The following is a 70904-nucleotide window of genomic DNA, read 5'->3' as shown; positions in this document are numbered from 1 at the left end:
GACTTGGCCTACTTATAGTTTTTTTACAGATTCATAGACTTTTAGAGTTGAATGGTTTCTTATCTTATCCAACCCCCTCTTTAATGAGTTACGCCTATACTACATCCCTGAGAGATCATCCTCCAGCTTTTACCAACTGCCAGGGTGGGTTCACCTCACTGTCAAACATTTGAATAATTCTCACATGGATCCACAATCTGCCCACTGGTCCAGAGAGCAGTGTGTTTTCTCCTGTCCATAACACCTGTCCATGTATCTGTTCTCCTTAGGTCTTCCCTTTGAGACTATTCATTTCTAGGATATTTGCTATTGTCTGAATGAGATAGTTTCCAGACTTTTCATTTATCCTGATTATTCTCTTTTCAATGCTTTCTAATTGATGCATGTCCCTTTTGAAAAGCAATGCTCAGACTTTAGGGTGGGGTCTGACTGCAAACAAAGTGGGACTCTTATGTTCCATGATCTGGACAGTTATCAGACACACCATTGATGCAGTCTAGAATTTTGTCTTTTTAGCAACTATGGCACATTGCTGACTTAAGTTTAGGGTTAGCTAAGCCCACACATTTTTCATCTGAACTACATTACTGAAAATGTGTTATTTGTATGTTAAAAGAGAGAAAAGGGACTTCCCTGGTGGTGCAGTGGTTAAAAATCTGCCTGCCAATGCAGGGGACACAGGTTTGAGCCCTGGTCTGGGAAGATCTCATATGCCACGGAGCAACTAAGCCCGTGCACCACAACTACTGAGCCTGTGCTCTAGAGCCCGTGAGCCACAACTACTGAACCTGCGTGCCACAACTACTGAAGCCCGCGCACCTAGAGGCTGTGCTCTGCAACGAGAAGCCACTGCAATGAGAAGCCCACGCACCTCAACAAAGAATATCCCCCGCTCGCCACAACTAGAGAAAGCCTGTGCACAGCAACGAAGACCCAACACAGCCATAAATAAATAAATAAATTAATTAATTTTTAAAAATAGAGAGAAGAAAAGAGTCCTGAAGGCAGAAACTTATATATATATATATATATATATATATATATATATATATATATATATATATATATATATATATTATATATCTCACTAAATTTATATACATATATATCACTAAATTTAATCATTTGTGTTCCTACTTCATAATCAACCATCTATAAACGTGCTAAAGCTTGCTCTCCATATAGTGTGAGGTCTGGACTTGGAAAATGCAAGGAGCAGTTGTCCTGAATTACTCATCATTTAGGCCAGCAGCCATGCTAGGTTTTCTTTTTTCTTCCATCTCCTATACCCTCTCCTGAGCACTTTGGAGCTCTCTAGGTCTAGGTCAGAGCCAAGTCTGTGGGGAGGCAACCAGGACAGAAATCTACTCTGTTGTGGAGACAAATAAGGCAACACCTGCAGCTTGGAGTCTGCCAACGGACTACCAGGAAACACCTGGTTGGTCAGGGGTGGGTGAAGTCACTTGGGACTGCTGTCCCAGGACAGGATACAATTCAAATTTCAAAGCATTGGTACTTTGACATTTTTGATTATAGAGCTACAGTTCAATTTCTTACACGAAACCAGAAATCTCATGATTTTTTTAAAACCTTCTTAAGGAATGATGGCAGGGCCATCGGAAGGGACGGGGAAGCAGGGGTCACGATGCTCTGCTCAGCTTTATGTCACCCTGTTCAGTGGGGTTACCATCCACCCCTACACGTGACTATCAGAAAGGATCTCAGGGGGGCCTCCCTGGTGGCGCAGTGGTTGGGGGTCCGCCTGCCGATGCAGGGGATGCGGGTTCGAGCCCTGGTCCGGGAAGATCCCACATGCCGTGGAGCAACTAAGCCCGTGTGCCACAACTACTGAGCCTGCACTCTAGAGCCCGTGAGCCACAACTACTGAGCCCATGAGCCACAACTACTGAAGCCTGCACGCCTAGAGCCTGTGCTCCACAACAAGAGAAGCCCCCACAATGAGAAGCCCGCGCACCACAACAAAGAGTAGCCCCCATTCTCTGCAACTAGAGAAAGCCCGCGCCCAGCAATGAAGACCCAATTCAGCCAAAAGTAAATAAATAAAATTCAGAAAAAGAAGACAAACTCATGGTTACCATAAGGAAAGGGCGGGGGAGGGATAAATTAGGAGGTTGGGATTAACATACACACACTACTATATATAAGATAAACAACAAGGACCTACTGTATAGCACAGGGAACTATACTCAATATTTTGTAATAATATATAAGGGAAAAGAATCTGAGAAAGAATATATATATAGATATAGATATAAATATATATAGATGTATAACTGAATCACTTTGCTGTACACCTTTCATTGAATTACAATTCTGTACAACATTGTAAATCAACTATACTTCAATAAAATATACTTTTGAAAAAAGTTTTATAATTTTTGCTATTAAAAATTTACTGCTTCTCATACACCATTTCTACTCTTGCTTTTAGATCAAGCATAAGAATTTGTTTTCAGGGCTTCCCTGGTGGTGCAGTGGTTAAGAACCTGCCTGCCAATGCAGGGGACATGGGTTTGATCCCTGGTCTGGGAAGATCCCACATGCTGCGGAGCAACTAAGCCCCTGCGCTACAACTACTGAGCCTGCGCTCTAGGGCCCGTGAGCCACAACTCCTGAGCCCGTGAGCCACAACTACTGAAGCCCACATGCCTAGAGCCCGTGCTCCACAACAAGAGAAGCCACCGCAATGAGAAGCCCACACACCACAACGAAGAGAAGCCCCCGCTCGCCCTAACTAGAGAAAGCCCACGTAGCAACGAAGACCCAACGCAGCCAAGAATAAATAAATTAAATAAATAAATAAATAAATTTAAAAATGTTTTAAAAAAAAAAGAATTTGTTTTCAGAATATGAGTCAAGGGCATGGTTCCTAGAGAACCGTGGGTGGCGGCTGGGATCACTGAGACATGTACATTCCTGTGCACACGCTTGCGTGCGGGCACACACACACGTGACCCAGACAAGCACACTCACCGCACCACCACATTGGTGATGAGCAGGCCCTGGAAACAAGGGTGGCCTTCGGGGGAGCAGCAAGTTCACGGGCTTGTGGTCTCCATTCCCCGGTGCCTTGCTGTGACCAGTTACGCCCTGCTGTGGTGGGGTGGAGCCTGCCTTCTCTGAACGGAGTCCCGGCCGGGGCACTCTTTCCAGAGGTTCGCCCAGGGGCCTGGGGACACAGTTCCTGTCCCCTGGTCTCAGAATGCCAGGAGTGCCCACCTCACAGCCCCCTAAGCAGGGATCCGTGTTCCAGGTCGGCGCCCAGGCCAGCCGTCCTTCAGCAGCGATGCTTTTGTAGGTCAAAAGGGAAAGCATTGTTGCTGCCCTGTGGCCGGGCAAACAAGCAGCTGGCTTTGAAGTCCCAGGGGGGATTTGCTCAGGCTGGAGTGGGGAGCCTGAAGGAGAGGGCTGTGAGCCTCCCCCGAGCCTGGCTGTGTTTGTTAACTCCGCCCGGCCAGCCAGGCCTGGGGTGTTTGATGTCTCTCAGGAGAAGCAGGAGGAGGGAGGCCTTCCCCGGGGGTCCTCCCAGGGACAGCTTTCAACTCCTGCTGGGCCTGCGACGGAAGGGAACACCTAGCCCCCTCCATTCAGGGTGGGCCACGGGGGCGTGGCGCAGGGTGGCTGGCAGAGTGTGCTGTTTCCCTCGGGCGCTGTTTCTTTTCAGGTGGCATCAGGTAAGAATGAACGGCAAGGGGAGACTGGAAGAAAGAGGTGACAAAGGCAGCCCTGGTGCCTTCAGTAGCCACAGGCCTGAGGGTCCCACCTGAGGATCCATCTCCTCCTCCCTTCTCATCCTCCACCAACTGCTTCCCTGGGTCTCCGCACCGTGCCTCACCCTTTCTCCCCCATCCCCAAAGCAGCGCAGGGGGCAGTTTGCCTTCCCCCAGGGGCAGCGCTGCTGTGTTCCTGCCTCAGAAGCTCTGCCCTCCAGCCCCTCCTGCAAGCAATAAAATGCACTGGGTGAGGAACCCTGGTGGGAGGTCCGGGGGAGAAGTCTCTAGAAACCTGGGTAACACAGTTCTCCCACTGGGCTGGCTCTCAGGGCTTGCCTTAGGGTTCCCAAAGCATGTTTGTAGCCTTTCAGGCCTGGGCCACAGGGAATGAGACAAGGAATTAACCATTATTATTAACCAGTTCAATGTCCTATGTACGATTAACCACGCACAGCTCCCTTTCTGTCTCCTTCTTTCCCTCCTAAATGACCCTCTTCTGCTACAAGCAAAGGAACACATTTCTGCTAGAGTCTCACCTCCAACACCGCTCCATCTGGTCCGTCCCTCCCCTCCGCCCCACCCCCCCGCAACATGTTGAGATTGAGAAAGAGCTTGTTTACGATAAGACCTTGAAATCTGGAGTTATAAATCCTTCCAGGACGGCCACCCTATCTCCGTGCTAATGCTTGTGGTGCCGTCCAAAGGAGGCTCACCTGATTGTGACCCATCCCCTCTCACTCCCCGGAGCCCCCTGCTCCTCCTCGGCAAACATGGGACAATGGGCAAATGGGAGTTACCTGTCTCAACAGGTGTTAGCCTGGCCTCACTTTCCTACAGGGTGATGCAGAGGTCACCTCTAGCCCAGCCCTCTCTGGGCATTCTTGTGATTGTAAAAGCCCACCTTCGGACGTGACCTTCCTTTTGGTCCCCCACGACTTCAGCTGCAGGAGGCCGAGCCCACCTCAATGGATTTAGAAGGCCTCACTTCAGGGACTTTCTTGATGGTGCTGTGGTCGGGAATCCGCCTGCCAGTGCAGGGGACATGGGTTCGAGCCCTGGTCTGGGAAGATCCCACCTGCCGCGGAGCAACTAAGCCCGTGTGCCACAACTACTGAGCCTGCGCTCTAGAGCCTGCGAGCCACAACTACTGAAGCCTGTGCGCCACAACTACTGAAGCCCGCGCGCCTAGAGCTCGTGCTCCGCAACAAGAGAAGCCACCGCAATGAGAAGCCCGTGCACCGCAATGAACAGTAGCCCCCGCTCGCCGCAACTAGAGAAAGCCTGCGTGCAGCAACGAAGACCCAACGCAGCCAAAAATAAATAAATTTGTATAAAAAAAAGAAGTCCTCAGTTTAGCTGCTGAGGCCACTGGCTAGAGCGCAGGCCGCACCCCCCTTGTCTGGGGATGCAGTGTGTGTGTGGGCGGAGGCTGATGCCGCTTAGTTTGCTCCCTACTCTGTCGTGCACTGGTCCTAGTCCCTATTAGCCTTCCCTACTAAGCCATGAGCCGCTTGAGGGAAGAGATTTTGTCTTATTCATCGTTGAATCCCTATGCCCAGCAGACTGCACAGAACATAAATATTTGGTAAATGACAGCCTAATGCTGTCATACTCATCACCAGCAAATATTTATTGAGGGCGTCTTCTGTGCAGCGACTCCGCTAAGCAGTAGCGGGTACAAAGGTGAATGAGACACCATTCCCACTCACAGGGGTTTACGCTAGAGTCAGAGGGACCCAGAGAAGCTTCACTTGCCAGGAGGTCAGAGGAAGGAGCTGGGGCTGGAGACCCCAGGGAATCTGGTAACCAAAGTTTCCCAGAAAGTAAACTTACAGTGGATACCCCCAGACCCAGAAACCCATTCACTGTGGATCTCTGTATATTCCAGAGTGGAGCTAACGAGTTACCAATTATCTGCACATCTAGCTTTTCCCTATGTGATTTTCCCTATGTGACTTTGTCTCAAAAATATGAATAAAAAAGTAGTGTCTTTACTTGGGAAGGAGTTCTCAACCATTTAGTCCTGGGAACCATGGAAGTGAAACGTGTCCCCACGGGGACTCCAACCGGAGCCACACTTTTTAGCTGTGCCCGTGCTGTTTGGTTTGGGCTCCCCAGGGAGTTGAGGCCAGAGCTGACACCGCCCTCAGGAGGAAGGAAGGAAGGAGATGGAGGCACTTGTCTGGAGCTCGGGCCATCCCAACACAGCTCAGCACACCTGTGCTGGCCACCAGGAAGAGAGAAAATGACAGCAGGGTTGTAACTCCTCCGCTTCTATCTCCGAGAACCTGGGAGAAGGAGGACAGCAAGTTGATCTCTTGGGGTCCCAGGGGGGCCAGATAATGTGAGGGGCCATTGCTGTACCAATGCCATTGTCTCATCAAGGGGACCTTCACTGCCTGGACTGGGGGTCTAGCAGCGTGCGTGGACAGTAGAGGCACTGTGAGTGGGTGGCACTTTCTTCTTGACTCTTTTAAGCCAGTGCTTCTGAAACTGTTCTATTCAAGTACCATGTGGCAGAGAAGAGTGAATGTCACATTTCTCAAGGAGCCTGAGGTTTTAGATCACTGCAAACAGGACATTTCTTTGAAGACCCATATTTGATCTTAAAAATGCATGTAAAATTTGTATTTTCTACCACGACCTATCAATGTGCTTTGATATAAAAATGCAGTTCAAATTACTTCTCTCTGAATAAAATGGATGCTCCAGGAAGACAAACGATCTTTCCTGTGGCTTCTTGGACCCCCTGACTCATCGCCCTGTACCCCACTTTGAGAAGAAGCATGCCTTTTAGGACGTCAGGCCCATACACATGTTCCAACCCAAAGTGGGCCTATAATACACTTACATGGCCCATGACCTTGATCCCCAAACACTCCTCTAGGCCTGTCCTAGGCTGCCCTGTCCACACGTTCCTCCAGTCTGACCCTGTGGGATCATCCCTTCACCTCTGGGTTTATCCTGGTGCCTCCAGCAGAATTTGGAGATCAGGTGGCCAGTAAGCCTATCCTTCAAATGTCTAGAGGCAGTGGCTCTAAATCCTTTTGCAGCCTCGTTCACAGAGAATGAGCACGGCAGTAAGTACGAGATCCTGAGGGGGGCTGAAAACAACTACTAAAATGGATACTTAATGAATCAATTATCTAAAGGGTCCTCGGCTAGGGATTGTCCTTGCAATGGCCTTGGTAGGCTTTGCTTTCCCTGACACAACTGCTCCACCTGTACAAGGACATGAGGAATCAAGGCTGCCTGCTTACGTGATGACGCAGAAGTTAGGTGAGCTGAAGTCCATAGTAGGTTTGTTATGGAGTCACTCTATCAATGGATTTCAACTTTTAAAAGAAGTGCCACCAATTCACTTATTCACTCATGCATTTGCTTATTCACTCAACGAGTCTTTATAGAGAATCTACTATGCACCAGGCACTACAGGAGGTACTGGAGGTACAGTGGTGAACAAGAGTAACATGGTCTGGGCCGCCTCAGAACTTGCTAGGGGGAGACAAAATTAAAGCAATGGTCTCCAGGAAGCAAAAAGAACGAGCTCAGATGGGGCAAGCCCAGGGCCTTCCGCCACTGACCCCTCCTGCCTTGGATGTCATGCCCAATAGCACAAGGACACAGTGAGTAGGTCCGGAACTAAGTCGGGGTCATGGCGAATTGCCTGCAACTCCTCATAGGAAGGTTAAAAACACATAGAATGAAATTCCCCTCCGAGTCCCCTGACCCGCCCAACTGCCCCAGAGACAATGCACCAAAACCTAAGTGTGCAAACATGCCTGAGAGTGAGGAAATTCATGGTTTCATATAATCCTCACATTCGAGCGCAACGTGAAGTGGCACCAGGCTCTCCCCCATGTCACAGATGCAGAACCCGAGGCCTTGGAGAGGGGAAGCAGCCTGTGGAAGGTCCCCTGGCCGGGACAGGACTGCGATGGGCGATGGGGTTTACGGCGGGGGCGGCGGGGGCCGGGGGCGTAGGGCCCAGGCGTGGCTTTTGATTCTACTGAACAGTGCTGGGCTGGAGCCTCTAGTAACTTGCCAGACAGACCCCCATGGTTCTGGAGACTCTGGCCACAGCCCTTTATCTTTCCTCCCCATGACCTGTGCAGATCTGATGGCTCTCGTTCTGAAAGATCTGGACTCTAGAACTCAGCTAAGAGCTGGTGGGACAATGGAAACGTGGGCTTTGGAATGTATCTAAACAACCCACAGCCCTGTCCCCTCCTCCCCAAAGACGGACCAATGACCCCTAAACCCCTGGATTGTTCCTAAGAAACCTAGTGTGGCTTTGGCAACTGCCTGGATTGTCACCATTTCCACCCTTCAGTGCTGGAGTATCTTCATCTTAGCCTGTACTGCCATGCAAAAGAAAACGCAACCGAATCTGGAGTAAGTTAGGTCGTCATGTGTAGAGTCACCTTCTTATGACATTAAGACCTCCAGGAGAGCCACTGAAAAGTCTTGTGAGGTCTGCTAATTCCCCTGCGAGTGAGGAATGTGTTTATTCTTCCAAGGGGCAAAGATCCCCCACTCAAAGTGACGCTGCCACATTGTGTAACCAGGAACACGGGTTGTTGCTGATGTAAACATCGGCCGGGGGCAGACCTGCCGGGAGCCTGGGCTCCTTTTCCCAGAGGTGTTTCTTATGAATGGTTGTGTCCAGTGAAGCAATTTCCTGCCTTGTAAATTTCTGCCCAGCAAACCACATCTCCTATCTATCTGCTGCCTGGCTCTGGGTCATAAAACAATTCCCCAGAGACCAATCAGAGCCCGATCAGGAGTCCTTGAGTAACAGGAAAATTACCCTCCACCTGCAGACGTAATGACACTCTGCAAGCTAGTGGCTTTGCAGTTTCTGAACGTAAACATCACATGCCTTACGCCATGCCTTACCTCTGCTCATCTGAAATGGGGGGCCCACATTTGATTCTCAGGCCCTGGTTCACTCCTCAGAGGCACTGGCTGGCTAGTGACCCATTACCTTGACCTGAGGACCCTGCAGCCTGGAGAACATATTTCACTGTCAGATCACGATTTGCAGAGCAGGGGCAAGAGAAGTTCAGGCAGGGGGTCTCAGGCATGCAGAGGACAGAAGATTTGGGCTGAAACTACATTGGAACTGATTTGGACATTCACTTTGCATTTTGTGGGTCCTCAGCCTGGAATGTCTTCTCCCCACCCCCTCCCCCATCTGCCTGGTGAACTGACATTCATTCTTTTTATTTTATTTTGTTATTATTTTTTTGGCTGTGTTGGGTCTTCGTTGCTGCATGCGGGCTTTCTCTAGTTGTGTCGAGCGGGAGCTACTCTTCATTGCAGTGTGCAGGCTTCTAACTGCAGTGGCTTCTCTTGTTGTGGAGCACGGGCTTTAGTAGTTGTGGCACGCAGGCTCAGTAGTTGTGGCTCGTGGGCTCTAGAGTGCAGGCTCAGTAGTTGTGGCGCACGGGCTTAGTTGCTCCGTGGTATGTGGGATCTTCCCAGACCAGGGCTCGAACCCGTGTTCCCTGCATTGGCAGGTGGATTCTTAACCACTGCGCCACCAGGGAAGTCCCCTGACATTCATTCTTTGTGATGCAGTTCAAGTGTCCTCCGAGGAAACTTCTCTGATTTCCACCCAGACAGAATTTCCTCCACTGGCCTACCACTCTACCTTCTAACACCAACACAGCACATTCATTGCAATAACTTGCAAAATTTTCTGTCTCCCTGGCCAGGCTGGGAAATCCTTCAAGGCATCTTGGAATCCCCAGCACCCACCCCTGTGCCTGGCTCAAGTCAGTGTGCAAAAGAGGTTTGTTGAATAAATGAGTGAATGGGCATCTATTATGTCTCTCTCTACCACACTTAGATGCTTTGCATATGGAAAATGCACAATGGATATAGTCAAGGGGATAAAGCTCTGGGTTAGGCCAGTAAAGACAGACATAACCTAGGGCTCCTCTCTTGGAGAAGTCTGCAATCTGGTTATGTTTCTACAGGTGATAGGAATATTTGCAGACGGGGTATAAAGATCAGATTCACAGATAGAGCGGTTTGTTTTCATTGTTGAGTTTTCCTTTCTGAGGGCCAGCTCAGAAGCCAGAATGGGTTTCAAGCTGGTCTAACTAACCCTAGTACTGCCCTAGCCATAAGGCGATACCTAGGACCTCCATTTTCATCTCTTTCCTTTCTCCTTGTCCCCATTTATAGCAGATATAACAGTGACTTGCTCCTTCCTTTGAAGCTTGGGAGGCCCCAGACAGAGGTGCTGAGGGTGGTGGTAGCAGGTGCCCACTGGGGTCATTTTCCAGTTGTAAAACTAGTAAACTCCATGACACACATACACACATGCATTCACTCAAAAAATATTTACTGAGTGCCTAATATGTACCAGGCACTAGACGCTGGGGACAAAAGAGCGAATAAAACTCCCAGGTCCTTGCTCTCATAGAACTTACACTCCAGTTGGGGGCAGGCACTCAGTGATGGCGGGAATGGGGCCCATCATGTTCTCTCTCACATAGTCCGAAAAAACTGGATGCAAATAACTAATATTTAGTGCACACTTTCTCATGTACCTGGTGAAGGACTTGATCCACCTTGTATCTCATTGAATCCCTACAACAGCCCCATTTTCAGAGAAGGAAGCAGGCTCAGAGAGGTTAAGTAGCCTTCCCAAGAGCACACAGCTAGTAAGTGGTAGAGCCAGGATTTGAACTTCGATTTGCGTGACTCCCCCCAGCCTGAGCTCCTCACCATGACTCTGTACGGCAGTGGTAAATATTTACCAGGTGAACAAAGGGGTGGATGAATGGTCAACCGTCACTACAGGGGCAGCCTGTTGTTTTGCTTCCATGATACAAACGTGAGCACCACGTTTAAGTTTTTCATTTACTTATTGATTCAAGCTTTTCCAAAGTGTGGCTCCCATAGAAAGTGGATTTCATAAAGATGAAGAAACAAGCATCTTTCTCATTATCATCTGTGTTTCCTGGGCAAGGCAACCTATTTTACAAAAATAATCACGAATTATCATTGAAAAAGTTATGCCAAAGAAACTATCACCTTCAGTTCTCTTTTCTGGGTTTGTGGTAAAGTCTATATTAGGCTGCATAACGACCCCCAAAGATAGCAGGTCTGAATCCTTGGAAGCTGTCAACCATTACCTTAAAAGGAAAGAGACTTTGCAGACGTGATGAAGGAAGAATATCCTGGATAATCTGGGTGGGCCCTAAATGCAATGACATGGATCCTTATGAGGAGGAAGAAGAGGGAGATTTGACACAGGAGAGAAGGCAATGACACCAGGGAGGCAGGGATTGGAGTGATGTGGCCACAAGCTAGGGAACCTGGAAGCCACCAGGAGCCGGAGGATGCAAGGAACAGATTCTCCCCTATAACCTGTGGAGGGGGTGTGGCCTTGCTGACCCCTGGCTTGGGCTCAGTGATACTGACTTTGGACTTCTGGCCTCCAGAACTGTGAGAGTATGTATTTCTGGTGTTTTAAGCCACTGAGCTTGTGGAAATTTGTTATAGCAGCCACGGGAAACGAATACAGTCTTCTACAGAAGGAGGGAGCAGGGAGAACAAGTCTTTGACCACCAGTGTAGGTGATTCAGAAATACACTCTCTTTTAAAACTAAAAATAGAATTACCATATGATCCAGCAATCCCACTCTTGAGCATAAATCCAGACAAAACTCTAATCCAAAAAGATACATGCACCCCTTTGTTCATAGCAGCACTCTTCACAGTAGCCAAGACATGGAAACAACCTAAATGTCCATTAACAGACAAATGGATAAAGAAGATGTGGTACATATATACAATGGAATACTACTCAGCCATAAAAAGAATGAAATAATGCCATTTGAAGCAATATGGATGCAACTAGAGAGTATCATATTAAGTGAAGTAAGTCAGAAAGAGAAAGACAAATACCATATGGTACACTCATATGTGGAATCTAAAATATGACACAAAGGAACCTATCTACGAAACAGAAACAGACTCACGCACATAGAGAATAGACTTCTGGTTGTCAAGGGGGAGGGGGTTGGGGGAGGGATGGAGTGGGAGGTTGGGATTAGCAGATGTAAGCTTTTATATATAGAACGCATAAACAACAAGGCCCTACTGTATAGCACAGAGAACTATACACAGTATCTGATGATAAACCGTAATGGAAAAGAATACAAAAAAAGAATGTATATATAAGTGTAACTGAACCACTTTGCTGTACAGCAGAAATAAACACAACATTGTAAGTCAACTATACTTCAATTTAAAAAAAAAAGAAATGCATTCTCTTTTTAGTCAGGATGCCCCCAAGAAATTACACCTTGGAAAGCAAGGGGATCTCCCTACGAAAATGAATCCACCTCCTTCCCAGCTCCCATCCCCTCTCTTGGCTTTGTGTTTCTTTCTATTACCTGTCAATCAATACCTGGCATACTGTATATTTGTTCATTTTGTGATTGTTGGCTCCCTCCCAGTTGAATGTAAGCTCCATGGGAAGAGTAACATTTTTTAAACTGCTTTTCTTTCCATACCTAGAAGTGTATGTAGCACATAGTAAGCACTCAATAAACACTTGTTGGATGAATGATCAAATGTCAGGTTACTGCCACCTGGAGAGCCCTGACATCGTATCAGGGACATGATAACAGCAGACATCACAGCATGACATACTACCCAGATGCTTCCTAAAGTACCACTTTACAAGATGCCTGAGATAGAGTCTTTGCCCAGGTAATATTGTTTTCCATTTTCTATATCATCAATTTCTATTTCCTGATTTGTCTAGGCCTCAGACCTTGGAATCCTCTTTGACGCCACATCTAAACTATCAGAAAACCCTTGTGCCTTCAAATCCTCTCCCTTTAAAACCACATCCACGATCAGACAGCCCCTCGTCACCTCCACCACCACCCCCTGGTCTCAGGCTCTGATGATGCAATGGCTTCCTGATGGTCTCTTCGCCGTCACTTTTGGCGCCTCCCTACAACTCAGCAGTCAGAGGGATTCTGTTAAAGCATAAGCCAGATCTTGCCCCTGCTCTGCTCACAACTTTCTGATGGCCTCTAGCTCCCTCAGAATAAAAGTCCTTCCAGTAGCTTATAGCAGTCCTTACAATGGTGACAAAGTCCTTGTCATCTGTCATCACCTCCCAGCACTCTGCTCACACCCTGACTCCCACACTCCCGCCCACTCAGCTCTATAGCTACTCGAGCCTCCCTGCCGAATTTTTCATAGATTTTAAAAAACCATCTGACACGCACATACACACATTCACACATTTACTACCCATCTCCTTAACCAGAATGTAAAGCTCACGAGGGCAAGGATTTTTATCTATTTGATTCACTGATGTATCTTCAGTGTCTAGAACAATGGTGCCTGGCACACAGTAGGTGTCAGTAAGTATTTCTTGAATAAATAAATGGGAAATATTATTTTGGACTAGATGATATTTCCAAAAGCAAAGGGATATACAGAAGGCTAAGGCCTCTTGGCTCAGGAAATCAGGCATGCTTTCCTTAGAGTGCGATTTTTTTTTTTTTTTGTCTTTTGAAAGCTAGCTTTGGACTCCCTGGCAGTCCAGTGGTTACGACTCCACGCTTCCACTGCAGGGGGCACGGGTTCAATCCCTGGTCAGGGAATTAAGATCTTGCATGCCATGCAGCGAAGCCAAAAAAAAAAAAAAAGAAAAAAAAACTAGCTTTATCTTTTTATCTCTTTCATAATTAATTGGGAATCATTTAATATAATTGGTTTATTAAGGATGTCTGGACAACTGGCCACAGGAAGGAAACCTGCCTTTGGGGACTATAACAGTATGTATCTGGTGAGAAAATTAAATGTGTGGACATGGAGAAGAGATTTCGGGTGATCTGTTGGAATAAACATATTTACACATATGCAGACTGCATGAAACCTGCTCTGAGGATTCCTGCTTTTGATGTTGTCCCCCCTCATGTTTGTTCTGCTCATTCTTCCTTAGAAAGTATTTCCTCTATATACATGCAGATACCATTTTATATACACCAGGAAAAAAATGGTCATCCAGGTGTGTGTGAAGCCCTGCATGCCCCAAAGATTCATTTATAAAATACTGTCATGTTATAAATCTTGGCTGACAATCTAGTATTTGCCCAGCTGGAATGACCTCTGTACGAAAGAGAGACAGAGACAGGGAAAGAAAGGGAGGGAGGGAGACAGGGAGGGGCTTTATAGGCATTTGGTTTAGCTGATTGCAACTTCTCGTGAATATTCAGTCTGTTTGATACAACTGGGATGTGTTTAAAGTATTAAAAAACATATATTTGTTATATGCCACTATGTGGTCCATTACTGGCAATCTCTTATTTTCCAGAACAGATTTCAATGGCATTTATTTGAATTACTTCCTCATTCAAAGGGGACGCATCAGCCCCGATCGTGCTTGGGAAGAAGTTCACTCCTGCCTCTTCCTGACCCACCCCCTTCCTCGCCCCCTGTATTCCTCCTCCATGACTGCCCCCCCCAACCTTTAGGGACATGAAGCCACCTTTAATCCCAGCCACCTGACTCTCTGTGGCCCTCCCACTCATCACCACTTTTTTTTTTTTTTTTTTTTTTTTTTTGCGGTACGCGGGCCTCTCACCGTTGTGGCCTCTCCCGTTGCAGAGCACAGGCTCCGGACGTGCAGGCTCAGCGGCCATGGCTCACGGGCCCAGCCGCTCCGCGGCATGTGGGATCCTCCTGGACCGGGGCGCGAACCCGTGTCCCCTGCATTGGCAGGTGGACTCTCAACCACTGCGCCACCAGGGAAGCCCGAAGTTGGAGATTCTAATCAAGGCATTCTGGCTCCAAAAAGAATATCAAAGACCTGCCCCCAACCCCAAAGCTCAGTTCCCTGGCTGTCTACACTGTGTTCTTATCCACCTGAATCCAGCAGTTAACACTCCAGTTATTTCTGCCTTTGCGGGGAGATAATCCACTGTTTGGCATGGACAAGTCAAATCCATTTTAAGGCAGGTTTTCATTACCGATTTCATTTCTTATCCACGGATGTGAAAATGAAATCTGCCTTCCCCAGATCTCACCCTAGAAGATGGAGGCAGGTCGTGGTAAAAACAGAACCATCTGTCTGTTAGACTGGGCTCAGGGTGTAAAGAGAGACCCCGGAAATGTTGGTCCATAACATGCTGGAGGAAGGTATGGGGAGGTTTTAGTTGCAAATGAATCTTCAGAGTGGGTAATGCCCACCTGCATGCACACACAGTGAGCCTCCTTGCCCCTCTTAGAGCCAGTGGGAAGGGAGATTTGATTTAGAAGGGAGGTGTTCTCAGCTGTCAGGGTCACCTTCTACAAGTCTTGGATCACGCAGGGTTTGGTAAAGAAAACTCCCTAGAGATTTCCCCCTACCTGCCCACCCCCCAACTCCCAGATGGCCTCTTGGATGGTTAAGACCTTCTGGATTCTCAGGGTTATTGCAATAACACAAGATCTAAAATCTATCAAATGCAGATATTAGCTGTCCCAGAAACAACGTGAGTCCAAACACAGGGCTTCAGTTGAGGCTTGAGCTCGAGACCTATATTCCCTTCCTCTTCCTGGAACTCACAGGAGCCAACCAATAGGACATCTCAACCAGAGACAGCAATCTTGGCCTCTCTTGACACAGGGTGCTCGGCCTTGGCCCCAGTCCTTTTCAACCCAATCATGAATTTTCTCTTGACCACTTTAGCCCAAATTACATTGTCTGGGGGAGCCAGGAGCCAAAGGAGGTCAGCGTTTCCAAACCTACCCATCCCTGCCCTGGGCACTCAGTACATTTGCCCGGCTCACTAAGAATTGCATCTTCCAGTACACTGGGATTTTGAAAAACCTGTTGCTTGGGGCCTCGTTGGCATGATGCCCCTGCTTACACCCAGCTTGGGAACTGCTCTGTCTAGAAGCCAGAAACCACATGCTGGTAGGTCTACGCTGCACGTAAGAGGAGACGGCAAAGAGGACGGGTCCAGCCTCCTTCTTCCTGGAGTCAACACTGGATCATCTGTGGCAAAGTCCCTGCTGGCAGAGTGTTCAGGCCTCTGGCTTTTCACCTTTTGGCTTTTCACCTTCCTGCCTGGGAAGGAAGAGCCATTCTCCTGACTAACAGCCCTACGGAAGGGAAGAGAGCTGGAAGTTAACGCTTAAAAGGAGATTGAGGGCTTCCCTGGTGGCGCAGTGGTTGAGAGTCTGCCTGCCGATGCAGGGGACACGGGTTTGTGCCCCGGTCCGGGAGGATCCCGCGTGCCGCGGGTCAGCTGGGCCCGTGGGCCATGGCCGCTGAGCTTGTGTGTCCGGAGCCTGTGCTCTGCAGCGGGAGAGGCCACAGCGGTGAGAGGCCCGCGTACCGCAAAAAAAAAAAAAAAAAAAAAAAAGAAGGGAGGTTGAAAATGTTACCCACGGGGATTCCACTTTTCCTACTTTTTCTCTGTTCCTGTGACCAACAGTCACCAAGAGTTGGCTCCATGTCTACTTCTGTGAGTCGCAGAAAGACAAAGGTATTGGAGTCTGACTGGGGGAACAGACTTTTCTTACCTTAGCGGTAAAGCCGGCCTGAAGACACTGGGGCATGCAGCAGCGAGCCTGGTGGAGTTAAGTGGAAAATTCCAAGGAGACCAGGGGCCGGGGGTTCTTGGAGGAACCGTGGCAGGGGAAGAGTCAGAGACAGACAGAAATATGAGACTCTGGGCAGTGACAAAATAAACTGTTTTAATGGGAGGTTTTCGGAAAGGGCAACTTTTCCTTGTGCTATCAAACAGCCAGTGTCCCTGTCTTGGGGTTTCCTGGGGAGGTACTGGCTGAGCCCCCAACCCCACCGGAAGCGAGGACATTACTCTGACACTATGTTCAGCCCTTCCAGGGATCCAGAGGTGTGTCTTAACGTCAGGAGATTGGAGTGAGCTAGGAGACAGTCCAAAATACACAGTTCCTGTGTGTGCCCGGGCCCGAGGAAGGGGGCAGGGGCTTCACTTCCACCTTAGATATTTCTCCGTAGGGGAAGACAGAGGGGGCAAATCACTTTGAAAATTCAACTCTGACCTTTACGAAGAAAACTGATAGACACTTTAGTATTATATACACGGCAGAGGGGAGAGAAAGTAGAGGGGAAATTGCACTTAATTACAGTAGTTTATAGTTTACACCCATTGGACAAATTTACTTCTTTAAAAGAAATCTCCAGATCAGCCGGGATGGGGGGTGGGGGAGGGAGGTGGCTGATATTTACAGTGTGTTTGGCTCAGTTCAATAGCACGTGTCCTCCTCGCCTCGTTTCAGTAACAGATTCAAGTTTTCACATCAGTTTGTTCGATGAAGGAGCATAATGTAGACGCTCCGGCTTTCTCTCTTCCTCTTCCTCGGTTTCTCATCTCCCGCCTATAGGACAGACCAGATGGGGGAGCTTGACGTCTTGGGAGAGGCATCGTGACTGACAATACTGCATAGAAGGGAAGCTGGGCTCCAGGCCGCGCCTCTCAGAGCGGATTGTCCGAGGCGCTGGCAGGACGTCAGGTGAGCAGGGACCTCTCGCAGGTGCTGCTTGTCAGGTCACTGCGCTTTTCCGAGACAGCTGCCTGGAGGGTGATGGTGTGGAAAATAGGGTCCTTGTTGCTGTGCACAAAGTAAGTGATGTGTGGGCATCACCAGGCTTGGAGAGGACACTGCAGAGAGAGAGGAGAGACAGCTCAGCTGTGTACATCTGCCGGGACCTGGGCCATTAGTCTGGCTTCTCTGGGGGACCTGAGACCCAGCTCAGTCAGCAAAGAGTTGAGGCTGGAGGCCTGGGGACCCCGTGCCTGCTGAGCCCTGCAGGGCTGGTCCTGAAACACGCTCCCTTTAGGAAGATCTAAGTGCCGGCTTCCCTGGCTACTTCAGAAGAGAGAAGTGAATTGCCGCCGACCTTGAAATAGTCATAACTCGCCGACCTTTATCCTGAAGTTGGGCTCCTCTTCCTGTGAGTTTATAAATAAACTGCTCGGTTTGGTGGCAATGGCAGCCGGATGGGGAGCTCTTGCTTCTGGTGGAAATAAGGGTCTCTTCCTAAGTCCTCTAAGAGCAGGGGTTCCCCTAGACCCCTTCCCAAACTGTAATGGACCCGTGAGTAGCAGAGATCCTGTTAAAATGTACTGATAGATTCTGATTCAGTGGGCCTGGGGTAGGCCTAAGAACCTGCATTTCTAATCAGCTCCCAGCTTGGGCGGATGCTGCGGATATATTTTGAGCCACAAGGCCATAAAGTGCAGGAGAAAATCACCACGTACTCACAAACGGTCCATCAGGGAAGAAGCATGGGGAATGGCAAAGTGCTTTCTACAACATTTGTTACTGTCAGGACAAGAGCTCAGAGGATCCGGATCCAAGGGCTGAAGGCCTCTGATGCCAGGCTTCCCGGTGGGTCGGGGCAGGAGACCTACTCAGCATGGAGGAGCCTTTGAGAGGAGCCAGACCCCCATCCAAGGCAGCCTCTGCTCCCAGAGCCCTGGGCCTTGCTCGTCTCAACTGTCTTGGAACACCATTGCCCGGCCTTGCCTCCCAGGGAGTCCCTTTTCTCCTCTCTCCGTCTCCTCCTTCTCTTTCCCCTTTGCTGTCATCTCAGGGGAAGGTTCTGCCCTTCTGCTTCGTGGCTTATTTTCTCAAGACCTCACCCAACACACACGCGTGCGTGCGCACACGCACGCACACCTACCACTACAATTAAAGGCCTATTATCCCACTGTTATCTCATTAATCAGTGCTCCCAGCCATAGCCTTGTATGAGGCTGCCATTATGTCCATTTTACAGGTGAGGAAAACAAAGTCAAAGAAAGTCCGTGGATTGTCCAAGGTTTCAGACCTAGGAGAGTGTGGGGATTCAAACCAGTTCTGGGAGACCTCCCAGCCCGCGTTCTTTCTATCACGCTGAGGTTAGGAGCCTTCTACTAGCTTTCTTCTTGGTCAAGCTGCTTTCTCTGAGCCTCGGTTTCTCCACCTATAAGATGAAGGTCGTTGGGGGATCAGAGGGGCTGCTCTGTGTGCAGTACTCCGCACGGTGCTTGGTGTAACTGTCCGTGGTAACACTGGGCTGCCCGGGGTGCCCCCTCCGGTGCTCCTCGGAGCAGGACTGAGCTGTGCGTCCACAGGAGGGGACAGCTTGCTGGCCCCTCTTCATTCTTGAGGCCCTGGTCAGGGTCCTCTGATACCCTTTGCCTCCTCTTCCTTCCCCCACCCACCCCCACTCTCGAGTTTCTTTACTTCCCACTATCAGCCTTTTTCCAATTTTCAGATTTCAGGTGGAGGAGAGAGAAAATGGCTTGTGACCTTGCAGGTTTCAATAGAAGAGCAAACACCAAGAGCAGATAAGGAGACGCCAGCAAGATTCTATGACCTGTCATTAGGGATGGGCTTTCCAGCTATCAAATGTTTGCTCACATAATAAAATGGTGGCAGAGCCCTAAATGTTGTCAAAGGAACTAGGGTTATTTGCCCCCTTCAGAGTCTAAACACAAACATCTGATAAGGGGTGCACTGTGCTCCCTCAGAACGGAGGCCTGGCTCACCCAGCGGCACGGGGGCCTTGCCCGAGGACCTCTGAGTGACTACAGAGCCCTCGTCTGGAGGGTGTAGCGGCTGGGGGATTGTTAAGGACGTCCTCACCCTAAGAAGATTTGATCCGTAATGGGGAAGAGCTGACGTTTATTGAGGTCCTACTGTGTGCCGGGCTGCACCGCTAAGTAAGGGCTTGACACGCATCATGGCACTGAATGCTCACGTCAAGCCTCTGAGGCAGGTAATTCATTCATTTCGCATGGTTTGGAGGTCCTTCCATATGCTTAGCCCTGTTTTAGGCACTGGGTGTGTGTGCAGTTGTGAACAAGACCCTGTCCCCATCCCCACTGAGATTACATTCTAGTGAGGGTTTTGAACAATGAATGAGTAAAACAAAATGCATAACATAAAAGTTTAGGAGGAGATGAACACTCCAGAAAAATAAGCATGGTAAGAGGTTTCAGTGACTGGAGGGAAGAGGCAATAAATTAGGGAGGGGGATCGGAAGGTGGTCCCCCCACTCTTTGAGGTGGTGATGTTTGAACTGAATGAAATGAACGCAGGTAAAGATATGCATTAAAGAATATTCCAGGGCTTCCCTGGTGGCGCAGTGGTTGAGAGTCCGCCTGCCGATGCAGGGGACACGGGTTCGTGCCCTGGTCCGGGAAGATCCCACATGCCACAGAGTGGCTGGGCCCGTGAGCCATGGCCGCTGAGCCTGCGCATCCGGAGCCTGTGCTCCGCAACGGGAGAGGCCACAACAGTGAGAGGCCCGCGTACCGCAAAAAAAAAAACAAACGAAAAAACCAAGAATATTCCAGTCAGAAGATACCGCAGAAGCAGAAGTCCTGTGGTGGGATTGCTTCAGCTCTTGTTCAGCTGAAGCTGAGTGACAGAGGGAGAAAGGGCCATGGTCTGACCACATAGGGCCTTGGAGGTCCCTGTTTCAGTCTGGTTACAACGGGAAGCTAGTGGAGCGTTTTGACAGGGGAGCGACATGATGGATTTCCCTTTTCCAGAGATCACTCTGGCTGCTGTGTGGTGAACAAAGCACACCCACCCCTCTGGGACAAGACTGGAAGTGGAAAGTTAGGGGCCGCTGCAGGAGCGGAAGACTGATGGGGTGGTGAGAAGCGGTCAGACTGAGGATGCATTTTGAAGGACCCCTAGCAGAACTTATTGATGGACTGGATATGGGATGTGGGGTATGAAATGATCAAGGGTACCCTCAGGAATCTCACTGGAACAACTGGTATCATGTTTGGAAATGGAGAAGCCCAAGGAGGAAGCAATTTGGGTCAGGAGGAATTGGGACAAAATGAAGAGCTGCTATTTTAGGCAGGTTCACTTTGAGAGGCTTGTCAGGTATGTTAGGTATGCATCTGTATGTGCCAAAGATGCATCAGGTTTGTGAATGGACCCTCAGCGGAGAGGTCTGTACTGGAGACAGAATGATAGGATCCATCTTTGTGTACACTTGATCGAAAGCCCTGGGACTGGAGATCGCCCAGGGACAAACATGGAAGAGAAGAGGCCAAAGAATGAGTCCCAGGGCCCTTTGACAGTAAATGTCGCAAAGACGAGTTGCCAGCCAAGGAAAGGAGGAGTGGCCAGTGCCATAGGAGGAGAACCAGGAATGGGTAATGGCCTAAAATCCAAGTGAAAAAAGGAGGGCGTGATTGGCTGTGTCAAAGATAGAGCTTGAGAGATAACCACTGGATTTGGTGACAAGGAGGTATTAGTGAGCTGGCCAAGAGGGGTTTCAGGAACGTGGGGACAAAAGCCAGACTGGAATGTTCTCAAGAGAGGTATACATACAATGGGGGGGGGGTATATATACAATGGAGTACTCCTCAGCCATCAAAAAGAATGAAATTTCACCATTTGCAGCAACATGGATGGATTTGGAGGGTATTATGCTTAGTGAAAGAAGTCAGACAGCGAAAGACAAATACTGTATGATATCACTTATATGTGGAATCTAAAAAATACAACAAATGAGTGAATATAATTTAAAAAGTAACAGATTCACAGATTGTAGAGAACAGACCAGTGGTTACCAGTGGGGAGAGGGAAGGTGGGTGGAAAAAGAAAGGAGATTAAGAGGTACAAACTACTATGAATAAAATAAATAAGCCACAAGGATCTGTTGTACAGCACAGATATTGGAATACAGCCATTATTTTATAGTAACTATAAATGGAGTATAACCTTTAAAAATTGTGAATCAATATGTTGAAACTTATAGAACATTGTAAGCCAACTATACCTCAATTTAAAAAAAAGAAAGAAAAGAGAATTGGGGGTGAGGAAGTGGAAACAGTGAGTACAGATTAAGTTAGATTAATTATAGCTCTATTAATTACAAGTAAAGATTATACTTCCAGTTTTGTAGATGACGGAACTGAGGCTTACAGAGGTTTTAAGTGACGTGCCCAGGGTCTCAGAACAGAAAATTCTGTGCTCTTACCCACTACGTAAGATTACTGCCTTTTCTGCGAATATTCTCGCTGTTCTGATTTTGTAATCATCAGGGCAGGCTAAACATTCGCTATATTAAGACCATGCATGTGTCCCGAGACCTAGTTCTTTTCCTAGGTCTGGTTTTATAAATGCTGGTGATAAACCAAGTCTGATTTATGTGATGAATCTTACGTGGGAAATGTCTGTGACTCTAGGTATCCGATCAACCTTGAGAAATGGTAGCACAGCTAGTGTAATAACTTTTTTTTTTTAATTTTTTTTTTTTGCGGTACGCGGGCCTCTCACTGCTGTGGCCTCTCCCGTTGCGGAGCACAGACTCCGGACGCGCAGGCTCAGCGGCCATGGCTCACGGGCCCAGCCGCTCCGCAGCATGTGGGATCTTCCCGGACCGGGGCACGAACCCGTGTCCGCTGCATCGGCAGGCGGACTCTTAACCACTGCGCCACCGGGGAAGCCCCAGTGTAATAACTTTTGAAGATAACCATTGCTAATTTGATGATTACCCGTTGCCATTAAATGAATTGTAAAATTAAAAAAAAAAAGATTACTGCCTTTTATTTTGAGTGGGACACCAGGGGGAAATAAATGCCCTTTGCCATTTAAAATCCTCCTTCCTAAGCTCGAGAGACACTCAAGGTTACCATCACGGAAAGCCAGGATTGACCCAACTGCCACGGACTGGGTGTTTCCAGCCAAGCGCCGAGCTGAGTGTTTTACAAGTTTTATTGCGTTTTGTCCTTTCAATGATCTCACGAAGGAGGAATTGTTATCTTCATGTTAAAGGTGAGGAAACTGAAGTTCAGAGACGCTAGACTTTTCCCTTTGGTCACACAGGTAGACAATGGTAGAATCTTGAGCCCGGGTCTGCCTCGCGCCCACGTCAGCTCTACATCAGCCCACACTGCCAGTGGGGAAGGTCGGGAGGGTGGGGAGCAGCTGCAGGGCGTTTATGACGATGAGGCTGCCCACCTCCTCTCGTCAGCACCCCTGACAGGTGACTGCTCCGGGGGTCCTCTCCTGACCTCTCTCTATGTAAACTAGGAAGTGGAGCGGTGGGTAGAGAAGTTGTGGAAATAGGAGTGGGCTCACAGCCTGCCCACACTTGTTCTAGCCAAGGTTGGTGCTTGCTGTGGTCTGGTTTCCAGGCTGGCAGGCTGGCGTTTTGCAGGAGGCTCAGGCAGAGACCCACTTAGGTGGTAACTCGCCAGCACCAAGGGTTGAGAAGTGGGGGATGGGGCATAAGCTCTGGAAAGGACGGAGGGCAGTAGCTGCCAAGGATTCCCAGCAAGAAAGTTCCAGCCTGAGGTTCCCGAAACATGAACCACGAGGCCCTGGGGCATGTCTGTCTTGACAATGGAAAATACTGGGATCAGACAGATTCAAGGTCAAATGCTGGCTTTAGCCTTATACTGGCATAACCTTGGGTCATTTCTATGAGTACTTTAAAAATGGATCTTAGGACTTCCCTAGCGGTCCAGTGGTTAAGACTCCATGCTCCCAACACAGGGGGCACGGGTTCGATCCCTGGTTGGGGAAGATCCCCGCATGCCGTGTGGCATGGCACAGCCAAAAATAAATAAATAAATAAATGAATGTTAAAAAAATGGATCTTAGAAGGTGAATGTTGTTTAATGGATGTGGAGTGAGAAGAACCAAAGTCTGGAACTCCAACTCCAGATTTACCATCATGTGAGTTTGGGCAGATTCTTCCCCATCTTTGAAATTCAGGTTTTTGCTCTATAAATCAGGCATACAAATTTCTACCTCGCAGGATGGGTGGGAGGATTAGCCAGGAAATTAAGATGGACAAGCATCTGGAGTGCTGTGTGGCAAATGGGAGGCAGTCAAAAAATGCTAGATCTGAATTCACTCATTCATTCATTCATTCATTCATTCACATTTACTGAACATCTACTAAAGCCCAGGCATTTGGCTACACACAAAGGGCTTGGGTGCTTTGAGAGGCCCTGAACTATTTGCTTTTCTCCTGGGAGATGGGTGAGAGGGCATCCTTGTGCCAGCAGGAGAACGGGAAGCAGGGATCTGGAGCCTGGGCCCAAGAGACAGGATGCGCTTGAGAGACGGTCCTAACCCTGAGAAATGTTATTGTCAGAACCTCCTTTGATCACAGGCAGACCAAGCAGTGAGTTAAATATTGAAGGAGCTAATGGAAGGTGTCTCCTAAAGGATCACAGACAGAAAGGGGTAGGAACAGGGAGGAAGCTATCACTTCGAGCACGTGACTCTGTACTACGCATGGTCTTCAGGCACTTCGAATATTCTGTAAGAGGGAGGTGGGATTTTCCCCTTTAGAGATGAAGAAACTTAGTCTCACAACCACGAATTAACTGCCCAAGGTCGTGTAGCAGGGGTGAAGGAGCTGGGATTGGCTCAAGCATGTTGGTTTTTCCTAGCATTCTACGATGCCTCTAAAGCAGCATTGCCTGGCATGGATCTCTATTCACTGCCCACATCAGCACAGGAAAGATTCTGAGATGCCCTGCCCTGTGGGATTTCTGTTTAGCCCAGCTGTTTCCCCAACCAATTCGACCATGGAATCTTCTCCTCATGCCATGGGCCCCTGATTCCTAGCAATAGCCTTGAGACTCTTTTTGGAAAATACTACATTAAAACAACAAAAAAGCAGAATTGCCACCAATTCTCTTCCAGAACTCACTTCTGACTCTTCGCCTTTGGAACAGAGTTTGTACAACTTTTCTTCACCTTGGGCTCCTTCTGCTGCCAGGAGACGGCATCTTTACCCTCTTTTTACTTCATTCTGTCTTTCCTATTTCCTCTTCTCCTGTAGTTTGTAGGAAGAAAGTTTCCTGACTGGAATACAGTATGTGGGCTTAATTTTTACTCTTGTTCCTGACCGTTAAAGACCACAAGAGCAGCGATTACCACGGGTGTTTTTTTTTGTTTTTTTTTTTGTTTCGCGGTACGCGGGCCTCTCACTGTTGTGGCCTCTCCCGTTGCGGAGCACAGGCTCCGGACGCGCAGGCTCAGCGGCCACGGCTCACGGGCCCAGCCGCTCCGCGGCATGTGGGCTCCTCCCAGACCAGGGGCACGAACCCGTGTCCCCTGCATCGGCAGGCAGACTCTCAACCACTGCGCCACCAGGGAAGCCCACCACGGGTGTTTTAAAGATGGGTATTGGAAGACAAGTATTGTTTAAGTGGAAAGAGTCCAGGATTTAGAATCAAAGACCAAAGTCCGGAAGTTTGGCTCCAGAATATCATCTATGTGACTTTGGGCAGGTGACCCTGCATCTCTGAGCCTCGGTTCATTTCTTTGTACTTCTTAGGAGGTTTTGGTAAAAAAGAAAATGGTGAGATAATGCTCATGAGAAGTATCCATGTAAACTGTAAAGTGCTATATGAAGTTTTATCCTTACTAAATGTTATCATCAGCCTAGAAGTGAGTCCATCATAGACTCCTGAAATATCCGGGGACTCGGAAACAACTTCACAGTAGTTCTAGAGGGCCGTCCGTGCGGCTTCAAGGTCGGCTGGCCACTCTGTCCGGTAGAGGGGAGAAGCCGGCTGGGGGCCGGTGCAGCGTCTCAGAGAGCATCTCGAAGCATTTTGATTAAGAGACCATTTCCTGAATTCAGAGGACTTGTTTCAACAAGCAAGCATCAAAGTCAACTTGGGAAAGACAGGAATCATTAATCACAGCCCCATCTAGGGCTGACCAAGCGGCAGATGGATTGATAAACCTTTCAAAGGGGAAGGTATTCCCAAGCAGGGCTGCTGCGCCTGGCTGCCCCCCTGATTGAGATTTGTGAGCACAGATAAATGTTTTCCCGGCTCGCTACAGAGAGTGGGAAATCACATGGGAGTGGAAGGGCAGGGCGAGGGGGGCTGTCCTTTCATCTTCCAATGGGTGAGAGAAGAGTAGCAAAGCAGGTCCCACACACCTCTCCCTCCCCAACACCCCCAGTTCCAGAGCCTGGATGCCTAAGTTGTATGTGTTTCGGCATCCAAGATGTGCCAGGCGCTTAATCTACATGACATCATCAAATCCTCAGAACAAGCAGATGTTATGATTTGTTTTAGAGATGAAGAAAGTGAAGGCTCACAGAGGTCAAGGTCACCAAGCAAGTGGCAAAGCCAGGAATTGAACCCACCTGTTTGATGCCGGAGGACCAGGAGGAGATGGGGGCAAAGGAAGGACAGAGAAGGCTGAGCCCGTGAAAGAACTTGCTCAGAAACACATGGCGCTGGATGAGGTGGGATTTGAGGGAAAAAAAGACCATCAACAGGACCAAACCCTGCCGAGAGCATCTGACACGAAGTTCAAGGTTGTCGCCTACTTATCTAGCGATCAATAAAGGCCAAACAGTTCCCACACTGCCCAGACCCCAGCTACTAAAAGGTCCTATTGTGTTACTCTGGAATTGTGACCTGTGTTCAGACATCTTGTCCTGTTTTCTAACTCTTGGCATCTCATTCCAGTCCAGCTGTCCAAGCTACAGCCTCACCATGGGTGATCTTTACTCTCCATCCCCGCTATGTGGAGGTGGGCATTCGTCATCAACTGACATGGTGACTAAGCCTCTGGATTCCCCACTTTCAATGCACCAGGAAGTTGATTCTAAGTTTCTCTGTAAAACACCAAGTAAATGCAGGTCCCTGGCAAGGCCAGGCGGTCTACTGGGGAGTCCCCATGGGTTGGCAGAATTGCATCATTCTCTAGAGCTTACAGCGCTGGGGGTCGAACATGGGCCCTGGACTGGGTGAATCAGCCTGAGGACTCACTGTTCACTTTCTCTATTGGTGGGAAATCCTCAGGGATCCTTCTTGCAAAGCATGGAACCCCGCAGGGGGTCTGACTTTCTGAGCCCTCCTTGGAAATACCTTTTCCGTGGCTCACTGATCAATGCATTGGAGATACTCAATCTCAGTGCCTATAGGCTCTGTGTAATCCAGTCTCTAGCAACTGATCAAACTTCAGTACTGGGCGGAGCAATAAGTCCCTGCCCTTCAGGCTGTGGCCCATCTTCTTTGCCCTGTGACCTCAGGGATTCCTTTAGCAAGTACCAGGGGAGCCTCAGAAGGCTCACGCTTGTGGCTGAGTCCACACTTACCGCACCCTCTGCACATGAGTAGCCATAGTCATCCCTCCCCTCCCCCTGCATCTTCTTGCCGGCATTACCTGTTTACTGGAAGACATGTTGGTGAGCGTACTGATGCTGCTGGTATCTGTGACCACCATTGCAGATGGAAACCGGGAGGTGTGGGAATACTGGGGGGGTTCCTGCTTGTGTGCATACACTAGAGAGACAAAGTGAAGACAAAATCAAGGTGTAGATCACACAGGCGTGAGCATAGCTACAGACCCCCGCCACCTCCGTCCCACACCACTGCTCCTGCTTCCCCAGGCAGATAAAAGGAAGGTGGTGGTGGTGGTGGTTCTGTCTGGCAAGGCAGTGCGATGTGATAAAAAGAACGGCCATGTGTTTAAATCCTGGCTCCTTAATCAACTCAGTTAGCCTCAGTTTCCTCACCTCTAAAATGGGAATGATATAGGATTAGAAGAGTTTGTGTTTAAAGCACTTCATACCAAATAGATCAATAGCTTTGCACAGTGCCTGGTATGCAGTGGTGGATGGCACTTCTGGGATGGGAGCACTTCTTTCCCCCTGACTTTCAACAAAGTATTAGACTCCTGGGCATCAACAAGTGATCCTTAGGCATATGTGGTGCATCTGAGAACTTAAGGCAAAAAAAAGTTCTAAGTAGCTGGCAAAATGAAGGAGCTGGCCTGTTTGCCTACTGTTTCTGCCATGACTCAAGTACCAGGTCTCGTGCTAGCAACTGTAGCTTAATTAATAATTGTAAACGGACATGGATGTCATTACTTGTATAATTCTGGGCTGTTCCAGTTTGCACTAAAATGCCTTATGACATCACACAAATATGAAGGCTGATGGACAAAAGGAGACTAGATTCCAATAAAACCTCCAGGAGCATGTGGCCCACTTTTTGTTCTTCTAGCATGTGTCCACCAAGTCTGGAACCTTTGACTCATGCTAGTTCATCCATAAGAGTCATGTAAATTCCAGGTCACATGACCAACCCGGAACGCATGTGGACGTTTGGCCTTGAGGGAGGGACCAGCTTGTTCTACCAAGGAGTCCTCCACTTGGGAACGGGGGTGAAGGTCACAGCCCGCCGCCTCAGCCTGCCTTTCCCTTGGAGGGAGGCTGGTTATTTCCTGGTCTGGGGCCCCATGAGCTATCTCTTCAGAGCCAGCCAGGCCAGCTGGGCCATGGCAGTCCACAGGTCACTGGTGACCACTCTCTGACTGTCATGCCTGGGCCTCGCCACTGAGGAATCCTGCCCAGGTGAGGGGCGGGGCCAAGTGGGGAGCATATTGGCCCTGGGCGGAAGGGCCGTGGTACACCTGTGGTCCCAGACTCTGCTGCAGGCTGTGGCAGATTTTTTTAAAGCCTCGAAAATGTGATTGGAATGTGAGATGGTACTTAGAAACCAGCTCCGCAGGCCTGGGGATAGAGCCCCGAGCATAGAAGAACCCTGAACTTGGCTGGTCTCCCTCAGACCCACAGCTCTGCCTGAGGCAGCTGGAGGAGAAACTGAAATCCTCTTTCCCATCCCTGCCTCCTTCTATTAAAGAGTCCCTTAGTAAATAATCACTTGCATTTTTACAACTCTTAACGCTTACCAAACACAGTTCACACCTATTTTTGTTTCATTTCCGTAATCACTCTACGTGCACACTATTTCCATTTTCCATTTTACGAGGATGAAACTGAAGCTGAGAGTAGCTAGGGAACTTAACAATGGCTCCCTAGCTGGTAAGGCTCAGAGCCAGGATTTAATCACACAGCTAGGTCTGTCTGACCCTAAGGCTATCACTGTATTCCACAGACGTCCCTGGTGTCCCTGTGGGAACTGTGCTTGAAGCAGGGAAGCCACCCTTTCCATGATTTCTCCCCAGACTCAGAGGCCAGGGACTATAGGCTGACGTGGCCAGAGGACTGGGGGTCTGGGGCTCAGGACGGGGTAGGGGGAGAGACACGGGGGATGGGGGTGGGTGGGAACTAAATGGTTGAAAGGTAGACTTGGGGTAGGTGTAGAAATTGGAGGCGGGAAGCAGCCTCTGTGTGGTGGGCAGAAACTCTAATATTCCTTGTGCAGGATGATGTGTAGGCGGTATTTTCTGCTCATGTTCATGGTTCTTGATTGGAGATGTTTGGGGTGTGGAAACTGGAGGGTGTGGGGACTCTGGAAGATTTTTCACTTTCAGAGAAGGCGAATAGGAGGCAAATTATATGCCAAGTCTGATCCTTTGGTAACAGCTGCCTGGAATTTTGAACTGAAAAGGCTAAGTTGAGGCTTGTTGGGAAAAGGGGCTGTGCTTGATTGGGGGTCTCTTCCACGGGGGCCAGGGTGGGAAAGGGGGCATGAGTTCGTTCCACATCTAAGCTACCCTTACTCTCTATCTCCAGCTCCCCTTTCCATACAGGCCTTAATTGCCTTCATCAAATCTTCCCCCAGGAATCCTGGGGGTAGAGAAGAGGACCAGAAAAGGCACAGCCCTGCATACGAGTTATGCTTGAGATATTGGCTTTGTTGATCACAGGTAGGGAAACGTGACCGGACCAATAAGCTTCCAAGAAACTTCAGACCCACAGAGGGAAGAGCTTGGCTGCTTGAGGTCCCTCTGGGCTCCCTCCCCGACTTGCCCGTGTCCTTACTGTGTGAGTTCTGCAGCTGCGTCACAGCGGCCATGAAGGGCTGCTGGGCCATGTGGCTGCCCGGACTCTGCTGCATGAGGGGCTGCTGGTGAGAGCTGTGCAGCTGCTGGGAGAACTGGACGGGCTGCAGGGCTGCCAGGCTGCCGGCCACACTGTTGATGACAGGGACGCTCTGAGCTTGGGAGGAGTTGAGGCCTGTGGGAACAAGAGGGAAGATTAGAGATGGCTTCAGGGAGGAGGACAGGTGAACAGATGTGAATGGTCATCAGCGGAGGCCCTGCTATTTGCCAGGCACTGGGCTGAGCCTGTTACGTAAGAGACTGCACAGAAAGCAATTTTATAGACCCATCGTATAGACCCAAAAACTGAGGCTTAGAGAGATGAAGTTGACTCGCTCAAATTCCACAGCGAGTTGCGGATGCAAATGGGCTTTCAACCGATCTGACGGAGACCCGAGAGTCTCCCAGAGCTGTCCTGTGACCTCCCACACTTGGCTCCCTTGAAGTTGCAGGGAACTATGCTTGCCTGCTCCGTCCATGCCTGGCTCTGCCGGAGCAGAGTTCAAGGCGTCCACACTAAGGTGCAGATTACTGCCCAGAGATGTCTGTCCAGCAGGGGGCAGGAGTGTGCAGGGACCCACATCTGGATAAAAAGCAAACCCCCCTCCACAGTCCTGGAGGTATGGAGCCTGAAGCCCCTCATTTAGCGGGCTGTGCAAAACCCGAAAGAGGTCCGATGCTCTTTCTCTTGACTGTAACAGAGAGGGGATAAAACACTGCAACTCAATCAGTCTGTGAAGCGGGTATATCTTATCTGGCAGCACAGGGCTGGTGGCCTCAAAAGGACCAGGTATTGGAAGGAGGAAGTAGTAAGTTGAAGGTTGGCAGTTACAGTAGGTGTTGCTTTCTGTTCTGGAAGGACGAGGGCCTCCATGGCTCTGTACTGTGTCTGTATCCTAAGGTCTCTTTAGAACTGGGGCCGGCACCGCAAAGATCAGGTCCCTGGGACCCACCCTCCATCGTCTCCCTGGGCGGGACTCTGGGGAAGGCACCTGAGGCAGGGTGGGAGTGGGGATGTGAGGATCAGGGGAAAGACACCCCAACCTCTTTCCTGAAACTGCCAAGGTTCCTTTGACCTTGCTTTCTGGGAAGTGGGGGGAGGAATGAGATGAAGAAGGAATCCCAGAGAAAGGTCTCTTTTAGGCAAATGTGGAAAAGACACCCAGAGAGCCTTTCCTGAGATGGAGAGGGTTCCATAAGCAGGTTCACAGGAGGAGGCAGTCCTCTGTGGACATAGCACCAAGACCTCAACAATTGCCTGCTCAGAACCCAGCTGATACTGTTATCAGAAACCTAAAAGGTGAGACCCATGAGCAGAAGGGAAGAGGAACAAGCCCCCTCCTGGCTCTCCTGGCTGGGACTGGGGAGGTGGGGTCCTCTGAGCACTCAGAATAATGCCATCTCCAATTTCCCAGGGGTTCGGCTTCTCCTCCAGGCAGTGTCTCACCCGATACCATGATCTCCTGTTTCCCTTTCCTACCTTCTACGGAAGGTCTCAGTACCCGAGGAAGCCCCATGGATTTGCTGTTGTCCCCCCGAGCCCGTTGCCACTGCTCTTTTTGGGAAATCTCTGCCCAGAAAAGCAAATTATGCTGTCTAGAGTGGATGACAGTGGAGGGCATACTTCTGCAACCTGCCTGTGTTTTAGAATCATCCTGGGGAGCACTTTAAGAAATATACATTCCTCGGCCTCACCCATGACTTAATGAGTCAGACACTTTAGAGGTGAGGCCCAGGAATTTTATTTTCAACACAGTCTGTGACCCTGATGTGCCTCAATTCCAGGATGGAGAGCCACTGATGTCATTCGAGCTCCTGCGGAGTGTGACTCTTGGCCTTTCCATCTGTTTTCTGGGCACTGGTTCCTGCTTAAGAAGCATGTTATCCAGTCCAGTAGGTGAGTAGAAAACGAGGAATTGGCACTGCTGGGTAATCTGTTATCACATTCTCCTTGGGCCTCTGCAGTCGCCAGGCAGGGCCCACGTGCTCAACAGGACAGGAGTCAGCTATTCCTTGCCCCAAAACTCATCTCTCGGTTTATTGGCCTGTCATGTGGAGAGCAGTACAAGCTTGGACTCGTAACTGATTCTTCATCCTGATACTCCATGGGGTAGGACCACTGCATCTCAGCCACGTTTTCTGGTGACCCTCATCATGCTTCAAGTACACGTACACACACACACACGTACACACACACGTACACACACACACACACACACACACACACCCTTCTAAGGTCAACGTACTCTGGTGTTGGCTGTCTGCAGTAGGAGATTAAGATTATTGTAAGAAGGTAGAGAAGTATGGGTGAGAAAAATTAGGAGGAACAAAACAGAAAAATATGTAATAGCTCCAGGGAAAATTTTAATTCAGATAGTGCCTAAGAAAATATATAGCTGTGTGTGTCAGCCAAAGCTGGACGTGTAAAGAGAGAAGGTAAGTGGGACAGTTTGTGTATCATTTTGGTTGTAAAAATATAGGTGGGATATCTTATTTGTAGGCCTTTTCAAATCTTCTAGAAGGTAAGCAAGCTGGTTTCAGTTATCCTATCTCTTTCTCAAACCCTGGTGTTAGCGTGGTTACCATATTCCTGGAGAGGGCCCCGTGGAAAGGCAGCAAATTTTAAATACTTAATTTTGTGAGTTCTCTAAAGGCTTCTCCTTTCCCACTTCCCTTTACAGAACTCAATGGGGAGGGCATCAATCTCCCAGCTGCTGAGGACAGAGAGAGCCACACTGATTCATTCAGTAAACTCCTGTGTCTCCTAGGGGCCTAGCCCTGTTTTGCCCTCAAGGAGAGCACAAGTCCTTCTCTTCAGAAGTGATCTGGGTTGCTACCCTGACGAGAGATGGTTTAGGGAGAGAGGCGATCCCCAGGGTGAAAGAAAGGTAAGCAATGTACTGCCCTTAGATCTTTCCCGAGACTTCTCAGGGATGCTTCCCTGGGTCACAAGGAAGACTTGGCCTGAGCTGTTACCGTAAGCCTGAAATATGCTGAATACTCATCAACATTATTACTCTGAGACAGACATCCACCGGCACAGCCGTGTCAGCCTTTCCGTGCCCTGAAATGGCCCGTCTGTGATGGATGGGGACAGACTCTCTGTGGGATGTAAGCTGCTGGGGCTGGAAGGACCTGACCCCTCTCCCTGTCTTCAGGCCTGGGCATACACAACCTATTTCTCCTTAAATCTGTCAAGGCTCAGAGATGCTGTGAAAGTTTCCTGCAGAGTTCCTTCTCAGTATGTTTTCACCGTGGGCCAAGGAGGTCTCGTTCGACCACACAAAATTCCCCTTTAAGAAGGAAGCCCCTCATGTCTTGCTCCATCTTGGCCAACACAAAGAAACATCAACACAACCCAACCTCCTGGAAAATCCATCACATACTTAGGGATAGGAATGAACACCAGTCAAAAGTATAAGCTACAATATTATACATACTCATGCTTTATCGATTTACAGGCGTGTCTACACACACGGTCATTGGATTGCCTCAGTAACCCATTTTACAGATGAGGAGACTGACCTTCATAAAGCTTCAATGATTTGACCCACAATGCACAGCTGGTGAGCTGTGACCAAGATTCAACTCCGTTCCATAATTTTCTCTTATTTTAGGCTAAACAATCCAAATCTTGTTGAGGAGAGAAATAAGGAACGAAACGAGCTGAATCAAACCTACAAGTGTTGGGTGAGTTTTAAGGGGATCTTCTTTAGTTCTTCTGTTTTTGTTTTTTTGTTTTTTTAAATCAGGTTGACTCATTTCCCATGCTGCTCCTCCCTGCCCCCAAGTTTTCTGACCAAGAACAGAGCTTACTTTGTGCAATGGCCATGACTCCAGAGAGGGGTGTCATGATGAGGTTTTGAGATTGCTGGGGATTGTGGTGGGACAGGCTGTGGATATTCGTCAAGGTGCTGACCGGGGGCAAACCTCCTCCTGAGACTGAGATCTGCTGGAGAGAAAAAAACAAGAGCAGCGTGAGCAGAATCAGGGTTGCAAAGAGCAGTGTCCAAAATGACGTGGCTTAGCAATTCCTTGGCATGGCTAATTCACTGGGCCATTCATTCATTCATTCATTCATTCAGGAATAATTATTAAGCACCAAGTGAGGGATAGGTACAGAGGATGGAGTGGTAAGTAATATTGACCATAATCCCTTCCCTCATGTGCCTCTGTTTGTTGACTACCTTTGAATTACTAGCTTGCCTTAGAGACTCCTCAGCCCATGTGTATTATATGATTGTCTCTGGCTCATGTTGAAAGTATCCTCTGTTCTGCTCTATGCCCTCTATATTATTGGTGCTAAAGACATGTGATTGCTAAAAATAGTAGCTGAAGAAATGCCCTGGGATTCCCTAGAGTAGCAGATTAGGGCCCAGGCAGGAGCACAGGGAAGCTTTCACTGAGTACAGGTTCTAGGAAGCACTGCTCATGCATTAACTCACAAACCTCACTAGAGGCACGAGGCAGATACTTCTGCCATTCCCATTTCATGGATAAAAAAACTGAGGCTCAGACTAGTTGTGCATATTGCCTGAGATCTGACAACTAGTAAATGGTAACTCTTGTATTCAAACCCAAGTCTGTCTGACTCTAAAATTCAAGCTCTTACTTTTTACAGAGGACTTTTCCCTGACAACTATTACTAAGGTTTTTCTGGGGGAGATCAGCCATTATTGGGCTTCTCTACTTTTCCCAAATCTCTGCTATACATTTAAAAAAAAATTTTTTTTTTTTTTGGCAAGGAGCTACTATTGCAATGATAACGCTACTACATGAGGCTTGGCTCCAGGTACCCCTACTCTGTTTCACCATTATACTTTAATGACATATTAGTAAGAGAAACCTACTGAGTTTCGTGTATTTTTGTCCAAGGCCACTCTGAGTCCTTCTATTTATTCCTAATAGTGTCTTTTCCTTATTGATTTTCTTCATTTTCCCAAGTGTATATATAACGGCATCACAGGCATATAATGCTAATTGGGTCTCTTCCTTGCTAGTGCTAATATGTCTACATGTCATATTGCATTGGTTAGAATTTTCCCAGTAGTATTAACCAGTAACAGAGGTAACAGATGTACTTACTTTGATTCTATATTATCAGAAATGCTTCCAACGTTTCCCCATTAATTATAAGGAGTTTTCAGTTTTACACACACATACACACACACACACACAACATACTTTTATTCACGATAAAGTAGCTTACTATTTATAGTTTTAAAATATTTTTTTAAAGTATTACTAGGAAAGGACAGTCCCCCCTCACTCTGAAATAACTCAGACATTCTTGATGGCGTCAGGAATGCTGACAGGTGGGTCAGGGTTGGGATACACACATCAGGTGTTTGAGTCGCCCTTTCCTTCTTCCTTCCCTTGTGACCCAGAGCTCCTTAGACTATAGGTCTCACACCAGCACCCAGGGGGGAAGACAGTCTCTCCTGCCTGCCCTTCTGATCAACCCCATAGCTTCCAAGGTGAATTTGAAAAAGAAAGAAAAAACCAAACAGGTTTGTTTGTGTTTTTAAAATGAGCATCAAGACATGAGTTAGGGGTCACGTGACCAAGAAGGAATTCTGACCACATCAAACAAGAGAGAACCAGCTTGTTTGCTGGACTTGTTTTTCAAAATGTCAGAGTCATTAAAAAAAAAAATCAGTGACCTGCCTTCAGACTTCCCCTGAGTAATGCAGTCCTTTGGAGGAAGTCAATGGAGTGACAGTAATCTCTGCCATTTCGATGTCTGGTTTTAATGGTGAAAGAGAAATGTGGGTGCTAATGATAAAAACACTTGAAATGTGTATGGCTTTAGCGCTTGTAAAGTGCTTTCACTGATTGTCCTCAATAGGTAATGACACACATAGGGAAGGCATGATGATTATTGCTCTATGGTACAGATTAAGAAACTGAGCCTCTCTCAATGTCTTGTAATAACCTACAATGGAAGAGAATGTGAAAATATATATATATATATTTATATATATGTATAACTGAATCACTTTGCTGTACATCTGAAACACAACATTGTAAATCAACTATATCTCAATAAAAATTTTTTTAAAAAAGAGAAAGAAAGTGAGCCTCAGAAGAGTTGAGACATTAGCTCTGTGTCACCTGACTAGCAAGCGAGGAGGCCAGAATTCAAACCCAGTGTTGCTGGGCTTTAAATCCCACCCACTTACTATTTTGGGGGGCACCTTGGTCAAGCTCCTTCCCACTCTAAAATTCAACCTCATCTTCTATTTGCCTTCAGGACTGATGGAAGCCAGGGAGCTGCCAAGAATATCGGTCATGATCCTCACAGGATAATCCAGACAGTTTGAATGGTATCAACGTGGCCTTTTGCAGTCCTTTGCTTTGTGCTTTACACACCTACCATCTACAAGGTTGGTACAATTAACTCTCCTTTGCAGACAAGAAGACGGAAGTTTGGAGAAGTTAAGAAATGTGCCCAAGTGGTACAGTGGCCATGAAGGGCAGGCGATCTGCCTCCAGGCCTGAGCTTTTCACTATTAAGCTCTAGTGCTTTGATACTGTGAAAGTATCCAGGATGTGCTTTTCCAACACACAAGGTTCAACAGACACAGACTGCAATCTGAAACCTGGCCAGCTCTTTGTAGACGCACGCCATTTGGGCATGGGGTGGGGGCCAAACAGAACAAAAGAAAGCTCCAATGGATCACCATTATTTCCACAACCAATCCCTGTGGGAAGGTTTCAAGTGCACATCCTACCACAGGTCAGCACACAGAGACTGTCATTCCCTGGATGGGTCTTATCCCCAAAACAGCAGAGTTACAGGCAATCCTTACACCACCCCGGTGATGCAGGCATTGTTATCCCCCATTTTCCAGATGAGGAAACTGAAGTTAAGCAACGTCCATCCTATGGCTGATAAACAACAGAACCCAAGACGTGGACACACTAGTTCCCTTGCTGCGTTATTTTTAACCATACTCCACTCCTGTCTTTGTTGGACCAAGATCTGTGATGGGCTTGTTATATATTAACCGAAAACAGACTCTTGAATTTGGGCATCCAGTGATAGTGACATAACATATGAGCCACGGTGTTGGAAACTAGAGAAAAGCTGGTCCCGGCAAACAAGCTTCCAGGTGTTTGCTAACGTTGAGGTGTGCTGTCTTGGTCAATCATCAATCCAATAACATACTGCCCATTAGGGCGCTGCCGAGCAGAAGAGGAAGAAAAAAGCGTCTCCTGCGGCTGCCTTTGGAGCGCCCCGGCCTGGGTGAGGCAGTTTGCTTGTTAGGAGGAAGGGCGGGAGGGCTCACAGGGAAACCCCAAGGACCTTCAAGCAATAGGAGAGGAGACCCGTTTCCTCCGCTGGGAAGCCAAGATCTCTCCCGCGAGGCCCCCCCACCCTCCTCCAGGGAAGTCTGGGCAATCCTTTAACTTATTTGGGTCTCACAAGGCAGCCAAAGAAGAAGCTTAAGGGATGAGAGGTGGGCAAGGGGGCGGCGAAAGGGCTCCCATAGGAGCATCTTTCGTTTCCTTTTGCAGAGACCACTACCAGGGAGTGATCAGCTCAAGTCCCCAAACTAGAGTTGGCCAGGCGTGGCGCTCCCCTTGGATATTACACTTTGTTTTTTCCTCCAGGGAGCTGGGGACTCAGTCACCTGTGACTCACCATTCCTGTGTTGCCTACACGGCACACACGTCAAGGTCTAGAATGGCATCGGCTCCCTGCGACAACCCCCCCACCCCCGCCGCCTCTAGGTCAGACACCTTGAAGGAAGGCATACGGCTCCGCCTTGAGCTTGGAAGCCAGGAACCCACGGCTCCTCCCTCCCGTGAACACAGAGCATGACCTGAAGCACCAAGTTTCCCACGTCCTACCCTTCCTAGTGTTGTCATGCTCGTGTTCTCTTGGAAGCCGCCCTCCCCTGCTGCACTTGTGTTGCTTGAGGATTAGAACTTCGAAAATTCAACATCAACTAGTCTGTTCCTCACTGGGCGGGGCTGCTCAACTGACACCTGGGGCTGGGCTGTGGTTATGGGTATAGATAACTTCATTCAGGGAGAATGATACTGACATTCACCTAACAACCACCACGTTGTCATTCATCGAATATTTACCGACCCAAACACCGTGCCTCTCGTGTTATCACCTTTGTCCCGCCAACAACCCTAGTGTTATTACCTTTTATAGATGAGAAAGAAAGAGCTAGAACCTGCCCAAGGCTACACAGCGATTAAGTGCCAGAGCTGGGATTTGAACCCGGGTCATTGTAACTTCAAAGTTGGTGTTTCCCACTCACCTGGTAAGCACCGCCCCACCCCACCCCACCTGCCATTTTGTGCTGTGATCTTCACTGCCGTCCAGTGTCCTTCAAAACCCCTGTGCCGGAAGCTTCCCCACCTCTCGCCATCCACTCAGTCCTGACTTAACTACCCTCCTTGCCAGGACCAGGGGGGTGTGAAGAGGAAGAGGGGGCTTGTTTCAAAGTGAGGTGCTCTCTGGGTTAAAAAACTGGCTTTGGAGGCCCTGGGTTGGGGGGCATGAATGAGCATTTTATCAACTCAAATGTCACTGGCAGCCCCAAAACAAACAGTGTCCCACCCGCTTTGCTCCTTTATGAGGCATTCAATCAATAAAACGAGAGCAGGGCTCTGTCAGATTTATTGGCTGGGTTCAAACCGAACACCTCTTCCACCCGCCAAAGGCTGGGTCGCCGGTTCTACCTTTCCGTTCCAACCCTGGACGGCCCCCATTGTCCCCTGTGGGGCTACAATGGTTCATTGTTTGAGGCAGGCCTTGTGAGAAGTTGTGTTTGTTTTACCTCTTATCTTATCAGCTCCAGAGCTACAATGGCCCAGGTGTACGCACCATTTTACCATCAGGTGAGAGGAGATTGTGGCCTGGGTCCAGGCTGGCTGGAGAGACTTGCTGTAAAACAGACTGGCTAGTCACCATGGCGCTGTTGCCATGGTGACTGATGGTTGAGGAGGAAGTGACCTCATTGTTTCCCGGCTGGCTGTAGCGCACTCCTGCAAAACAAGGCAGACCCAACAGCGGATATTAGTGCCACCTGGCCCGAGAACACTTGCTTTCTAGGGTGGATGACAAGGAAGAAAAGCTGCCTTCTTTCCCCTGTCTACCCATGAGAAATATCAGCTGTCTTTCTCTAGGGTAGAGGTTGCATGGCCTCTGCTTGAATTCTAGAATGTAATCTCCATGAGGGCAGGATGTTTTTATCTGTTTTGTTTTGTTCATTGCTGTATTCCCTCGGTAGCCACTCAATAAATATCTGTCAAATGAATGAACAAACGAATGAACAAATGAATGGATTCTGAATCTTGTTGCTTCAGCATAGTTCTTTCAGGATTTAGGGCCTTCTCTTTCTGGCTGGCGTATTTGTTTTGCTCTTCAAAATGCCTTCTAGAAATGTTTCCCTGGCATCGCTTGGCCAAGTAGGGCTTCAAAGCATGAGTTGACGGATTTTACAGAGAGGCACTGGCCCAGCGACCCTTATAAGGGCCACAGCAAAATACACCAGACTCTGTGCACCACCATTTTGGCCAAGCCCAGGAGGCCAGGGGGACAGAGGCAGACCAGGGTCAGGACGGGGCTGAAGCCAGGAGTCTTTGCTTCTGGAACTCACATTCCTTTGGTGGGGTCCCATGTGGCTGACTTCCAGGGCCCAGGGGAAGGCGTGTCTGCTGGGAGGTGGGGCAGGCAGCATGCACAGGCAGGAGGTGGATGCCTAGTAAACCACTGCAGTTTGGTCTGCAAGGGAGGGGAGAACCAAGCATGTGTACAACGTCACTGCTCTGACCCTCCCTCTCGCTCGGGAACCAAAGCGCAGGTCTGTGCTCAGGAAAGGGACCGTGCTGGGCAGAGACCAGGCGGCTGAAGGGAGCTGAAGGAGGAAGAGAACCTGGGCCCAGTGTGCAGAGTCAAAGTCCTGCTTGATGTGCCTGTGAAACAGCCAAAGACAAAGCCAGGGGTAGCTGGGGCATCTCACCCTCAGCTCAGAGCTGAGAAAGACAGTGTTCTGGTTTATGCTTTGGATTGGACAAAAAGGTTCGGGGGACCCTGTTCCTACCTGCAAGGGATGCAGACCAAATGCCTGAGGCATGGAATTATTTGGAGAGGAGGGCCAACTTCTCCTTCCTTTTCCCTTTTGCCCAGTTCCCCAGGATCAAACATCACTGTATCAAGTATCCGAGGTCTGTGGGTCCGCTTGCCCCCTGCCCCGCCTCCTGCCCCACCTGGAGCCCCACCTGCTCGAGGAGCCTACAAAAGTCCCCCTCCGCACCCCCGGGAGCCAGGCAAGCTGCCCTAACCAGCAGCCTCTTATTCACGAAGACAAAGCTTGCCAAGAGGAGATCCAAGCTAGTTTTCCTTGAATTGTGCAAAGGACGTTCCCCAAGGCTGATATGACCTAGAGCTTAAGAGGGCTGGGGAGAAAACAAACAAACGCTAGGGCAGGGTTCTAACCTTCAAGAGCAACTTGTTTGCCTACGAAGTGGCTTGATGCATGCTCTGCGGGCTTCTTCTGTTGGTTGGTTCCCCATCCTTTGATTCAAGGGGCTGCTGGCGGGGGGGGGGCGGTTGGCAGCACTGGAATTTGGTAGTTATAGGTCTGGAGCACTACATTTTGGTGGTGGTGGGGAACAGGAACCATGAGGTTACGAGGAAGAAAGACTTCCACGTCTCCAAATCAACACCGCCTGCCCAGTCCTGTGTGTCTTCCTCTGCACCTACCCGTAGCCCCTAGGTCTCCTCTTTCCCACCCTCCACTCCATCCCGTTGGGTTAAATTAGGTCCTTTTTCTCCACTCATATTTGCCACCGGGTTCCCAGCAGGATGCTTATTTAGGAGGAGAGAGATCTGGAACTTGTGAGCTCAGAAGGTAGCTGGGTCCAGTAGAAAAGGGGGAGACAGATTTCCAATCAATTAAACGAAGGATTTTCTAACAAGGAGGGCTAACGGGAAGATTGTGTGCTCTGGAGCTGGACAAACTCGGGTCCCAATCCTGACTTTGCTCTTCACAGATGCGTGATCTTGGGAAAAATCACTCTCTCTCTCTCTGTGGCTGTTTCCTCTCATAAAGTGAAGAGAACGCTTCCTTAATAGGGCTAGTTTGGATTAGAGACAACATCTATAAAGCTCTCAACAGAATGCCAAATAAATGGCAAACACGGCTAGGGATGCTGCAGGAAGGGAGCTGGTGTAGGGATGGAGCCCAAGATATTTGCCCTAAGACTCTAGAATTCTGGACAATGAACGGTAGATTCTAAGTACTGAACGGAATTACCTTTCCACGGAGAATCATTTCCAAAGAATCCAACTCTGCTGCAACCACTGATGCTTTGTCCTGGAAGCAACTTGGGAGGGAGGCCTGGCCCCTGGCCCTCTTGTTCTTTCCTTTTGGAGAAACTGGACTTCACCCTGTTTTTCTCCTGCTTCCTCTGACTCCCTGACCAGCTATTTACCTCCCCAAGATCTCTGCTCCTGAGAGAGCAGTGATAACGCTGGGAGTCAGGTGTGTTTTCACCTCCCAGCTTGTCCCCATCATTGATTCAGTCTCAAGTCAAACAGACGCTCGTTTTCGCCTATTTAATTTGGCTGAAGGAAGAGGGCCAGTCCTCTGGTGATCGAATATGGGTCGTGGGGAGACTTCTCCCCTACCCCAGGCTACATAATTATTTATTTAAAAATAATTAACCAAAGATATCCGCAGGAAACAAAAGCCTTCTTTACAAGGGAGCCTGGCAGGAGGGAGGCAAGAGCCATTTGTTAGAATCCCGGCAGCATAGCCCAAGGCTGCTGTGCTTTGTAAACCTGTTTTCTCCCCCAGCGGAACTTCATTATATGAGGAATATAATGATGGAGCTGCTCTCTTCAAAGACAGATGGGCCTAGACCTCTGCACTTCCCTTTAAGGACCTCTGGTTAAGAGATAGCGTCTGGCTGGGGATTAGGGGATCCCTGTTTTGAACTCAGCTCTGGCATCAGTGTACTGGGTGAGCTCTAGCTCCCTCAGCTCTCAGCCAGAAGAGTGCGTACTGTGGGGAGGGGGCTGTCATCACCACACTCCTCTCCCCAGAGTGTGGCGAGAGCTGGGCGCGAGGCTGCTCATCGCTCCAGGTGCACCTGTAGCTCTTCCCACTGACACTCCTCTCACCAGGAATCTGGCAATCACTCAGGCTCCTGAGAGGGTGGCTGTCATCAGCCAGCCGCCTTAAAAGGGGGTGCGGAGGTGGAGGGTGTATCGCAAGGTCTCTGCCGGCGACACCAGAAATCGGTGTTCTCGTTAGAGGAAGGAGAGGCCAGGTCCTTGTGTATTTCACAAACTCAGAAGAGCGCTTGAGAGGAGGACCAAAGTAGAATAAGCTCTGGTGCCAGGTGACATGGGTTTAAATCCTGGCTCTACCACATAATAGCTGTGTGACCTTGGGGGAATTACTTAACCTCCCTGAGCTTCAGTTTCTTTATTGTTAATGATTTCCATCCCTTCGGTCATTGGATGAGTTATGGGCGTGAAATTACCCAGGCCACGCTTGACACACAACAGTTACTCGAGACACATCTGTTCCTCCTGTTTGGGGATTGTCTTTGTTTAAAAGACATTTTAGGAAGGCTGAGTTCACAGAACTTCATTGAGCACCTATCCTGTGCCAGGCATGGTGGCAGGGAGCCTGTAAGAAGTGGAATGGCATCTTCCCTTCTCCCTTTACCATGGCAGTCTCTGAAAATGAACATACGACGAGGGCTGTGGTTTAACAGTGATTGACTGAAGATGCCAGGCTAATAGCCACAGAGGTCCCGTAGGAGAAATGACAAGGCCAGAAGGTGGTCATGTACTTTGCACTCACTTCCTGGCTCAAGTCACTAATTGGCCACATCCCTATCACCAGTCCTAAGAACCACAGCAAGTATGTCCAGCAGCAAAAGGCATCTTGGCTGGAATCTAGAGACATCCCGGAGGCCTTGGAGAGGATGTATCCACTCTCACCTGTTCCCAGTCCTCAGCATCATGGGTGATGATGCTATTTCTGAACTCCTGACAGCATGTGGCACAGAGACAGATCATTTGGTTTCTATGCAACATGACTGGTCAGAAGTGACAAAACATGAAGGAAGCTTATGGTTCCAGAAGACAGCCTCTCCATACGCTGCCTTTCTGTACCAGCACCCAATCCAGGGCACTCTTCACACTACTGCAGGTTGGGATTTCTTTCTAGAACAAAATTGCACCATGTCACTGCACTCTTCGGAAACCTAACCCTGCTCCTCACGGCCTTCTGGAAAAGCCCCAACACCTCAACGGCAGAATTGGGCCGCTGTGACTCCAGTCTGCCTTATTGGTATCATCTGTCACCACATGCCATTCAGCCATGTCACAGCCCTGCCACTCCTCACCCAGACCCTGCCGTCTCCTGCCTCTGTGCCTTTGCTTATGCTGTTCCCTGCGCCTGGAGAGCTCTTCCCTTCTTCTCCATGTCCCATCATTTAAAAGGGCTAAATGTCACCTCTTCTGGGAAGCTCTCCTTGATTCATCCTGGTAGTTATCTGCCCCATCCTTTGTACTTTACATACAGTAGAGACTCTTACAGCAGGAGCTGGTCGCCCTGCACTAAAATGCTCTGATGATATGTTTCCTTCTCTCTCCCTCTTAAAGAGATGGCTTTTTGCTCATTAGTGCATCCTCAGAGCCTAGCAGAGGGGCTGATGTGTGAATATTCATTGAATGAGGGAATAAGCCCTCAGGTGCTTTGAGGATCCTTGCCCCAGAGAACAAGGGGGCATCCCTTCTGGCAGAAGGAGAAAATACAGTCAGTTCTGTGGTAATATTAACGGTGTGGATTGGTTCCAATTCTATTGATATATTAGGGAATAACTTGAGTACAACATGAGTTTCATATTTGAGGGATTCAGAAATCTGCACCCAGCTGAATGGAGCCACATAGGAATATACTACAATTGCTTTTTTTTTTTTTTTTTAGTTTTTTAAAAAATTGAAGTATAGTTGATTTACAGCGTTGTGTTAGTTTCTGCTGTACAGCAAAGTGATTCAGTTATACACATATATACATTCTTCTTTATATTCTTTTCCATTATGGTTTATTCCAGGATATTGAATATAGTTCCCTGTGCTATACAGTAGGAACTTGCTTATCCATTCACATAGGAATACACTAAATGCACACACACACACACACACACACTCTTCAAACAACTACCAGCTACCATTAGTTCACTGCATGTACTGTAAGCCACATCCGTCCCCCAGCTCACAATAGCTCACCAGCTGCAACCCTTCCGATGCTCACTTCAATGGGCAAACTTTAGGACTTTCTCAAGGTAAAAGGCCATATTTATTGTTGTAAAGTGTTTATGCATTTCTTAGGCATTTAACAGGTGTAAAGCTCTGCTAATGTTTTTATTAGATTCTTATCTTTTTTAAAAGGTGTCAACGACAAAATTTTGGAGTATTGTGCCCTTAGCCCCATTTTTTTCCCATAAGCCCTGTGGTTTTTATCGTGTGACCTTGCAAAGCACGGTGGTTTTTATGATGGGTATGTTGGGTACTACAGGACTGACTGTGCCACTGTGTTCAAAGGTGGAAGCAACTGCCTCCCAGGAGGACCCCCGAGAGGAGCTGTCCAGGGTGTAATTAACTACAGAAACTTTTCATAAACCTGTGCTTCAGGGGCTTGGACTACCCCATAGAGTCCTGGGTATCTAATCCAGCTCTCTACGAGCTTCAAAAAACAGCTTAGGAGTTTGGGATTAACATATACACACTACTATGGGACTTCCCTGGTGGTCCAGTGGCTAAGACTCCACATTTCCAATGCAGGGGGCCCGGGTTGGATCCCTGGTCAGGGAACTAGATCCCACATGCCACAACTAAGAGTTCGCGTGCCACAACTAAAGATCCCTCACGAGGCAATGAAGATCCCATGTGCCGCATCTGAGACCCAGTGCAGCCAAATAAATAAATAAATATTTTTAAAAAATACACACTACTATATATAAAAGAGATAAACAACAAGGACCTATTGTATAGCACAGGGAACTATACTCAATATTTTGTAATAACCTATAAGGGAAAAGAATCTGAAAAAGAATATATATGTATAACCGAATCACTTTGCTGTACACCTGAAACTAACACAACATTGTAAATTAACTACACTTCAATATTAAAAAATGGTTTAAAAAAACCAGCTGAGGGAGTTCCCTGGCTGTCCAGTGGTTAGGACTGGGCACTTACACTGCCATGGCCCGGGTTCAATCCCTGGTTGGTGAGCTAAGATCCCGCAAGCCACGTGGTGCAGCTAAAAAACCAAAAAAAAAACCCAGCTGAGACCCCAATTCCACAACTCCAGAAATCAACTGCGCACCAGTGTCCAGCCACTTTAAATTCATACTCTCTCATCTCTCTGCTTTGACTCTCTGATGATTCTGGGCCAGTCAACTTCTGGGCCTTGGCATTTTTATCTGTAAAATGGGCATACAGATCTCCCTTCCTCGGAAGCCAGAATAATGAATGAATAAAATAAGGTTAGAGAAGCACTGGGTTTTCCTGAGAAAGAAAATGCTGGGCAAACAGAACAGCAGCGTCAGCCCAGAAAGCATGACCAGAAGTGCTCTTTTAGAAAGAAGCAAAGAGGGAGGTGGGGGTCTCCTGGGCAGTGGGAGGCTCAGCTTGACCTCACGTGGCCTCTGAGCCTGAAGCCTGGGGGTCCCTTTCACTGGGGTCTGTGAGCTGCACCCGGAATCTGGTGGGCTGCCTTTCACTCTTGACATTTCAAAGCCAATCTCCCATCCCTGATAATGCAGGAATGTTCCTCTGGCTGGTGGACCGCTGCCAGCTCGAGTGAGCGTCCCAGCCACCAACAGAGTAAACATTACTCAACCGGCCAGGGCTCTGTCACACACATTCTTCCCCTGTGTTCCTAACCTCACGCAGAGTGCAGCCCAGCACTGTTGGGTCTGGAAACTGGGAATTTAAAATCAGGCAGGAGGGAGAGTGCAGAGGAGAAAGCTCTTCCAAAAAGGAAACAACCGTGTCCATCAATTATAAGTAGACAGAGCTGTCTTTCTTATGAAGCCAAAACAGAGGTTTGGGGGTAGGGGCACCAGGAGGACTTAGGCCAGTCTTGATGGGTCCAGTACTGCATCCTTATAAACCCATTCCCCCTTTTCCCCGAAACGAGTCACTTTCTTGAGGAGAGAGGCAGAGACACATGGGATTCAGTCTAGCGAACTTCCTAAGATACTCATGTAGGATAAAAGAATGTGAACAATTCCCCCAGCTTGAAACTGGAAACTCCAGAAATGAAAGCTTTCAAATAAGCTGGCAATATGCTGCCTCAGTTTCCTCACTGGTCACGCAGGGCTACTGCCGGTTCTTACTAATATTTCCTTCTCTCTGAGGATAAAGATGAATGTTTGCCAAGAGTTGAGGAGATTAAAAATCTGAAAGCCTGGGAGGAAAAATCTGAAGCAAGATGAAAGCAGTTTAAACATGGGGCTGGTTTCCATTCCAGATCTCTTTCTACCCGAGGTGGCTTAGTTAGGAGCCCAATTCATAAGAGGAGAAACACAGACAGGCCTGCGGGGACGGTAAACACTCTTGAACTCAAGGAGTAAAAGTTGAGTGATACTTGAGGGAAGCCCACAAACTGGTTTTCTTATAAAAATCAAAGCAAATGTAACCAAGAAAAGACAAAGGCTTCCATCAAAAGCATCTTGGCTGAGAACAGAAATAAATGGGCACCTGAAAAAATGGCACACGTGAGGAGGTAGAAAGGGCTGCCTGTCCTTCCCACTAAGCCCATCTCGGCTACCACGCCTTCTCCTTAGCAGAGAGCTGGTTTCTGCAGGCAAACAAGAGAGGGTTTGCAATGAACACTTCAGCCGGGAGATGCTGCTGCAGGTGAAAGAAACCCAGCCAACCCTCGAGTACTTGAGAAGTCCTGACCTCTGTAAGTGTTTTACCCAGTCTGCTTCTCAATGTGTCCCAGATGCCCATTTGACAGAGTGGAACACTGAGGTTCAGAGAGGAAGAAGTCATTTCCACCATCTCTTGCTAAGGGTCTCCCAGCGAAGCAGCAGTATCCCGAAGCTGGCCCCTCTCCCTCTTCCCCGATAGCCCCACGTTGACTCCACACATCCTGAGCCTCCCATCGTGATGCACTAATAGTTTGAAATGATTTCATTTGTTTTCTTGGCTGCACCTCTCACTGGAGTGTAAGCCCAGTGAGGGCAGGACCTCATCTGTCTTCTCCGTGAGCTCCTTCCTCAGCACCTTGTACAGACTATGCTCTGCCCTCTTGATAAGAGCACGTGATGAATGAATGAATGGCCTGCACTTCAACCCTGACTGAGCAGTGGAGAAGTGACAATGGTATAATTTATTCTCTGATCTCCCGGGTTTTCTGAGGTTGACGGGAGGCATGTATGTTTAAGGAGGAGTAGCAGAGAAGGAGAGAGGAGGAAGAGAGATTAACATCTAATCAAAATGAAGAGAGAGCATGGATGCATTTCAGCAACTTCATGTTGGAAGGTGCGAGGTGGAGGTGCTGAGGAGTAAGTATGACGTCGCAGCTCTTCCTTTCCGCGCCGGACACCTTGGACAGTGCTTTATCCAGAGTGCAAAGGGCCAATGGGATGCCTGCAAGGACCTACCCATTCCCTACTTCTTGAGGCCTAAGAACATACCCGTTACCTAGGGTCCTGATGGGCTGACCATTTCTAAAGGGTTTGGGTTGCTGGTGGGAGCCCCAAATTTAGACTTGCCGTGTTAGAACCCAGCTTTAGGCCCCTTGGGTTTATTGGGGGTCAGTAGGATCAATCACTGGGGATTTACCGTGGCAACCTGAGTAACTCAAACGCCTTTCTCCAAAGGAATCTAGGGTAAAACTAAGAAGGGTTAATGATGGACATCGTTAGGCCGAAAGTCTGTGCAGGCAGACACAGCCCTGCCACCGTCTGGCTCCTGGGGTGTCTTTTCTGAGAGGCTGCCTTTGCAGGCAGGGGTAATGCGGCTGCAACAAAGGCCCCTAGGCTTGGCTGACGAGGAGAATGATGATGCTCCTAGTGGGTCTGGGGAACGGGGAAGGCTATAAAGTCATCAGCAGACTGAGCCACTGGGTGTCCACATAAAAGTGAGGTCCCATAAACAGACATCTGTATTGTGACTGAAGGGCTAATAAAATTGCCTTAGAAGAGAGAGGTTTTCCACTGCGACCTATTCATAAGCAGGATCCTACTGGGAAGTGGCCCCCGGGGAGAAGATCCCTGGAGGCCTGGCAAGTGTCAGAGCCGCATCATTATGGGAGCTTGCCCGGCCAGACCTCAGCCTCTTCGTCACCGTCGTGGAGGGCAGCTCCATCATCATCATCACCATCATCATCACCATCATCATGGCAGACAGCCACTGATCACCCGGCAGGCTCATGGATGCTGGTCCCAGGGAGCAGCAGGTGTTGGGCACTGATGCCTTGGAAGGTGGATGATCACTGGCTTCCACTGACCAGGAGCACCAGTAACGTGCTTAGGGATCACCCCAGAGGCAGCCTAGAGCTGGGGAGTTTCCTTCCCGTTTCTCCAGACGACTGATTTGCAATAAGTTCAACCCCTTTTCTAGTCCTCAGTTGCTCAACAGAAGCTGAGGAAGAGTAATTCTTGCTCTTTGCTTGCCCAAGGGATGCTGGTAAGAGATTATAAAAGGAAGTAATCTAGAGTGAAGTAAGTTAGACAGAGAAGGAGAAATACCATATGATATCACTTATGTGTGGAATCTAAAAAAAGGGTACAAATGAACTTGTCTACAAAACTGATAAGAAACAACACTTATGTAGAAAACAAACGTATGATCACCAGGGGGTAAGGGAGGGAGAGGAGGGATAAACTGGGAGATTGGGATTGACATATACACACTACTATAGATAGAACAGATAACTAATAAGGACCTACTGTATAGCACAGGGAACTCTACTCAATAGTCCTTAATGGCCTATATGGGAAAAGAATCTAAAAAAAGAGTGGATATATGTGTATATATAACTGATTCACTTTGCTGTACACCTGAAACTAACACAACATTGTAAATCAACTATACTCCAATAAAAACTTTTTTTAAAAAAGGAAGTAATCTAGTAGAACTGAACGGAACTAGTAATCTAAACTCAGCTAATACACTAAACAAGGAGAAGCTAAATTAGTAGAACACAAGGGAGAAAGAATAATAACATGTTGCTTGAAAACTTCCTGGTAGCACTTAAGCTTGAGGGATTTTTTGGAGAACTGTATACTTTAGTTAAGCAGTATTCATGGAGGTGGAGCTGAATGACTTGTTTCTAGAAAGGGGAGAATATGCTTTACATAATAATATGTACATGCGTTATGTAGAATGAAACTAATTCCATGCTCAGCTTGAAAGTGATAACACACTTATAAAGCAGGGGATTTATGCATGAAGCTTTTGGACAGGAAGCCCTCTACAAGAGAGGTTGTCATTCTACAAATATATGAAAGGTCTACCATGTGCCAGGCACGGGGCTTTGGGCTAGAGACTCAGTGGTGAAAAAAGCCAAAAAAAAAAAAAAGTCATAAGGAGCTGGATTTTTGGAGACTTCAGGGACTACGTTTTTCATGGTGAGAATAAGACTTTCTTGGTTTTTTTCTCTGTCTTTGACAGGTAGGGATGCAAACCCTACACTCTACCTGGCAGTGGGATTCTCAAGACGACGGAGGAGAAGGCTCATTTCTGTTTCCATCCGTAAAAGACATCTTGAGATAAATTAAGCACCTATTTTGTGCTCACCAGGCAAACTGATGTTCTCCAAATGGGAGATGCTGGTCCGAGGTTTTCCATCCTTGCTGAGCAAGGGCTCACTGGGCTTCATCGCCAGCCTGATCCAACAGGTGCCGACTGGAGAGAGGCACCCTGTGGCAGGCAGGGCCAGAAGGCCTGGGCAGTCAGGCTGCCACTCAAAGGCCCTGAAAGTGTTAACCTCCAGCAGTTATAGGTGCCTCGTTTATACCCATTTTAAATCTGTTTATTGTGACTGGCCCCACCCAATCTGCTGGTGCTGTAAAGCTCTAATGGTCCCTAATAAAGGTGGAAGGCACACAGTTCCTGAAATGGGGAAGAAGTGAGGGAGTGAGGGAGACCAGGAGGGAGAGAGACAGATGATGAGCTTAACAATAAAGTATCACAATGGCAAAGCTCCCTCTGCTACTTCAAACAGCAGAGCCCTAGGCCCCAGTGTCCAAATAATAACCTGTCAGAGCTGAAAGGCCACAGCTGAAAGGTCTCATTTGCCAGACTCCCGGAGAAATTAAGTGATTTGCCCAAGGTCACCCCTGCCCCTCAGTGCCTCAGGGCTCCTGGATCCGAGTCTGGGGCCCTCAACCCAGCTACCTCATCTCTTTTACTTCAGCAGGGGACCGTCAGGACTGTCGCCAACCCCTCGAGACTCTAGCCTTCTCCCATCTAGCCTATGATGTCCAGCCCTGATTGTATATCCACATCTCTTAGGGAGTTTGTTGAAACTTCCCATGCCTGACCCCTTGTTCCAAATTCTGATTCTAAAAGGTATGGATGGGGGAGACATGGGTACTTTTAATAAGCTCCCCAGACGCCTTACATGTGGCCTGGGAAGGAGATCTGAGAACCACAGGTCTTGTCAATGCTTGGGTTTCACTGTTCCTGATGTCTCAGATGAAGAGCAGGGTTCATAAAAAGGGGAACTCTTCCAGGGTGAAACTGCAAACCACAGCCTTGTCAAGAACCCAGGGAGAACCAAAGCTCTTCCTCTCTCTTGACGCCCTGAGGGTTCCTGAGTCAACCTAATAACTCCTTCTGGGTCAGGCACCGTGCGGGGCACTGGGTGCACTTTATCACCTTTAAGCCCCTCAGTAGTCTGAAGGAGATAGCTATTACGATTCCCATTCTATGGATGAAGAAACTGAGGCTCAAAGAGGCTAAGTAACTTGTTTGAGGCCGCACTGTCAGACAGGGACAGAAACACAATTCAAGCCCAAGCCTGTTTGGGGTGCTACACCTTGCTAGCCAGACACACCCATCTGAGTGTGGTCCTGGCAATGGACTGCCTGTGACCAGCTCGCCTGGGGGATGTGGATTTCCCTTGGGAAAGTCATTAAATGCTAAAGATCATCTGCATGCATGGTGTGTCTCTAACTTGGGACGGACATGCAGTGTACACGTCCTGAGAAATTTCTTGACTTCCTGAGAGCACTAGAGAGACTGAGCCTCGCTGGTCAGCTCCTCCGAGGCTGAACTCACACAGGTGTGCTTTGGACGGGGCTGCTGAAGCCAGAACAGAGGGTACTGGGGAGGTATCTTAAGCAGATGCCTGCTCTCAGGTAGAGGAATGTCGCTTCCAGAAAATCAGCCCTCAGGAGCATCTGAGGTTTCCTGCGTTTACTGCAGGAATTGTGTCTACCCCGCCCCTTCTTACTGCTCTTTTGCGTGAAGTTTGGGGGAGCTTCCTTCCTAAGAACAAAGGTCATGAAGCTTCTCAGATTTGGCCTCCACCAGGAAAGTACCACACCCTCTCTAAGTGGCAGGTTCCCAGGGCTAATTACCAAGAGCAGGGGTACTCACACCTCCTTTCATTAAAGGAGAGAAATGCCTTATTAGGTACAGGAAATTCAGGGTCATCTTATGTACCTGACCTTGCTACACGGTCATGACCTGCCATCCCCTCCACCATCCACGGTTCCTCCCAGCTTCTCTCACTGTTTAGTGTCTTTGCACTGAAAGCCTATGGCACTGGACATGACACTTGCAAATGCCTTATGGATGTCACAGAGCAGTCCTTCCTGGAAGCCTGAGAGCCTGCCTGAGTCTACTGCAAACACCAAGATGAGTATCTAGTAGTGCTACTCAAATTGTCTCAAAATTGAGGTTGAAATAAACCTATAAGAGGAACAGAGGGAAAGAGGAGAAAGGAACCCAAACCACTGGGCTCCGCAAGGTATGGTAATAGGTATGGTATGGTATGGTATAATATGGTATGAGGGCCTGCTACATCTGGGGTGCTTTGCATATGTTATCTCATTTAATCCTTCCCACATCTGCATGAGTGGGTGTCTCCATTTTATGCACTAAGAAACTGAGGCTCAGAGTCCAGAGTCACACAGCTGATCAGTGGCCAAGTTGAGGTTGGGATTCAGGTCGACCTCCATACCCATGACTTTGTTGCTACGCCCACTTGGATTTATAACAGCATTTCTCCAGAGTATCTTTAGCATATATTAAATGTTGGTATTGTTGACGGTCAGGCATCTATGGTACAGCCCAGGCACTGGGATTTTTGGAAATCCCCCAGCTGATTCTAAAACAAGGCGAGATTTAGGAACCGTTGTCCTAGAGCACGGGTCAGCAAACTGTGATCTGCAGGCCAAGCAGCCTGTTTTTGTATGACCCACGAGCTCAGAATGGTTTTCACATTTTTAAATAGTTTTTAAAAATAAAAAAAGAATATTTTGTGATATGCAAAAATCATAGGAAATTCAAATTTCAATCCCCATCAATGAAGTTTACTAGAAGACGGCCATGTGCATTCGTTCACGTACGGTCCATGGCTGCTTGTGTTCTCCAAAGGCAGAGCTGAGTAGCTGTGACTGAGACAGTATGGCCTGAAAAGCCTAAAATAGTCACTCTCTAGCTCTTTACAGAAAGTTTGCCATCCCCTATACAAGAGCTCTCATGCACAGCTAGGATGATAACCAGGACTGAATGTATTTGACTTTATTCTGGGGCTATGTTTCATATATATATGTATGTTTCATATATATTTATTTTTATGTTTCATATATATATATATATTTTTCCCCTCTCCCCGTTTGTGTTTGATCTTGTGGCTTCCCGGCCAGCAGTTAGTTTCATAGACCCTTGCATAGCTCTCTGCCTCTCTCCCTCTGCTTAATTCTCTCTCAGTTCTTGTCAGTTTCCATCAAACCTTCAACAAACAGACTCCAAGGACACTTCTCCCATAACTTGTGGGCTGGGGCAATGTGCTTGCAGGCAGCTTCCTTCCTCCTCGGGTTGGACAGGAGGCATCAAGGAGTCCTTGAATTCTCTAAGGGTCCTTCAGGGGGATTAGGCACGCAGGTAGGGCTGCCTTCAGTGATAGAACTCCGGTATCTCCTTGGCCCCTTTGTGAGGAGGCTGGAGTCCCACCAGCCAGGGCAGCCAGGTTTCTTTGTATGCAGACCAGGGCTGGTCCGCTATCAGGGGGAGGCTGCCAGCAGAATGCTCTGAAGGCTGGGCCTCTTAAGCTCATTAATATCCTGATTGTCTTCCCCAATCTAGTGGCAGCCGATGGGGTGGTACCCGCAAGATAAAATGACCTTCGAATTCAACAGATAAAATGTCAGTCAGATAAAGTCCCTACAAGGAGAACATTGGAGCGTGGTCACCACGGAACTCCACATCCGTATAAATGTGTTTTCTAAAATAGCAGATGACTCACGGCAGGATCTGTTTCTCTCCTGAACTCAAAGAACCTACTACTTAGGGACAATGGGGCTTATTTACTGTGGGGATCTTTGCTGCGGAGATGAATATTTTTACAACTGCCCTCATAAACTCCCTCCACTCGTCTGCTGCCCAGGGAGTGGGCGGGGCTCCAGAGGCAAGCTGAGGTGCCTGCACACTGTCTCAGAAGCCCCGTTAAGTTGTTAAGGCATTTAGTGCCCCAGACAGTGCCGACTGCAAGGGCAGTTCAAATCCCCACCCAGATGGGGATGGGGTTGTGAAAGAGGGGGCTTTGATTTCTTCCCTGGGCAGGGCACAGAATCCACCTTGGTCAGGGGCAACAGTTGGTGGCGGGGCGGGGGGGGGGGGGGGGGCGGGGCGGGGGGGAGGTTGAGAGGGAGGCGGAAGCAGCAAACTAGCCAGACTGGGAGACCCCACCCTTAACCCACCTCGCAAAGCCCCTTTGTCATTCAGAGGGGAACAGTAAGAATATAGGAGAAGAAGGAACTGTGGGAGGATTTTGTGTGTGTGTGTGTGTGTGTGTGTGTGTGTGTGTTGATTTCCATGCCTGAAAGTCCTTAGCATCTGCATAAAGCAAAGTGATAGTCAGTGTGTAACAGCTCAAAACCTGTCTCTGCCACTTACAAACTATATGTGTGGGGAGGAAGGTGATCTCAGCATCTTACTCTTCCGCCATCTTCCCCTCGTCTCTACAAACTATATGAACTTGGGCAAATTACTGACATACGAAATATCTCACCTTCCTTGACTGTAAAATAAGGGTAAGGTTATGGATGGTGTCTACCCTACAAAGTTGTGAGGATTAAATAAGATGATGCATGTACTCAGCCCAGGGCCTGGTACCCAGGAAGCGCTCGATCAGCACTAGCTGTTCTGATTCTTCAGATTTACTCATGACCCCGCCACTGGGCACTTTTGAGATTTCCTTGGCTTCTGCAGATTTCAGTGTCAGGGAAAACCACAGCGACCACATGATATCCTGGCCCAGAGTCTGGTTTGTCTAAGACCCAGGGTTAGAGTTCTGCAGGCAAGTTAGGAGGAGATGTAAGAGGGGTTTGGGGGGAGGCAGGAGGCTGGATTCTCAGGTCCTCAAGCTCTGATCTGACCATGGGGGCAATCACAGCCCCTGGGCTTGGAGAGGCAGGAGTAGAATTTGAAGGAAGTGAGGAGAAAGCAGCCACAGAAATAAACGTCTCCTCTTCTTGGGTAAAGAGGCTGTGTGGCTCAGGACATCCAAAGGTTATCCTGGTAGGGCTTGTTCTCACCTCTGGGCCTCACTTTCTTACTAGGAGAATGAGCCTCTATCTCCTTCTCGAAAGATGATACAAGAGGGAGGACATTAGGTGTGGGGTGAAGAAAGGCTGATGAAGACCTCTGCCCCTTTCTTGCTGTCGCAAGGCGGCCAGGTGAGTTTGCTGGAGACGACCAGGTGAGTTTGCCACAGACTGGAGCAAAGCGGACAGTATGCAAGGCCACCACAGATCGTGCAGCTGATCCCAGGGCTTGGGCCAAGGCTAGCCCAGCTTCCATCCCATGCCAACTTCCTCCTCCTCGGGCTGATCAATACAGGCACCAGTCTCCAACCAGTCTGCTTCCTGGCCACAGCCCTGCTCTCTGACCTTTGGGGGGCCTTTCTCTTGATTCTGCTCCAGAATGGAGGTTGGGGCCATCACTCCGGGCCTGCTCAATGGCCTCAGAATGGGCTGTCACAGGGCCTATAACCAGGGACAGCTCCTGCTGGCGAGAGCTGGGATGGGGGGTGCAGATAAAGGCCTTCCTGGCTGAAGATAAATGGCTGCCCGCAGCCTGCTACAGTAACTCCAGGCCCCCAAGAAGAGCAAACAAAGGGTGCCCCTGTGACACTCACTGGAAAGATGAAGCCCCATCAGAGGCAGCCAGGCTGGTTCAAAGACTCAACTTAATTGTCAATTAAGCATGCATGAGGAAGACAAAGCCATGACAACCCTGGGCTGCATGCTGGCGTGTGATTGTAAAGCCGGGAGGGGCAACGCTGAAAACAGCTGATTCTGCTGACAGTGTGTTTGTAGGGCACCTTGTAACCAATCAGCCTCTGCTGACAGAGGCAAAGGGCTCCTTCTGCCACTCCTATTGTGCTGGACATTCCAGGACCAGGGTCACACTGTGGTCACCATGGGCAAGTGGGCCACAGCACCGTAAGCGTGGCTGGGAGGGAAGGGGCTCAGGTACAGAAGGGATGCTCTCCTCTGCAGGAAGAGGGGTCAAGGGAAAGATTTGTCTCAGAGGTGCCTCCTGTCCTCCTGGCTCAGAGACTGGTGTTTGGAGGGGAAAGTGGGCAGGGGGTGGGGACCTCATCTCCCCAGCTCAGCCTTAGAGGTTGCTAGTGCTGACTTCGGCTGTTGGTTTCTCCTCGGCCACCACAGAGCTCTTTTCTGCATCCAGGTAGGTTTGGGGCTTAGTTAGAGACCATACCTTGGTTGTAGGGACCGTGATGGGAAATATATGGTGAGAAGCTCAGATCAAACCTTCCCTGAGCGCTGGGCTTCAGCCTGCCGTCTGGCTGGCCCTGGGCGCACTCCCTAGGAGCCTGTCACAGCCCATGCGCTGCCTCCACCAGCAGCCTGCGAGGGGGGCAGGGCCTGATCCCAGCATTTGCACCCCAGCCCCAGAGCACACCTCCCTGCCTCTTAGGAACAACGCCCGTGTATGACACTGACAAGGAAAGAGATTTCCGCTGCCCGGCACTCTTTCCCCTGCTGCTTGTTTAGCCTCTTCTGTGATAATAATAACGATAACAGTAGTTATGGTTTATCGGGAAAGATGGGTGTTTACACACTCTCTCGTTTAATTCTCACATGGCCCCTATGAGGTAGGTACTATATCTCCATTTTACAGACAGGAAACTCAGACTCAGAGAAGTTATGTGAATTGACCACACTGCAGTTATGGGAATTAGAACCAGGTTAGAACCAGGATTCAAAGGTAAGTCCGGAGAATCAGTCTCTGGACTATTTTGATGAACCCTGAATGAAAATTAAGGGAGAGGGGAAGGTAGCCACTGAAAATACACAGTGGCCCATAATTATTGCTCCATAAATAGCTAGAAAGACGCACAAACTCCCCAAAGATAACCTTGATCCCCAGCCAGTTCTAGGGACTCTACGCCAGCAGGAGGTCTTCCCAACTAGACCATAGGCCCCCAGGGGCAGAGACGCGTGCATGTCTTACTCATTACCAACGTGGTGCCCGGACTCAGCGCCTGTCTGTGCTGCGGGGAAGGACAGGGTGGGAATCAGCAGGCCTGGGTTCTAGCCCTTGTTTTGCTACCGTCGCCCTGTGGAACTCTGCAAAGTCACTACCTCTTTCTGGGCCTCAGTTTCCTTCTTCCAAGTTCCTCCCGGTTCTAATATTCACTGATTTTTAAAAAGGTTGCGACTTCCGGGGACCCTAGAGAATCCACTTCCAGTGGGATACGCCTCCTCAGAGGGCTCGGTGGTGTCTCAGGGCCGTGTTTCCCGCCCGACCCCTGCCCTGTCCCTAGTACCTGCTCCAGCCCCTCCAGCCCCGCCTCTCTGGGTCTCCTGTCACCATACAGAATGCCTAAGCCAACAACCGCCTGGTGACCTCACCACAACCCCAGCTTGTCAGAAAGCTGCCGGGCCTTTGTTTGGCTTGCAGGCTCCCTGACTTTGGTGTGGAGATCACAGGTCCCAGCACAATAGCCATTGTCTTCTCAGTAACGCCCCTAACCCCAGCCACGCCCCCCGGGAGCTCCCTGCTCTAGCTCCACGGGTTACTACTGCACCGGGGTACATTACTTTGCCATCAGGCCAGTGTTTGTCTGGAGGTTTCTCTGCCTCTCAAGAGTAACCCCAACTTTCTTCCCGTGTGGCTGAGCCCTCCCCTTCTGTGGCAACGGGACCCGGAGAAGCTCCCCTCCCTGGCCCCCCAGGCTTCGCACTGGACAGTAGCAGGCCCCCAGAGACACTTGAAGGGGTCATGCTGGGCGGATGGGGTGCAGTGTGGAACAGATGCTTGGAGACGGCCCAGCTGCTGGCTCTGAGCCTGTGCCGCCAGCACTTAGGTCAGCGCCCAGGTCTCAGGCCTCTCCCATCAGAAGGGCAAACCAGCAGGCGAGGGGACGAGCAGTTTCAGAACCGTCCCCCGAGTTAGAAATGGTGCTCGGCTCTCCTTCTGCAAACCCTTCCCCGGAGCAGGCAGCAGACTGTGCCGCAGTCTGTCTACACAGGCACCAAACCGACCTCAGTAAATACATCCACTCCGGAAGCTGGCTTTCCCGGGAGGACGAAGCCCCAGGGGAAGACGTACTCATCCCATGCCCAGCCTATGCCCGACGCAGCCCTCAGCCTAGGGGGGTGCTTTCCCACCAGGAAGGTGTAGGATTCCATCCTGACAAGCCCACAGCCCAGAGCAGAGGCACCTAATCCCAGCCGGGGCCTGGCACACGGCAGCACACATAGGTACTCAACCAATTTTGGCCAACTCATCACCACCAAGATTTCAACTGACCCACCCTACCCTAACTCTGGCGGAGCACAGACGCCAACAAGCAGATTGGCCCTTCCCCAGAGGGCCCTGGGCTCCTCCTGCTGCAGCTGGACAGAGCCCTGGGGGTGCACCTGGATGGGGCGGAGGGGCGACCCCTCTGCCTGCGGTGTGGACCAGGCACACCCGCGGGGCAGCCTGCTCCGTCTCATCCGGTGGTGGCCCTGACCCGCTGAGTCAGCAGCCGCAAGGGCAGGAGAGAGGAGCCTGGAGAAGAACGAGGCGGGCGGAGGGCTCCCTGGAGGCCGAGCAAGGAGTCAAGAGCAAACCCAACTAGAGCCACACGCTCTTCTCACGAGAATATTCCAGCAGCAGGAGGAGGCCAGCCCTAGGACCATCCAAAAGCACTGCCTCCTCTGAGACACCCTGAGAGCCGTGGGGGAGAAGCCGGAGGGTCGGGTCGCTGAGGCACTGGGGCCCGGCTTACCTGGCAGCTTGTTGGGAGGGGAGGTGCTGGGCTGGTGCGGGGGGGAGCCGTGGGAGAGCAGCGGGTTCAGGCCGTGCGTCTGGCTGGAGCTGTAGGCGTCCATGGCCAGCTTCTGCCGGAATGCCTCCTCCTTCCTGCGGTTCGCGAACCAGTTGTAGACGCGGACCTCAGTGACCAGGTTGGAGCCCAGGCCGTGGGCCTTGGAGGGGGAGACACCCCGCTGCAAACATTCCGCCCTGAGAACAGGAGGGAGGGGAAGTGGTGAGCAAGGGCGGCCTGGGGCCGCGGGCCGGCCCCAGACGCACAATCACAGGGGGCCTCGGCAAGGAGAGCGAAGAGGCCACGGATAGAGTGGGGGAAAGCCTGTCCTGAGGAAAGGCTAGCCCGGGTAGTTATCTGATGAGACGGCGGGAGTGGGGTGGAACACAGGTATGGAGCAGGCTCGCTGCCCCGGGAGTCAGGGGCGCAGCCTCTGGTGTGGCTCCTGAAAAAGAGAGGAAGCCGAGGGGCAGGCAGCTCAGGGAGAAGGTCCAGGTGGGACTCCTGACTCCTCCTGATGTGGTTATTCTTCCCACCCTACAAAAGGCAAGCTCCCAGCTCTAAGCCCTTCCAAAGCACCCTGAAACGACTTCTGGTCTTCTGGGGTTTGGACATCCCACACAGGTACCAGGGAAGCGAGATTCCTTATTCACACAGCAGAACCCCCTCCAAGGGGCAGGCTGGGTGAGGTATAAATGAGGCCACGCAAAAGACGGCTGGTCTCTAGTTTTATCACTGCTGATGAAACCCCAGTGCCAGGTGTGAGAGAGATTCTTAGACACCAGTGGGTACTGGGGGGTCCTTCTCATCAGCAGGGGGCCAGAGCACAGCTGAGGACGCTGTGACATGTGTGGGCGGATCGTTTCGTCTCCCCACTCCCCAGCCTGACCTCCCTGGCTGTATCCTCCCACTGCCAGAGCCAGTCCAGCCCAGAGAGAGGTCTTAACCAGAGCAAAGAGCAGATTTTTTAAAAAGTCAAGGTTGGAGTCAGGGCGGATGGGGCAGGAATGAAGCAAAAAGATATCTTGAGGATTTCTAATAGTTTTCTTTAAAATTCCATGTCGTTAAGAACAAATGAACTCTACAAAAAGGACTCTAATCAGTGTGGGCAGTAATTCTTGCTCTCCTGCTAAGTTTCCTTTGAACCAATGTGTGTACAACATTTGGTCAAGGCCAAAGCCAGTCTGTGGCTAAGGGATAGCTTTTCCCTGGTCTGTAAGGGAGGTCAAACACATGATTCTCCCTTCACTGGCATTACATTTTAGACCAGCATTCTCCAGCATTCTCTGGGATAACAGTTCATAGGGGTATACCACAGAGAGACCTCCCATGGTTAACAACCAATTCAGCAAAGTGGAGTGGGTTTCTTGACTGCAGGACTTCTCAGAGCCTTTAAAATATTAATGTATGTCATAACTCCCTAAGAGGAAGTATGCAGAATGATGCTTCTCAAACTGATTTATTAATAGCTTGAAATGAGGGTTCTGTGGAACACACTTTGGGAAACCCTGATTTGGCCACTTATCTGGATAACTAATGTCTCAATATTCCAGGACTGAGGGGATGGAGCTCGGGTCCATGTGCTTGCCTGCCTGCTCGGGTGAGCTTCTGGTGGTGTTACCTGTTGCACTCCTCCACTAAGGCCTCCCTCTCTTCCTTGCTGGGGTTCTTTTGCCGGTCGTAGGCCTGGTACAAGATTTGCTGGGACGCGGGCCCCCATTTGAACCGGTTGCGACGCATCTTCTTGTTGGTGGGCTCAGAGCAGGCATCATCGGACTGCCCAGGCCCCTGGCTCTGTTGACTGAACTCTGGAAAGAGAAACAGCAGCTGATCCTGACTGCTTTTGTCTGTCAAATTTCCAGAACTCTGGACTGTCTGGTTGAATTCTGAAAAGAGAAAGGAGTAGATTTGATAGGGTCTGTAGCCTTCACTCAGCAGACACACAGACAGATAGACCAACGGGAAAAAACCACCTTTATTCCTCTCCCCTGAGCTTTGGGATCTGCTGTTACTGCGGATGGGGGTGCAGGGGGTAGGCTCGGCTCAGGGCCCTCACTGCCCACTTCTGATGGCTCCACCAAAGCCACCCCTTTCCTTTCTTTGGAGGAGCTCAAACGTGGCCGACCATTGTTTGCAGGACAATTTATTATTATTATTATTTCATTGGCTCACTGGCTCTCAGACATGAAGCAACACTCTGAATCCTGAACTCCTGTGTTTTGATGTCAAGGAGATGAACTCCATCAAGTCTCAGGTCTAGGGGAAAAAATGCTCAAAAGTACAATCTGCTCTTAGACAAAGTGTTTAGAGGCTGAAAATAGCTCCCCCCACCGCTCTCCTAATTCCTAGGGATCAACATTATAATGTTATGCTCTTTGAAAAACCCCAAACCCCAAATCTTTTGACTACTGCTTTGAAATAAATATAATTGGACCTTTGTATCGGAAAGAGAAGAAGCTCTTCAGAGCTCAGATCATTTCGGAGGCAATGGTGTGTGTGTGTGTGTGTGTGTGTGTGTGTGTGTGTGTGTGTGTGTGTCCAGGGGTCCATTTAGGAGGGAAACAGCCCAAGAGGGAAAGGTCTTACAGACCTGCTCTCACATTTGAAAGAAGAGAAATGCAGGAGATAGCAAACACAGGACCTTCCTGGGAGTGGCATTTAATGAGCTGGAGAAAGGTAAATATAGATGGCATGATGCCCCTTGTCAGTCCAATTCCCAGGACCCAGGCACACTGTGACCCTCAATATATTTTGGTTGAATGAATGAATGAAAGACGGCAGTTTGCCTGATGGTGATTTCCTAGCCTTTGTGGTTGCAATGAGATTTGATATTTGCTCATGGAAGAGGCAGCCTCGTTGTCCTCTTTCTCACATGTGTGTGAAAAAGGTTCATCAGGGTGATTAATTCCATTTTACAGATGAACAAGCATAGAGGCCAAGGACCCTGCTGAACAAGGACAAGTAACAGATTCATCTCCTAACTCCTGGTCCCTGGGTTCTGGACCTTGATGTTTTTCTTTCTTGGTTCCTGGAGTCATCCCTACAGGTCTCAGAAAATCCTCAAGGTCCAAAGTCAGGCCACTACTTAGTGCTTGAATCCCGTCCACAATACCCTACCATGTGGCCTCCCAGCCCATCCACCTCCAGCAATGGGAAACTTACTACCATCTAAGGATCCATTTCCATTTTGGTCCATCACAAGGAGCAGTGGGCCCCTAACAAGCCTGTACCCCAGACGCAGGTGGTGTTGGCCTTTGTTTAACCAGTTGCCGATCGGCCAAGTTAACGAGCTGTCTCCCAGGTAGATGGACTGAACGTGTCACTGGGACCTTTGATTTGGGCCCCGCCCACTTTGGATGATTCTCAGGTCACTTAGGGCTCTGCTTTCACTGGTTCCCAACAATTCCTTTAGATACCTGAGAATGTCTCTGCCAAATTTACTGGCAGGAAGTCACGGACTCAACGAAATAATGTAGGGCCCCAACCAAGTTCCTTAATTCCTGGTCCCTCAGCTTCCCCGCCTGTGGAATGGGACTGGGTGAAGACCTACGGGCACTAAATAGTCTTTTAGAACATCTGCCCCTAGTCAGGATAACGTTGACGGTAATGATGATCACCCAAGTTCCTACAGAAGTTATACTTTTCAAAGTGCTTTTACACTTCCTGTATTATTTGGTCTTCATAGCGGCCATCTAAGTACAGTGACTTTGGGGAGGATCATAGTGGGAGAAGGAAGTCCCCTGCTCAGTGGGTGTCTGTCTCAGTGACTCCTCTCCTCCCTGTGGCCCTGTGGAGTTACCATGAATAATAGCCAAAGCCAGTATGGGTGATCCCAAGGACCCAGGATCAGTGTGAGGTTCCTCATTTGATGTGAACGGATGTCATCACAGGGAACATTTACTGAACCATTTCTACAGTGAGGTATTATACAAAATCCTCCAACTGTATCCCTTCATCTCATTCTCACACCTCTCTGTGCAAGAAGTATTGTTATCTCCATTTTACAGATGAAGAAATTAAGGTTCAGACCAGTTAACGTTGCATGGGCTTGGGGCGGGAGCCAGGACGTGAACCCAACCTGTAGACGCTAAACTCATAACCATTGCATCACCATGCATATGCATGGTGATGCAGCATATGCATCACCTCTCGCTTGAAACAAAACCCAAACAACACACCCACAAAACCTTCCAATCGGCCTTGGGTGGAGGTAACTGAACTGACTCCTGAAGTTCTGCCTGTGGTGGGTGCGAGACACGCCCGCAGCTGCCCCACGCTGTGGGGGCTGCCTCTGGCTGCTGGCTGCACATTTTGAAGAACTAGACTCCCCCATGTCCTCCATCCACCACCAACTCTCCCCGACTTCCTTCCAGATTAACTGGGGGAGGGGCACAGAAAATGTTCATTGCCCATAAAAATTAACTTGGAGCAGCTGGCTTCGGCAACCTCTTTACAGGCTCAGGAGCCAGCCTGGACAAGGAGATTCTATCTGCATAGATGGGTTCATGAATATTACCATTTATTATTTTTAGTTTCTCAAGAAAATTTATCATGTGTCATCTTTTTTTTATCTTCCCCACTCTCTCTTACCACTTGCCACGTTCAGTTGTGTCCCTCTTTTATTCATCTCACTTCCTATATTTTATCCCATGCGAGCATGTCTTATATTCATCCTTTAAGAATTGGTTGAAATGTCGCCTCCTCTAGGAAGCCCTCCATGATGTCTCTAGGCAATTTAGCAACTCCTCTGCTGCCCCTTGTGTATACTTTTATAACAACTCTTAGAGAGCAGCTGTCATTAGTTTTTCAAACACCTCATCTCCCTCATTAGGTTGTAAATCCCTGGAGAAAAGGACGGGTGTATCTCACAGCCCAGCAAGTGCTTGGTACCTCATAGGTGCTCATATAATATTTACAGAATGAAGGGATCCTTCGTAAGCTTTATGTCTCATGGGACTTTAAAACACTAATAATAATTTAAAAATCCTTTGCAGAGACTGTCATACATTTTTGCAAAATGTCATTCTCAAGCATCTTGAGAAACTTTTTGGGACTTTTGTCTTTTTAGAAGCTTCCGGCTGTCCTCCTTCTCCTTTCTGAGGGAAATCCCATGGCACGCACAGAGGTAGCTCAAACTGGAGATGCTGCCTGAGGCTTGTATTGGAGTGAGGGTGTGTCCCAAGGGTTCTCTGGCCTTTGGAGACTGGCTCCTGAAAATTTTTCTTAGGCTTTCCAGGAATTACAGGGAGTTGCTTCATGTCAGACACACAAATTCGTAAAGACCTAGTCACCATGGATGGTGGATCATCCCAGAGTTTAAAAGGAGCCTCTTCCCCTCAGTAGCAAAGAGCTCTCACTTTGCTTCTTCTAACCTACCCATCTAATGCTTCCAACAAAAGAGCAAACCACCAAAATATGAGATGAACCCTTTCCCTCCCCCTTGAAGTCCTTTCCAGCCCACAGACATTGAGACAATAAATACTAAAACAATCACTTCAGGTCAGTGTGTGACAGAAAACAAGAGTGATTTTAAAAAGTAGCCCTCCAGTGAGAGGGGAAAAACCCAGCCCAGAAAGGGGTAGAAACTCGTATCTTGACAGAGAAGCCCACCGCCCAGAGGATAGTGTGTGGGAGGAGTGAAAGCTCATATAAGTTTTTCCTAGAAAAAGGGCTGGATCGCAATAATCAAAGTGTAATGTAAAAGTATACCTTCCTAACATAAAAACAGTAGGTCACTGATACTCTTATCATTGAAAGGCAGTTCAAACTTCCCTAGACTTCAAAACAAAAATCTTTGTGTTATTGGGTAGAAGAAATCTTGGGACAAAAAGGAAATTTGGAAACGACAATGGGAATGACAAGAATTCATGGGTCAGAGCTGCAAATGCAGACGCTTTTAGTGTGTCCTGCTCTAGCCAGAAGCAACTTCTTCCTCTGATAGGCTCACCGGCTGGGGGTCTCAAAACTCCATCGATTTTGGTAAATGTGAGCAAGCATCTTAAGTTGCTTCAGAACTCAGTTGCACCCCCCTACCCAACCCTCCCAAATAACAGGATCGGGTTCTGAATATATCTATATATACAAATGCCTTATATTTTTAATACTCCTTTCAGAGAGGAGGAAAATAACGATAATAGTGATCAATATTATTGATTGTTACTAAATGTCTTCCTTGGAAACTGATCCATGGTGATGTATCAAGGGGAGATGCTTGGCTTACTTTGGGGACGATACTCCATTGTTACCTACTTGGTTTCAAAGAGAAAGATGTTGGAAGCAGGGACCAAAATATTCAAGGTGCACTGCACACACTGAAGGGCTTGTCAAAGCAACTGGCTGGGTACTAGGGGATCGTGGGAGAAGAAAATGATACAAGTCAACCCATTGTACAGCAGCGCTGAAGGCCAAATCCACATGCCAGCTTCCTTATATTTGCCAAGCGCTATGCAGACCTTGTTGATGAAGAGGAAACTGAGGCATTCCACAGGGGTCAGAGTTAGGGCAAAGGTCACTCCTGGTTGAGGCAGAGGCAGGATGAAAGCACTTACGTCGGAGGATCTCCCGTTGCTTTCGGACGTACCAGGTGTACAGGGCAGCGCGCTTCTGGGTCTTCATAGGGGTGCCCTTGTTGAGATGCTGGGAGAGGTGTGACTGGTTCAGGCCGGTGACATCGACCACCTCCCTCTGGGGGATGTTGTGTTGCTGCATGTAGCCCTTGATCATTTTGGCAGCCCTCCAAGGGTCCTCGCTAGACAGATAAGCAGATGGTTAGGATGCTGGTAGAAGAGGTCGGGGAGAAATACCCTCTTTCTAGAGGTTTTACCTAAACTCTGTGTAAAACTCTGACCTTCCCCTGTTTCTCCTCCTGTCCAAGTTACATCCTGGGGAGAGGCCAAAATAGAACCTAAACAAAAGAGAAGATGAAAGCTCCTATATAGTGTACTCCATCCCTTTCATCTGAGATTAGGAGGGCAAAGAGGAAGATGATTTCCCTGCTTCAGGAATGGGAAAGCACCCCAGCACTCTCTCTTGGGAAGCAGAAAGAGAAGTTCCTGCTTTATTTTGCTTTCCTTCACTTTCCTGGAATGTGAGAGACTTAAACAACGGCAAGAGGCCCACTGGACAGTGGAGGTGCCATTAGCTTGGGGCTGGGCTGGCTGATCCGACAATGACAGAGGGCAGAATCTCTAAATTCACCTGGACTGCTCCCCCATTATTTTCCTTCAGAATGGGTGTCCCCGTTTCTTGTCTTATAAAACAGGAGTAAAACTTTTGTGTCCACCTCCTGAGAAGCAAGGAGGACTTCTTAGCCAAACGTTAAACGGTTTTCAGAGTTTCAGAAAAGTTTTAAGAAATGACGTTCCTCCCTGGGGCTGAAGAATCGCTGCACTGAGGTGAGGCCAGTAAAGTAAAAAAAAAAAAAAAAAAAAAAAAAAAAAAAAATCTTCACAGCCCCGCCTCTCAAATAAGACCAAACAGAGGGAGAATAATTTCAATTTCTGAATATGATATGAATGATTCCAAATGCCATGTTTTCCTGTATTCTTACATTTCTCCTCTGACAGGGTAAGAGTGTCTGGAAGTTAATCTTTCTCATAAATTTTAAGCTTGGGATAAGAGCTTACATTTCTCATAAACACAGGTAATGCAAAAAGCTTCTTTAGAACACCGTATTAGTGCCTTTGAATTTATTCCAAATGTTTTCAACTTGCCAATATCTTTTCTTGCTTATTGAATAGGTGACTTAAAAGTGAGAGATATAATTGAAAACAGAAATTAAGAAAACAGTGCACAGTATAGAACAAAAGTATTCAAGAAACAATACATCCACATATACTATTTGTTTAATGCAGCTACATATTTAACTTAAAAAAACAAAACAAACAGCATCCCTTTACTGTATGTTGATGTATATAATAGCCTGACAGAACATGAAAAAAAGTGAAGGGAAAAAGTAGTTTCAGAGGTAATAAAAAACAATGCTGAAAAGCAACATTTACAGTGTTGCAAATGAAATAACCGATTTATTTTTAAATGGTATCTATAACATGTCAACTAAAGTTATGTTTGTGTAATGAAATTTTAAAAATCCAGTAATTAAACTGGGATTTTTGTACGCATTTGAAAAACTGTGATCATTTTAGCAAGTCTTTAATATTAAATTTATGAAAACACAGGCTTTGATAGACATGTTTTGAGAAATGCAAACAAGATTAATTACATATAGCTTAATATATTTCTCAAGTATTTATAAAGGTACTTCCATGTAATACAACATAATGAAGTAACAACAGGAACAAAAAATGAGGAACTGCGTCCCGGTTTCAAGCATGGAGAATTCACCTTGAGTAAGAGGAAAGTAATGTTAACATTTTGCACATACCCGTGTAAACATCAGAGCTCATTTAAAATCTTATTTCTGGTGAATATTTCCACAGATATTTTTAGGGTAGAAAAACACCTTCAACAGATACCAACAATAGCTTCGAAAGTTAGAAAAAAGTATTTGGATTTTAAAAGTTAATGCTGCTTCGACAGATTCTTTGACTTTTTTGGTTTTGTTTAATATTTTTTTTTACTTGTATTTATTTCGTGTGTCTAAGAAACCTAACTGAAATAGTGTAATGTTCTAAGAGCGAATGATTCCGTTGTTAAGAGTGAATTCGTTTAACAATTGAGAAGGTTTAAAAAACAACAACAACAGTAAAACCTTATAAAGGATAGCAAATCTTTCAGCCCGCGTTGAAGGACCAGAGTTGGGGATAAGATGGCGTAGTTACACCTTTACAGCTCTGACCACAGAATTCTCACGCATTCACCGGGAAGAGCCCCGAGAGTCGGTTACGTTTTGAAATTTGAAAATACAGCCCGTGATCAGGGGTTCCCAACCCCGATAAACACACAGAACGGGAGAAGCGCGCCCGGGCATTGTGCTCAGGACGCAGGTGTCAAGCGCCCGACCTCGGCGGCCGCCTGGCCAGCCCAGCACGCTCCTTTCCAAACAATGCCTCGGCCGCCCACAAGCAGAGAGGCCCTGGACCCCGTCTCAGATCGCCGTGATTCTTCTTTAAGAAGCCTCAAGCCCGGCCTCTTGGGACCAACCAACTTTCCAACTTTCCAACTTTCCACCGCGCGCCAGCCTAGAGCTGGGGCCGGGGACCCGGCAGCGCGCAGCCCCCGGCCTGCTTTTCTCGCCTTTCTCTTCAAAGAGATGGAAACAGTGGCCGGGCGCTCCCAAGAGTGACTTGCCCGGTTCTTTTCTTTCCGCCTTAGGGGAGCGCGGTGGGCCAAAAAGGGAGTGCGTGCGTCTGGCGGTCAGCAGCCGACTGTGCAGTGACCTGGGGACCGCTAGCGATTTCTTGAAAAATTACTTTAATCAAGTCTGACCACTCCCGAAGTTGGGGGAGGGAAGGCAGCAACCGCTGGGGAAAGGGAGCGAAACCTTGGGGTCTGTCCTGCGTCCCCCCGCCCCAGCAGGGGTCTCGGGCCCCCTAGCCTCGCTCCCCGCCCCCTGGAGCCGGGGGCTCTGCTCAGCGAAGAGCGCTGAGGTCCAGGGCTCCGGGCCGGGCCTGGCTCTCTGCCCGCCGGGCCTTCGGCGTCGGCGGCCCTGGGGCAGCCCGGGTCCGGCGCCGGGTCTCCGGGCGGCGCGGGGGCTCGGCTGGGAGGGCCCGGCAGCGCGGTGCGTGTGCTCGGGCAGCGGCGAGCAGCCCCGCGTCCGCGTTCTGCTTTCCTTCCCCCTCGAAGCCGCCGCGTTTACAACTTCACCAATGAATAACCCGCCTCTCCGTTCAACCTAATCACAACTTTTTGTGTATCTTTCTGTTGATGATTTATAGAAATAAATTAATAACACCCGAACTCCACGTGCTGCAGTTTATATTACATCTCCGCCGCGTCCGGACCGGCGCGGGGCTGGGTGCCGAGGGGCGCCCCAGGTCCTTCCAAATCCCAGCTGGAAGGCGGGCGCCTGCGGCCAGGCAGATGGGCCTAGGTCCCGGGGCGGGGGGGTGGCCCGCTGGTGGGCGGCGGGAGATCGGTCGGTCCGCCGGGCCCGGGTCAACCTCCGGGCCGCCCTGGCGCCCCAGCTGCTCCTCTTCAGACCCCTCTCACCTTCCTGCACCCTAACCCCGGCTGGGGAGAAACCGCCGCCACGGGCGAAACCGCGAGGGAAGAACCTCAAACCTCAGAACTGTAGCAACATACTTTTGGGAAGTAAAAAAAATCTAGAAATCCCCCTGACTGTTTTGCTAGAGAGTAAGCCGCCGGGTCCCCAGGTAGCAAAATCAAATGCAAGGTCATATCCCATCCCAAACTGCCACTGCGGGCGGGTGACCGAGGTTGCCCGAGTCCCCGGCGCGACTTTGGTCCTGGCCCTGTCTAGAGACCGCGGCTCTGAAGGGTCCGAGGCCAAGCGAGGGGCTTGGTCCTAAAGCAGAGTGGCCGGGAGCGACGTGCGGTCTAAGGGGACCGCTGGGCTCCTGGGATAATTAGTAACCAGCTGTCAAAGCCCTGGGCCGCTCGGGAAGTTTTAGCAAACGACCCGGGGCCGGGAGATAGACCTCCCGCCAGCCTGCTTGGATTCCCCAGGGACGCCGGGGTGTCGGCGGCGAGATCCGGAAACGCCCTCCTTTCTCCCACCAAATCCGCTGCGAACTGGGGTCTTGGCCGCATTTTCCCCTCGCTTGCTTAGTGACGTGGTTTCTTTTGCCGCTTGAGGATCCACCCTAACCTGACAACGTGCAAACATTTCCTTTCGCGAATCTAAACGGGCTTTGGGGATTCCGGATAGCCCTGGGGTCTTGCACGGGCGCTGCAAATGGGAGTGCACTCCGGAGAAGTCGCCCCCCAGATCCCGGCCCGGGTGCCGCCTGTCCCTCTGCCAAGAGCGGCAGGACGCCGTGGCCCAGGCCGGCGGCGTTTCCCCGGACCGCGGAGGCGGTACCTCGGAGAAAGGCTTGGCCTGGGGCTGATGCGGGCCCGAGCCTGGTCTCCTGGGAATCGCAGCGGTTTCACTGCGCCCACTCGCACCTTCCGCCGCGTGGGCAAACCTCCGGGCAAAGGGCCCCGCAGCTCGGGTTCTCCCAGGCCGAGCCCCAGCCCGGCCGGGAGGGCCCCGCGGGTCCCGGGCGCTGGCCTGGGCAGGCGTTCCTGAAGCCTCGGGGCTCGGGCCGTCCAGTTGAGGGACTTGGAGGGGTCCAGGTGTTGGGAGAGAAGCGGAGCGCCCCCCGGGGGACTTCTCTCGTGGGAACCAGGCTTGGCCAGAGCGGTCGCGCGCAGTGTCGCTCAGGCACAAGGCCGGGGGCTCAAGGGGCTCGGGCACACACTCCGCACCTCGGTCCGCGCCTACCTGAGCATCCGGTCCACCTCCGCCCGCTGCTCCGCCGCCTCCTCGGTGTTGAGGGCTTGCAGCTCCTTGAGGATGGGAGGGGTGTCATAGTCGTCCCCGTCCTCGGAGCCCTCGTCCCCGGACAGACGGCCCTTGGCGTGGCCGTTCGTGAGAGTATGGAAGACCGGTTTGGTGTCCGGCTCGGCCCCGCTCCCAGGGGACAGGGGCAGCGTCTCCAGCTTCACCCCGAAACTCGGGGATGGCAGCAACTCCTCCAAGGCCTGGACCAGCACCTCCTTGGTGACCCCGGAGCTCAGCAGGGCGCTCAGGAGTTCTTGCTGGAGCGACGTGAGCTTGGACACCATTTTCCAAGGACAGAAAAAGAAGGGGGTGAGGGGGTGGGTGGGTGCGAGAGAGGAGGGTGGAGGGGAGTTTCACAAGTGAACCCCAAGTCCAGGAACCCCCCCACCCTTCAGCCTCCAAACACCTGTTACTCCCCGGGGTCCGGAGTCTCCTCCGAGAGGAGTCAGAAAACTTCTAACTTGCCATGATCGCCACCATTAGGCCATATAAGATATGCAAATTAGTGGGGAGGGCCCGGCTTTCGGCCAGATGCAAATGGTCGTGGGGAGGGGGGAAAACCGAGAGAGGGAGAGCGTGAGGGGCAGACGGGGAGCGCAGGAGACCCGGGCCGGGAGCGGGGCTGCCAGGGTCCATCGTACTCACGCCAGGGGGCCGAAGAGATTCTTGTCCTGGTTCTGTTTATCAGCCAAACTTTAGCTGACCTTTGGACTTGTTAAACAAGTAGCTTGTAGCCTAGTGTGGAAGGCTCCGGGACTTTTCCACCGGCTGCGGGTCCGGCTTTAGTCTGGAGAGAAGAGGAGGCTGCGCTTCGGGGGTTCAGGTGAGAGCTGGAGGAAGCTGGGGTGCTCTTGGAAGAAGGAGATGGAGGAGGATGCGAAGAGCAGAGACCCTCCGACGCGTCCCAACCGACGCAGGCGATGGGCCGGGAGAGCCAGGCGGGCGGAGGATAAACTGACCGCAGGGGAATGGACGCGGAGACCTGGGGGAAATGGGGCGTATTAGGTGGGGTGAGTGTGGATTGCGGGGGCGGGGGTCCCATTTACTTCTACCTGAGTTACCGCTTTGCGGACCCCAGGCCCTCACCAGCTGGGTCTAGCGGTTTGGATTTGCACAGCTACCGGCCCGAGAGCGTAGGCAAGCGGGAAGGAGGTCCGGAGAACACTTGGGAGGAGGCACCGACTAATTTATGACCAGAGGGAGTAGCCAAAGTTGAGCTCCCCCAGCAGCGGGTCTGCACCAGCACCCAGCCTGGCCGAGCTGCGGAAAGCTGGACGCCTGGGCCACTGGGTTCCCCGGTTTAAACCAGGACTATCAAAAGCGCCTCCACTTTCGGAGCTAAACTAGGATTGCTGGGCCTCCTTTCTGGCAGTGAAAGCAAAGCTTGGCCTGCAGCTGGATGGACAGTTGGAGCTGCACGTTCTCTGG

General features: G+C 49.4%; 1 protein-coding gene and 1 non-coding gene across 5 annotated transcripts; one reads left to right on the top strand and one right to left on the bottom strand.

Annotated features, from left to right (window-relative positions):
- Positions 1-17300: 17300 nt before the first annotated feature.
- HNF1B (HNF1 homeobox B) lies at positions 17301-69760 on the bottom strand. 4 transcript variants are annotated; one of them, XM_060081150.1, is made up of 9 exons: positions 69417-69760; positions 64618-64817; positions 59691-59955; positions 58031-58266; positions 38395-38555; positions 33363-33495; positions 29488-29682; positions 26922-27040; positions 17353-17413 (listed from the first exon to the last, which is right to left on the bottom strand). In XM_060081150.1, exons 1-9 carry the CDS (start codon positions 69758-69760, stop codon positions 17393-17395), a joined length of 1674 nt encoding a protein of 557 aa, XP_059937133.1. In that variant the 3' UTR covers positions 17353-17392. The 4 variants fall into 4 exon arrangements, with proteins under 4 accessions (XP_059937134.1, XP_059937136.1, XP_059937133.1 ...); XM_060081152.1 differs by having other exon boundaries at positions 59691-59877; XM_060081151.1 differs by lacking the exon at positions 26922-27040 and having other exon boundaries at positions 17301-17413.
- LOC132479433 (small nucleolar RNA SNORA72) lies at positions 21773-21904 on the top strand. Its single transcript, XR_009530548.1, has one exon. It is a non-coding gene; the product is annotated as a small nucleolar RNA SNORA72 (small nucleolar RNA).
- Positions 69761-70904: the final 1144 nt, after the last annotated feature.

This window comes from Mesoplodon densirostris, chromosome 18 (assembly GCF_025265405.1).
Source record: "Mesoplodon densirostris isolate mMesDen1 chromosome 18, mMesDen1 primary haplotype, whole genome shotgun sequence".
Lineage (NCBI taxonomy): Eukaryota > Metazoa > Chordata > Mammalia > Artiodactyla > Ziphiidae > Mesoplodon > Mesoplodon densirostris.
This window is presented reverse-complemented; position numbering and strand designations above follow the sequence as displayed.

What these genes read in the sequence shown, in the direction of transcription:
- HNF1B (XM_060081150.1), bottom strand. Translation starts at nt 69,760, where the DNA reads ATGGTGTCCAAGCTCACGTCGCTCCAGCAAGAACTCCTGAGCGCCCTG. An exon ending in GAGGTGGACCGGATGCTCAG is followed by an intron (nt 64,818 to 69,416) that starts GTAGGCGCGGAC and finishes TTATCTGTCTAG; the next exon opens with CGAGGACCCTTGGAGGGCTG. An exon ending in AGTCATGGCCATTGCACAAA is followed by an intron (nt 29,683 to 33,362) that starts GTAAGCTCTGTT and finishes TTGTTCCCACAG; the next exon opens with GCCTCAACTCCTCCCAAGCT.